Below are 69910 nucleotides of genomic sequence, written 5' to 3'. Positions count from 1 at the left end.
AGCTCCCACAGAGCAGGATCCTATTGCAGTCCCCCAGCACCTTTGTCTCCGGTTCCAATCATGCTGTTTTAACATGTCCTGTCAAGTTAATGATCTAGTCTTTGGTCTTACATTGTATTTCCAAGGTCGCTCCATTCACATGTTGACAGTTCTCTGTAGACTTACACCCAGTCATTTCATCGCTTATTCTTAGACTTGGCAGAATTTGTTGTTGGTTTTTTTTATAATTTTGATGGCTGATAGCAATGTTTATTTTTAAGCAATTTTTTAGATTTTTAGTGATTTTAAATGTTCACAAAAGCAGGAAGTGATGGGGGAGGGGTCAGACCATTATTTAACGACAGTAGACACTGAGATTCAAAAACGTAATGCTTTATAAACCATTAACACAAATGGTCAACATCACATGTCAAACTATGCAAAGGTCATATCCATAAATCAACAAATCATACCGTATTCATTTCTTAGTCCATCTGGAACAAGTCTAATTCACTGGATTTTGACTAAGTTCTCAAGCAGCATTCTTCTTACTTTGCCTATCTTTAAATTTTAATTATTATTGATGGAAATATTTTTTGTTGGTTTGTGTGTGTACAGTGAAATTTATCCTCTGTCCCAGGAAAGAAATTAATCCCTTCACACTCAATGGACAACACTACAAAAGTGAGTGGGGAAACTGAGTCATACATATATTTCGTAATGATAAGACAGAAATTTCCCATGTTCTCCATGGGGGTGACCCCCTTTAAGCAGCAGGCATTTGGCTTGCTTGCATTGGGACAGGTCACTAGGTCTCCCTCTGCCAGAAGGAGTCTGGAATTAGTGCTCTCTGGTTTGATGCTGAGGTTGGCACTGAACAGAGCATCTTGCTGAGCTCTGGGGTGAGCGCGAGCAAAGTGCTTTCTCACCACCTTTACTGCCTCACTGCTCAGGGGGTCAATGAGAGAGGAAAGGAGGCTGCTATAGAGCCAAATTATAGGTTCTGCTCTAGGGGAGTCAGTCAGTGCTGGCCCTAACTTTCCTGAGGTCCTGCACAAAGTATGATATGTGGGGCCTTGGGCAGACATCTGTAACCTCCCCCAGAACATCAGGGGATGGGACTGTGATGTTTTGGGGACCACCAGAGCGATAAGGGATTCTGTCACTACCCCTGTAGCGCTGGGGGCCTTTATGCTGTGCTGCTGTGGTTCAATTCCTTGACACCAGTAGACTGCTCACAAGCATACCGTCTCACCCTGGCTTTCACCAACCTAGTTCCTCTTTGGAGGGTGACACCAATAGCCCTTCCAGTCACGGGTCTCCCCAAGTCCTTAGTGCCCAGACATTCGGACTGTTCTCCTCTAGTACATCAGCCCTGAAGGTGTGAAACCAGCCCCCCAGGTAGTAGCTCACCTTGTGTACATATTCCACACAGTTTGCACGCCAGAGACCGGCTTGGTATAAAAATAAACAAAGTTTATTTAACAGAAAAAGCAGAGATTCAGAGATGAAATGGTAAGGGAAAGCAAATGTATACAAATTAGATAGAAAATAAACATAAAGATGCAACCTCAGGCTTTACACTCTCATATTACATCAAATCCCTTTTCTAATAAGTTATCTATCATCGTAAAACAATTTCCCAATGTAGCTACAGTGTTCACGGACAGCCTCCTGCTTTAAGGTTGTCCCCCAAGTTCTGGATAGTCTTCAATTCAAAGCCCTTCCACTTTAAAAGGGTTTACAGGTTTTTTTCTTTTGTCTCTTTCGATATTAAAAGTGGGGGAAATTCCTTCCCATCTTGGTTTCTGAACACCAGGGTTGTGTTTTCAGTTTCAAGCTATTCCCGCTTGTATTGACCCGCTTGTATTGACGTTCCTCATCATTTTTTCCTGGGCTGGACAATGCCTAGGTGCTTGAAGCCAGTCTCCTCTGGTTGGTGAGGTATCCCTTCCCTGCCTGGTTGCTTCACTGACTCTTGTGAGGTGAGGCTGAAGTCACAACACACTTACAATTTTCCATATGTACAGACACACACACCTTCATAATCTGTATATATATCTCACCTTGGCTATTCAGTTTGGTGCATTACAAGCTTTCATAAATGATCTTACTTGATGTACTCTTATAGTAAAATAACACAGTGTGCAATCAGTTGGGTTAACTGCTTATTTTGCAGGGTTTAAACCTGGGACTGCCTGGACCGTGATTGTTGTAGGCCTGGCTTGACATGAGTAAGGTGAAGCCTCACTTCTTGGGCGACAGATTAGGGAGGTAAATAGATAGGCAGGCTGTAAACAGAATGTCTGTGCTAGCTATGATAATGGGGAATGCTCAAGGAGCCACTTACAGTGGACAAGATAACAATGGATAAGATAAGTTGGGAATGTAAAGGTGAGATAAAGAGAAAGTCATACATGGAGAGCATGTGGACAGCGCATGCTGTACTGGGATTGGTTCCTACAAAGTGTCTAAGCCAATTCCACAATGTGTAATGCAATGTATAGTAAATGTATATAAAGGAAGAGGTTTGCAGTGTAATTTTGGATGTGTGGTATGCCCTGTACCCACCCCATATGCTTAAGCCTGATCAACTCAAGTGTTGTTTGACTCTATGCCAACAAAGTAATGATTCGGAGGTGGGTTGAGTTCTTTGGAACCAAGTGGATAAGGTCTCAAAAGCCACCCCAACATACTCCGAAGTGGATACGGTCTCAGAGGCTACCCCAGCATATCAGTACTGTGACTCGGATCTGCTCATCTGTAGAAACCCCTTAGTGTGAGGGTCACAACCGAGCATTAAGGGAAATGGCATTGGAAGGATTTAAGGGTTTAAATATAATGAAGTTAGCGGAAGAGGTAGGTTAAATCTAAGGGAGGCCCCTATGGGAAGTATTAGGGGTAGACTGGGACTGGGTAAAAAAGGAACTCCAGAGAGTGGTCTGGGAGGGAAAAAAGAATGCTTGGCAGAAGATAGTAGAGGTCCATCAAATGCCATAAATAAAGTATTGGCTAAGTACAGCAAAGGTCTGTTAAATGCCACTACAATTAAAAATAATATCTAGTTTATTTCTCCAAGGCAAAGAAAATCCAGATCTAGGCAGCAGTTTTATAAGGATTATTTCTGGTGGCTAAAACTTCACAAACAAAATATGCCACCTTAAGGAATGACCGTAAAAAGCATAAAGAGCAAAGGAAAGTTGAAATGAAGAAAAATTAAATGGAAACCAAATCCTAAAAGGTCAGGGAGAAAACAATGTCTGTTACCTATTTGCATAAATCCAAACTAAAAAGGAGCTGTCCTTCAAGGACTGTATTTAGTGAGTACAGCTTTGCAGGCCAAGTGCACTGCATTAAATAAGTGTAAAAATAAATAAATTTGTAAAAAGCTTAAAGCTCCCAAAACAATTTGTTTAAAAATGTCACTTTGGGAAACAAGTGATTTTTTTTTTATTAAAAGTAAGACGTTAAAAGAAGCTTTTGCACAAATAAACACTGCAAAGTTTGAAGGGAATTCAACAGCTGGGGGTTGTGTAACTGTTAAAAAGAATGGTTTCAGAGTAGCAGCTGTGTTAGTCTGTATCCGCAAAAAGAAATGGAGGACTTGTGGCACCTTAGAGACTAACCAATTTATTTGAGCATAAGTTTTCATGAGCTACAGCTCACTTCATCAGCTCACGAAAGCTTATGCTCAAATAAATTGCTTAGTCTCTAAGGTGCCACAAGTCCTCCTTTTCTTTTTGTTAAAAAGAATGTTAAGTGTTAAAGAAGAGAATGTTTGGTTTAATAATAAACCCGGTTATGGCAGTATTATTCTGTGCAGTCACACCTGGTGAAATCCTTAACAACAAAACAAATTACACAAAGGGGAGGTCACTATACGCTTTTTTTTTTTCCTGAGAAGCCTTTACAGTTGTTCATTCTGAAGAACTTGGGCCTTTCCCAGTGAATGTGTCTGTAAATGATCAATTTGTCCTGGCCACTGCAGGCAAAGTAACAACCTAATTTAATTTATTGAAATATAAAAGATTTAGTCAAAATCACTAAAAAGGAAATAGGGTTTTCTAGATGAATTGACTGCTTCAAAATATACTAGTAGAAATAGAACCTGGGTACAGGTGAGATGTGGGGGGGGGGCGACTTAAGAGCATGGCAAGGGATGTTAATTGGCTCAAATAACAAATTGGTTTCTCTCCCCCCCCCATTTTTTTTTTTTTTACAATTTAATTCTGCCTCACAAGAGTGGGCCAGAATTAGAGCCCATATAGGGGGTATGCCTCTGCCAGAAGCTGGGAATGCGCGACAAGGCATGGATCACTTGATGATGACCTGTTCTGTTCATTCCCCTTGGGACACCTGGCATTGGCCACTGTCAAAAGACAGGATCCTGGGCTAGATGGACCTTTGGTCTGACCCAGTACGGCTGTTCTTATGTTCTTATGAACTCCTTGGGATCAGTGAGGTCCAATTTTTCAGGGAGTCTTCATGTCCCTACACAACTGGGTACTGGGGGCAGGAGAGGACCAGAGGAGGTAATCAGGCAGGGATGGTGGATACACAGCTATTCAGATCACCCAAACATTGATCCCCTGATGGAGCCAATGATTTCCTGTGGCCCTCAGGACAACACAAAGGACAGAATCACTTGACCTCCCTGCCCCAAACTCTAGCACACAGGGTAGATTTAGCCCAGACTGGTTAACAAAGTGGTTTAGAATAAATCTCCTAAAGGTGAATAAAACAGTACCTAATCTCCCATAATACTTTAGAAGCAGCTGCAAGTTCCAAGGATCCTGCATCTCTGGCTGTAGCATTGCCCTGGGCCTAGGATGACTGAAAGCCAAATCTGCAGTGCCCTGTACAGTACGGAATCTGTGAGTATGACCTGGCCATGGGCCATATTGTGGGTCCAATCCTGCTTCCGGTGACAGACCGCTCATTGACTTTAGTGGGATCAGGAGCAGGTTCTGTGTCTGTAAGGAAAGGGCTTGTCTCATTTGCTTCGCTGCAGATTGCCAATAATCTTTGGCATCCAGGGAAGTGTCCATGGACTTTGGGTTCTGGGTTTAAACTGGGCTAGGAGCACTTGGCTCTTATCAGCAGGAAACGAGAGCGCATGTCACAGTTGCACAGCAGATCTGCCAAGTTGCCCCATTTGGAATAAATTTGGAGGCAGATTTTAAGACTTGTGGCTTAGTTGGAGACAGTTAAAATCTTACTCAACCCTAGGCAAGATTTCACTCATTCATACTGTCACTGTTTTGACAGCCTTGACCATGTGCCCTCGTTTCGCCAGAGGGGTCAGTCACAGGGATTTCTGCATATTACCTAGATTAATGTGTAACTGCGATTCACCCACGTAGGCTGATAATCTGAATGTGGGGAGGTTAGACTGATGCCGAATTTGTTATTATTAATTATCTTATTGCACTTATTGTAAGATCTTTGGGTCAGAGCCTGTGTTTTCCACTGTGGTTGTAACGTTTGAGATGCTGCCATATATAGCACTGACAATTGACATTATTAACTCAGATAAAAATACATTATTTTTGCCCTGAATACCTTACAGTAAATGCAATGGTCCAGGCATATAGCGATGCTCACTGACAGTTGATGGACTGCAGCTGTCGCCGAGTGGTACCGACGGGAACTGAAATGACCCCTCAGCCGACCTCCCAAGAGATGGGAAGATTTTAAAGACATGGCTGCATGTGGAGAAGAAAGGCCAGGATATGAGAAGAATGGAAGGCGTGTTGTGATCAGCACAATCTATACGAGGGCTGAAGGACCGATCGACCAAGGTGACCTTATAGTCAAAGGCTCCAATACCACAAACACTTATGCATATGCATAAATTTACTCCTGTATTTACGTATTGATTTTAATAGGACTAACTCATATGAGTGAAGTAACATGTGAGTTAGTGTTTGCTGGATTGGCACCAAAATAAGAGACAAATAGGGCAGGACTACAGTCTAAGAGCAGGCGGATGGAAGGAATATCAGTGAGTGGAGGCAGGATTTGCTAAATGAAGCTGCACTATGGGCCAAATTCTCTGCTCTTTTACAATGGTGTAAATCAGGAGTAACTCCATTGAAGTCTGGGGCATTCCATGAGAGTGAGAGTAGAATCAGACCAGTGTGGCGTAGGGTGCTTCCATTTTTGGATGCCCAACTTGAGACACTCTCAAAGAGCCTGAATATCAGAAAGTGCTGGGCACTCACCCTCTGCCAATCAGGCCTGGTTAAGCTGCCTGTAGCTGAGCACCCAAAATCATTAGTCTCGGTTGTAAAATCTGGCTTCTGCATTTTAATTTTCCAGCTTTTAGTCACACTGTGCTGCAAAGAGGGAGGATGTAGCTTGTGGTAGGCTCTCCTCAGGGCTGAGATTGGGGCCCTGTTGTGCTAGGCACTGTACAGACACATCATAAGACACAGTCCCCCTCCCGAAGAGCTTGCATTCTGCCTATACAAGGTGGACAAAGGGTGGGCAGGAAACGGAAGCACAGTGAGGTGAAATGACTTGCCTGAGATCAATGATGGAGCCAGAAATAGAACCCAGGTCTCCTGAGTCACAGTCCAGTGCCCACTGGTGACGTTATTTAGTTACCGTTTGTACGGTACTTTAAAGATGTAAAATGGTCAGTTCCTAGCGCTGGCACCAGGATTCAATATTTATATAAGTGCTACGTGTTCTCTACTATTGCTGAGTGTGCTGAGGCTATCAGAAATGTAGGGAGGCTTGTATAGACAGCGTCTCTGCCACTTGCCCTCACATAGCTCTGTCCTACCTTATCAAAGGGTGTATTTAAGGTTTACCATGTCTCTGCTTCAACGCATCTCCAGTTACATAAAGTGAAACTCAGGCCTACAGTTCAAGGGATCTGTGCCAGCAGATCACTGAGTTTGCTAAAGGAAAGTGAAGGCAGGGGCAGCCTCTCAGTCTGAGTGAGCCTGAGTGACTGAATCAGAAAGGTTTCAGAGTAACAGCCGTGTTAGTCTGTATTCGCAAAAAGAAAAGGAGTACTTGTGGCACCTTAGAGACTAACCAATTTATTTTAGCATAAGCTTTCGTGAGCTACAGCTCACTAATGCCAAACAGGCTGCTGCATATGAACCCCATACACCCCCTCAAAAACCTGGTGTGAAACCTATCCTAGCCATGGCTTAATGCTGCCTGGTGCCACAAGTCCTCCTGTTCTTTTTGCGGATACAGACTAATACGGCTGCTACTCTGAAACCTGGCAAGTTTTAGGTCCATATGGTGCTGGTTGACACTGAAATGCTAGTGCCCAGTGAGGGCAGTTGTCATTTTACAATCAGAGTAATTTTTGCAGCACCCTTTGTCCCTCAGGTTCAGCGCTGCTGTGATCGGCTCAGGGTTGCTTTCTCCCTGTGTCTGGGTGCTGCACAGAGCTGGGTACCTCTATGTCCTGGGGCTGGGTGTCTGGATCTGCCTTGGTCCCTTAGGTGTGGTTTCTGGAATAGCTGTGCAGCTCCCAGCTGCTCTTCCTACCTGGTGAAGCAATGTGGGTAGGTGGGCTCCAAGGCACAGGTTCACTTGGGGGCAGGGAGATGCATGATCGCCATGGCATGTTTGAAGCTAGCAGTTTGGGAGGTGGGAGCTGCACCTGTAAAGTGAATGGAGCTGGAGGGCAAGTTATGTAAGTTTGACAAGTTATGTAAGGGCGGCCAGGTGATTCTGGGAAACAGACGCCAAGTTGGGGGCAGGCAATTTAAGGTTAGATGGAAGGAGGCAGATGTTCAGGGAGAGGCAGTTTGGAGAATAGGTAGGTAGGGGACAAATGTTAAAAAAGGGATAGTTTTGGGTTGGGGAGGGTGGATGCAAGTGGGGCAGCTTGGGGAACCGGTAAGGGATGCAGATAACAAAGGAACAGATACCAGGGTGTGTATGGTGGGGTAGAATCCAGGGAAAAGGGACAGAGGCAGGACAGTTAATGAGCTTCAAAGTTCTCTGTCTCTGTATTCATCCCCCTTCAATTAATTTAAAATTGTCCTTGATCTCTGTGTGTGGAGGAGTGATGTGCTGCCTGTATTTTATCAAGGGGCTCTGGCTCACGCAAACATTTCCCTCTTAGTTTGTGCAGTACTCCGTTTCCCAGGAGGACTGGGAAATCTGTATTTTGTTTAAATGGAAAAATGACATTTTCTCACAACAGGAACCAAGCTGGGCAGCAGCACCACTCAGCTAACAAACTGAGAGAAAGCAGCCGCAAGTGTCCATGTGTTGCTTCCAAGAAATACTCAGAGTGTGTTGCTTCAATCCAGGGTGTGTCACTGTACATGGGGAGGAAGGGATGGAGACTTTGCAGTAGGTTCAAATCTTCCCCCAGGACATTCCTCTCCTCCCCTCCCCCAATGACCTCTGCCTTGGTGCAGTCTGGCCCATTCTAAAGGCAAATCAGTAACTTGCCATTTCTGGCAGGATGATTGAGCAGCATCCTGAGAAGTGTGTGTGTATCCATCTGAGGCAGAGATATCCACCAACCCTTCAATTTTAACAAGGGTGGTGGAATCTGTATAGAAGTGCAGCTGGCTGGTGGGACAATTGGTAAGGCTCAAGCTAGTGGGAGAGAATGGAGTTGTGAGAGGTCTGTGATCCGATGAAGTGAGCTATAGCTCATGAAAGCTTATGCTCAAATAAATTGGTAAATGCCACAAGTCCTCCTTTTCTTTTTGCGAATACAGACTAACACGGCTGCTACTCTGAAACCTGAAGCTACTGTAGACACCCAAGCAGGCTGCTGCCTTGCTTGACCTTAGATGCAGCACCTCAGTGTGTGCTGGCTGCTTTTCAGGACATAAACCAAGACAGGCTCTTGTCCCAAAGAGTTTCTAACCTACACAGAATGGATAGAACAACACTTCTTATGTTCTTCCATCTGTTTTTCCACAGGCTCATTTGTCCATTTTCCTGGCCCAATTATTACCCTTACGTAACAGATTTTCTTTTTCTTCTGCCTCGTCCCAACCTGCCTCACCCTTCCCCCACCTTCTTTACATCTAGAAGGTTTGGAGTTCATCTTCTCTGTGGACACTGCCTCTTAAAGAGTCTTTCCCCTGCCTTCCCCCTGGGAGTGGAGGCTGTGGGCAGCATGTCTGTGGTGGGAAGAGATAGTGTACTGTGAACTGAAGAGTGCGGGTGCCAGGTGTTATGTGGGTGGCTCGCCACTAACTGCCTTTCAAGCCTGGTATGGGAGCTCACGAGGGAGGGACCCTGCCTGCAGAAGTGACTGGGGCAGTCTGGGGTGGGGTGGGAGCTCGCTGGGGCAATCAGGGAGCCAATGGGAGCTCACTGGGGAGGGACCCCGCCTGCAGAAGTAGTAAGGGCAGTTGGGGAGCTCACTGGGGAGGAAGTTGGAACCCTGCCTGCAGAAATGGCAGGTGAAGTTCAGGGCCCTGTGGGGAGCTGGCTGGGGAGAGACCCTGCCTCCAGAAATGGCTGGGGTGGTTTGGGACTGTGTTGGAGCTGGCTGGGGCGGGACTCCGCCTGCAAAAGTGGCTGGGGCAGACTGGGTTGGGGTGGAGTGGGAGCTCGCTGGGAGGGACGTGCCTTCAGAAGTGGCTGGGGTCGTGTGGAAGCTCGCTGGGGAGGGGCCCTGCTTGCAGAAGTGGCTGGGGCAGTCTGGGGCTGTGTGGGAATTCGCTGGGGCTGTGTGGGAGCTCTCTGGGGAGGGACCCCACTTGCAGAAGTGGCTGGGGCAGTCTGGGAGCTCTCTGGGGAGGGACCCCGCTTGCAGAAGTGGCTGGGGCAGTCTGGAAGCTCTCTGGGGAGGGACCCCGCCTGCAGAAGTGGCTGGGGCAGCCTGGGGCGGTGTGGGAGCTCGCTGGGGAGGGACCCCGCTTGCAGAAGTGGCTGGGGCAGCCTGGGAGCTCGCTGGGGAGGGACCCCGCTTGCAGAAGTGGCTGGGGCAGTCTGGGAGCTCTCTGGGGAGGGACCCCGCTTGCAGAAGTGGCTGGGGCAGTCTGGGAGCTCTCTGGGGAGGGACCCCGCTTGCAGAAGTGGCTGGGGCAGTCTGGAAGCTCTCTGGGGAGGGACCCCGCCTGCAGAAGTGGCTGGGGCAGCCTGGGGCGGTGTGGGAGCTCGCTGGGGAGGGACCCCGCTTGCAGAAGTGGCTGGGGCAGCCTGGGAGCTCGCTGGGGAGGGACCCCGCTTGCAGAAGTGGCTGGGGCAGCCTGGGAGCTCGCTGGGGAGGGACCCCGCTTGCAGAAGTGGCTGGGGCAGCCTGGGAGCTCGCTGGGGAGGGACCCCGCTTGCAGAAGTGGCTGGGGCAGTCTGGGAGCTCTCTGGGGAGGGACCCCGCTTGCAGAAGTGGCTGGGGCAGTCTGGGAGCTCTCTGGGGAGGGACCCCGCTTGCAGAAGTGGCTGGGGCAGTCTGGGAGCTCTCTGGGGAGGGACCCCGCTTGCAGAAGTGGCTGGGGCAGTCTGGGAGCTCTCTGGGGAGGGACCCCGCTTGCAGAAGTGGCTGGGGCAGTCTGGGAGCTCTCTGGGGAGGGACCCCGCTTGCAGAAGTGGCTGGGGCAGCCTGGGGCGGTGTGGGAGCTCGCTGGGGAGGGGTCCCGCCTGCAGAAGTGGCTGAGGCAGCCTGGCGACCTGTCTGAGCTCACTGGGGAGGGATCCTGCCTGCAGAAGTGGCTGGGGCAGCCTGGCGACCTGTGGGAGCTCGCTGGGGCGGGACCCCGCCTGCAGAAGTTCCTTTAACACGGATCTTTCTTGTGCGCACCCCGGCGCCTGCTCCGCCCCTCGCTCGGCAAAGCTCTTGGCTGTTCTGCACTCGCAGCGTTACCCGCCTCCTCCGTCCTCGCTCCCTAAACTCACTCTCGGGCTGCAGCCCTGCCAGTAGCCGCCGCTGGCTGCCATCCCCGCTTGCGTGGGGCTGGGCTCTGGGGCGCAGCGCCCTACCCCGCCATGGCGAGCGCAGCCCGGCTGAAGCTGGTGGCTCAGGAGGTGCTGGCTGCCCTTGGGAAGCCGGCGGGGCTCCGGGGCGCTCAGCGGGTCAGGTAAAGCCCGGGGGGGGGCAGAGGCCCAGGGATGGAGGGAGGGGAGTTGCCAAAGGAGTGGGGGAGGGGAGGAGTCGTTCAGGGCTAGCGGGGGAGGCAGGTGCCTGAGGGGGGCTCATGGGGGACAGGAGAGGTGGCAGTTGGGGGTGTTCTGGGCAGTGGCGGGGACCCCGGCAGCTTGGGCAGGGAGAGCGGTGAAGAAGATGCCCACGGTTTGGGAAGGGTAGCGGGCAGGTGCAGGGGGGTGATGTAGTTGGGCAGGTTGCCTGGAGAAGGGCAGTTTGGAGGTAGGTGGGGGGCATGCGCTAATTGGGGTAGGAGGAAGATGGTGCAGATGCCAGGGGAGGGGTGCGAAGAACAGCTAATTTGCTGCCCAAGTTCTCCTGCTCTGTATTTCAGCCCTCAGCCCTCTTTGATTCTTCTAACTCAGTGGTTCTCAACCTGTTTGATACCAGGGACCGGCTTGCTGCCTTCCTAAACTGTCAGGGAGAGCTCAGGGACCGGCGGAGGGATAGCTCAGTGGTTTGAGCATTGGCCTGCTAAACCCAGGGTTGTGAGCTCAATCCTTGAGGGAGCCAGTTAGGAATCTGCAGCAAAAATTGGGGATTGGTCCTGCTCTGAGCAGGGGGTTGGACTAGATGATCTCCTGAGGTCCCTTCCAACTCTGATATTCTATGATCCACCCTGAGAAACGTGGCTCCAGCTCACCCTGTGTCCCCAGAGCAGTGTGTGGTGGTCAGTCCCTTGGACAGTTCCCTACAACTTGGGAGCCCCATGGCGGGGCTGGAGGCCATGTGTACAGTGGGGAAGGGGTGCTTGTAAGGAATCACAGACCTGGCTTTTTTTTTTTTTTTTTTCTAAATTGAGTTGGGTCTGTGAGGGGCCCACTTTACGTTCTGCTTTACCAAACTTGCATGCATCCGATGAAGTGAGCTGTAGCTCATGAAAGCTGATGCTCAAATACATTTGTTAGTCTCTACGGTACCACAAGTCCTCCTTTTCTTTTTACCAAACTTGCTACCCTCTGATTATGCTAGACCCTGTCCCCCACCCACACTTTTTTCAGATCCCTTTAAGCACTGGCTGGAGGCTGTGACTTTGGGCGCAGGGGAATTCACAGGGAGCAAGGGCATCTCAGGGCAATCTCCTGCCCCAGATCCAATCTTTCCTTCCCCATCGTGTATTCTTGGTGACGATCAAGTGAAAACCTCTCAAGTGGCTCCTCCAGCTCCTTCTGTGTTACTGATCCCAGCACTTGATTTGCTTGACTCTGTCGCTGCTCCTTGCTATTCAACAGGAGCCCCCTGGGGTGCAGCATGGGACCTAGATGGAAGTGACCTTACAATGTGTGGATCCCCAAGCTATATGGGGTGTTGGGTGGTGAGTTGGTCCTGTACAGTTGCCTGGGAGATGAAACTACTGTATTACGGATCTGGAAATGGTTCTTTATCTTGCTTGGTCTTAAAGCTGGCTCTAGGGTAGGTGGTGGGAAAGGGCAGGTAGCTACGGTCATGGAGCTTTCAAATCCCACCTGCCCTACAGGAAGGGAGTGGCTTTTTCATGAACTCAGTTGAATTCCCGGCAGTGCAGTTGAAATTAAGGTTCATCCCAGCAGCAAATGGGAAGAAATACCCCTTTTCTTTTTCACTGTATAATTTCTACCTGTTCTTTTTTAACAAGAGATAGGGGCCAGGAGGGAGGTGTTCGTCTGTGGCTCAGAGACCAGGCTGGGGTTGGGGGTGCCTTCAATGGCAACAAAACCTGACAAACTGTTCTCATGAAATTACAGCTGCCTCTGCATGGGGAGATAGGTCCCCTTGTGGTCTGGAATCCAACCCAGGACTGTAATTATAAGGGCAGGTTTGGGTTCAAGGGCGGCTTTGGGTGTCTTACTGAAACCCTTCAGAGCAGATTTGTTGTGGGGAAGGGAGGGGGCAATGGAAACTTTAAGCCAAAATTCTACCAGAATTTAGAATGTGAAGGCTCCATTAAAGCTCAGGAAACTTCCAAGTCCTAGATGCATAGATTATAAAGCCAGAAGGGACCACTAGGATCCCAGAGTCTGATCTCTTGTATAACAGAGGCCATAGGATTGCCCTAAATTAATTCCTGTTTGCACTGGAGAATATCTTTAAGAAGAATATCCATTCTTGGTTTAAAAATCCTCTAGTTCAAAACTAGTTTCTGGGAAGTAAAACTCAAGATGAGTTTGTCTGAAATGTCTGACTTTAAGAGTGAGGAAGATATGAGGAAACAGCAGAACGGGGCGAATTTTCCTGCCCATCCCCACCCTGCGAAAAATTGCAATTTAGGTACATTAGAGCCTCAGTCATGAGCTGCTATGACGAGGGGGGGAAGGAGTCTCCCCACAGCAGGTGGAAACTGGGTTGGGGAGGAGTTCATGAGCTTTCCCCATTGTGCGCTTGGCCTTCAGGAGGTACCCAGACAGGCAGAGGGGAGGATGCCAGACAGGGGAATAATGACCTTTGTGGTTGTGTAGCCAGAGCCCTCTCATGTGCTCACATGGGGGGGCTGAGGGTGACGTAAATGCATTGCTTCCCCAGGGCCCATGCACACTGCACCAAGTCCGTTTCCCTTTCTGTGGTAATTTCTCCAGGGGACAATATTAGAGGTCAAGAGAGAAGGCTACTTATTGATAGGGAAAAAAACCCAGAAAACGACCCTATAATCATGTAAAGCTACGCTGCTGTCTTTTTTCTATGCTTATCTGTCCTTTCTACTTTGTTTATAGATAGAAAGAATGTGAACTGTGTGTAACCTGCACTCCCTGCTTTTGGGGAGAGAATTCCTTATACAGATAAGCCTCCATGCTCGTACCTACCCCAGAACTTCAAACAGACTGGGTTAACCGGTTCGAACTGGAAGAGATATCACAATGTATGTTGAACCAAGCTATAAAAGCTCATCCCTGTTCTTTGTTCGGGGCTTCACCATTTTCCTCTGAAAAGGAATTGGTGAGCCCTTCAGCTGTCGTATTTGCTAGCAATAAAGTGCCTCACTTTATCAAAGAGCCAAGACTCTGTGTTTTGTTTTGCTAATACAGAAGTCCAGGGAAGGCAACCCTCCTAACCCTAGACGGGAGGGGAACCCTTTTTCCCTAACATTATCTTGAATCAACAAGTGTAGAGAGGTGGCTGAGGCTGTGCAGAGATAAATACATGCAGCTCCTCCTCATCTCCGAGAGTGCCTGTGTATGCACCATGCTTTTCACCTGTTCCCACCAGGGTGGAGAACTTTCAGATTTAGCTGCCCTGCTCCTGCAGGAGGAAAGGTGGGGCCTTTTCTTTACTTGGTGCAGACATCGAACAAACATCCCTAAGTCTCTGATACATCTGTGCTCTGTGCTGACAGCAGAGTCTGTTCTGACCATCCTCTTTGCCGGATCCGCTGTTGAGTTTGGCTCCTTATCTGACACCAGAAACTGTTTTGGTACCAGAATTTGTTGCTTAGGCAACATATGTGCTTTCAGGGAGAGTGCTTTCATTTGGCAGCCCACTCTGCTCTCCTGGCTCTCAGATTCCTTTGCTCCGCTAGGGAACAGCCATAGCGGATCAGACCTGCAGTCTGTCCATTCGCGTCTCCTGCCCTGACAGAAGCTAGGGGAAGGTGATTGGAACACTTCCTGCCAAAACTTATGCCTTTCTTTTCACCTCTTCCCTGTGGAAATGTTCTTTCAGAGTGCACGGTGCACTCACCATTGGCCAGAGGGCATAGAGACTGAATGTGTAATTTCCGTGTGGCATTAGTGATGATTAATACTTTGCATGTCGGTTCCTTCCATCCTATAATCTCAAAGCATTTCCTAAGCTCTTTGTGATCCATACAGCTCCCTGAGAGATAGGCAACTAGTACTGTTCCCATTTTACAGATGTGAAAATGACACTTCCCTGGATCACAAAGCAATTTGTGGGCCTGGGCAATGCTGGGAACAGAACCCCGACTTTCTGGCTGTCAATCTTCAGCCCCGAGGTTGTCCTTCCTATTCAATACACTTATAGTGTTTTTACATCTTCAGATGTCAAACAGTCCATCCCCAAACATGTCGATGAGGTAGGTGACTAAGTACTGTCCCAATTTCACAGATGGAAAAACTAGACTGTCTAGTTCAGGGCCACACAGTAACTTGGTATCAGAGCCAGGATTAGGTCTCAGGAGTTGCTAGTCCCCAGTCCCATACTCAGTCCTTGTACCAGTGGTGCCCAACCTTCTTCGGTCCAGAATTGTGGAAAAGATCAATCAGTGACCCAAATGCATGCTGCCTCCTTGGCAATCAACATTTTTATAGAGTGGCCCATGCTCAAGAGTGATTGTTCTCTTTATTGATTTTTTCATAGCTTAAACAAGGTTGTTTACTCTCCGAGACGTATTTATCTCCTCCACGCCCTTTCAGTTTCCTAACTCTATACCCATAATGTTATAAAAGTTGCCATGACTTTCTGAGGATCGTTGCCTGTCCTTAACATCCAAGCTCTATGCAACAATTAAAAAAGAGAGGGCCAAATTCAGCCTACACTGAAATCTGTGGTGTTACAGTTGCTCGCACAGGTCTGTATTTGGACTAGAGGGTTTCCTGTCCAGTCTTATGGGGAGAGTCGGGGGAGAAGGAATGAACATGCTACAATGATAAGATAACAAACATTATCACCTTGGGTTCCTCTGTTCTCTAGTGGAGTCCTTGTGCTGTGAGGAAAGTTCCATTCTTTCTAGAAAGACGGATGCTTAGAAGGACTCCAGATACATGAGCTGGGTATAAATCCCTTTTGTCTCTCTCTAATGGGCAGATTGGTAACTCTTTCCCTCCTTGGCCGCAAGCTGTTGGGGAAGATCTATATGTATAATCCTTGGTCATTTTTAGGGAGGCTGGGAGCTACCAGGAATACAGTCTACTAACTTACCACGTTTGTTTTGTCTCTTTCAATGTCAGCATCCCATGCAATATGAGAGCTACCAGGATTCTATGTTATACAGAAGATTCTGTATCAGCTTCATAAGGCATGAAAACAAATGGGGTCTTCTTCCCCCCCCCCGCCCCTTTCCTTTCCTACTGCTTTCATTTCAGCTTTAGCCAGGCACAGAGAGGCTAAAACATGCAGTGCTTGTGGGCAGCTGGATTAAGATAGATGTGTCCTCTATTTAGTGGTAAGCAAAGATTCAGGAAGTCCTGGTTTCTGATCCCAGGTGCGACTCTGACACCTTGAGCAAGTCATGTGGGCCAAAGTTGGAAAAGTGATAGTGATTTGGAGTGCTTCAGTTTTTGGGTGCCCAACACATGATAACTTGGGCCTTAATTTCAGGGCTGCTGAGTTTAAATTTGAGATGTGGGTGCTCAGCCCTTCTGCAAATCGAACTTGAGGTGTCTCGAGTTGGGCACCTAAAATAAGTAGCCTCTTTTGAAAATGTTGGGCATATCCCCTCTGCATCCTCAGTTTCCTTCTCTGCAGAATGGGGCTAATCCCTCCGAAGGTTGTTGACAGGACGCATGAATGTTTGTGAAGCACTTGGAAGATGAAATGAGCTACATGGATATGAGCCAGGAGAACAGTGTGCTCAGTTGTTAGACACTTGGAGGAAGTGGAGACAGAATTTGATCCTGCATCTAGCTCTTCAAAATACAAAATTATTGCAACTGCCCTATGTTCTCAGGCTCTGGGCATACCTGACAGACTGTCTTTTAGCAAGTGCAACATTCCAGGAGGATTTCCTTGTGATAATCTGGTCATCTTTCACCACTCCTGTTTGGTAGGGGAAAGTTGCTGCCATAAAGACTTGGGGCCAGATCCTCTTGTGGTTTAAATTATCTATGGTGGCTTTCACCAAGTGAGGAGGGTCTGGCCCTTAAACGCCCCATGAGAGAGTTTATCAAGCCAACCTGAGGGGCTCTTGTAGATTCCCAAACAGATTAATGCCATGGAGAAAATTCTCAAGCACGCAGAGGGACGTTCTGGACGTTCTGGTGGGACCAAGGTTTGCCTTGCAGAACTGGAGAAACGGCGAAAGTGGATAGAAGGGTAAGAACATAAAGCCCGAACTTTTTAACCCCTCCTGAAGGAGGCAGTGTGCCAAATGATGGGGCAGGGCCAGCACATCGCCCTTTAATAGGCAACGGGGCAGCCAGTACGAACGGTGTTTAAAAGAAGATAGACTAACCACTTGCAGGCAGGGGAACGCTTTTGTGGGGTGTGACTTGGCAGGAGGGACTGGATTGGGCGGGTTTCCTCACCACCTCTCCTTTCTTCAGCTTCTCTTTGTTTCTTTTGAGCCACATGATGCTGGAGTATGTGCCAGGCCGTTCTCCTGCCCCAGTTAAGAGCTCTTCCCTCAGGCCCAGTCCCCATGGAAACTGCAAAGGAGATGGAATGCTTGGTGGCGTCACACGCTTTTCAGACCTGATCCTGGGAGGTGCTGAGCCTCAATTCCCAGGTGTCTTCAACGGAGTTGCGGGCGCTCGGCAGGGGACTCTTGTATAACCTGTCCAGCAGTGGCTGCCTGATCATGCCAGTCTCTCCTTTCCATCTAAATCTCTGCAAGTGAATGCTGTGCGTAGGCAAGAAGCGGGCACTCCCAGAACAACAGAAGTCAAGAAGAATATGAAGCCATAAGGATCAAGTTCTGCTCCCACTAAAGCCCATGATCACTTTGCCCTTTACCGCAGTGGGTGGGACTAAGGTTTGGTTTTCAAAACTAAAGTCCTGTATCAACCGAACACCTCAGTGCAAGCTTCTCTACATTGCCTCCCTGTGTTCCTCGAGCCTGGCCTGGAGGGACCTCTGCTAAAGTGAGAGTGGGCCATAAAAGTGCCTAGATGGATGGAGTTCAGCCCAGTCAGTCCTTTGTCAGTCTAATAACAGTGCTAATGCTAGGATCGCTTTGCTCCTAGCAGCTGGATTATTTACTTGAGGCTGCTGAGCTGCGATCCGGTGATAAAGACTTTTGAGCAGCCAGTGACCTGCTCTTTAGTTGAAGCAGTGGTCTAGCCGTGAAATACTGTAGCAGTTTCTCCTGTTTATCTGAAGAGGGGCACCCTGGCTTCCTTGACTGAGGGAGAATTTTTCTAGGAAATAAAAGCTCCCTCTAAAACCACCTCTCTCCTGCAGCTCACTCTGTTTTTCTCTCACTCCTAGTTTATTTACATGCCCTGCCTCCCCGTTTCCAAACAATAAAAGTTAATACTAATGTTGGCCTGTCTTTATCCCCTTCCATTTGCTCCCTTCTCTCTCACACTCCCTCACACCTTCCATGCTCCTCTCGTTATGTCCCGCGTATAAAAGTCAGTTGTATGGAGTAATGTGAGCATATCAGAGGCCCGAACTTGCCCCTCAATGTTTTAGGTTAGAAATGGGCTGGGGGGAGGTGGTTTTCTTTTTTTCTCAGAGGCAGGAGAATACCTCTATACCAGTGAAAGACAAATACTGGGCAGAATATTGCTTTTGCGATGCCCCATGATTCAAACAATGGAAATCTGAGCTCTGTCTGATCTATTTTCCTCCCCAAGAAGAAGTCTCATTAAAGACATTGGTCTCCTTAAGTTTTACAAGGAATCTGTATGCATGCCTCACAGTCCCATAAGCTGATGAACCCATTGACTATTTATTAACCCCTTCTCTCCTGATTTTTCTTTCATTCAGGAAGGGGGTGGGCTGGGATTGGGGGGGTGGGGCGGAAGATGGGAAAGGAGGAACGGAGGAATCAGGCTAGCTGGAGTGGCCAAGTGAAGATTGCAAGCCCTGTGGAGCTGGGTTGGCCAGCCCAGAAGAATTGTTGTGGCTGTGTGCTGGTCAGTGGTGGGGTGGGGAGAAGGGCTGTGGAGTTGGCTCAAAGGATCTGTAAGGGTTACAGCTTGATGGTGGTGTTACAACCCTTTGATCAAGAAAGGTGTTCTGGTTGTCAGTGGTGTACTGCACGGGAAGGGTTAAAATCATCACAAGTACTTCTTGTTTCACTGCTCTGGCCCTGTTGCCCTCCCACTCTCCAAGAACCATTTCCTCTCTTCTTCAGTATCAAGTTCAAGCTCCTCATTCTCCCTTTCAGTGTTCTCCACAGCCCACTACTGCTTAGGTTTTGTTTCCTCCTACAGCTGGGCATCCCATCCTATATTCCTCCTCCAGGCCCTCCTGTTCCCCTGCTTTCGTGCTACCCTATGCTTGCAGCAGCATTCCTCTCTGTCTTTACAGCCAGCTGCTTTGGCTCTGCCTTCCCTCCTGATCTCTCTGCTGAGAAGATCAGCAACTCCTGCTCTTTGTTGTTGCTAGCTACAAGACTATATATGTCCTTTGGGGCCTGTCACTCCTCTCCCTGAGCTTGTTGACATCTGTGGTGTTATATACACAGATCATAATGTGAGATTGCTACTTTTTTGTGGCCTCCCTTTGTTTGATTCCCCGCACAAAGTTTTTAATCTGCCTAATTAAAACCTTCTGTCCTTTTAATCCTCTTGAGAGAGAGATGCTATGTCTTTATCTGGCTTTATTTTAGCCCTCTTTGTCTCTCTTTTATCAGTTTTTACCTCTTATAATTAATCCAACATAAGGGGATTCTCCTACAAACTCTTGGTTTTTGTTCCAGAACTTCAGGGCAATTTCCACCTTTTCATTTCCCAGGCAACTCAGTAGTGATAGATCTTCCCTCTGCTTTGCACAGGAAAAGGCAGAGGGCATTAGCTGTCCAAAGTGAACAGCAGCGTTTTGAGAGAGTTTGCGTATCAGATGAAATATCTGCAGCGCAAAGAACATTAGGGCTGGTCCAATAGCTTAGGATTAGCACAGTGTCCTGCCCTGGGGGAAACCACCGTTTAGATTTCAAGCTCTAAGCAAGCAGGGCTAGGCACGCCGTGGCTGGAAGTGGATCATCCTGTGGAGTTGGGATGGGTTATGTAAGGGAGTCTCGCTGCCGGGAGGTCCCTCCCAGGCCTATCTCTACATTTTCAAGAGTATCCTCTTAATTTTTGGATACTTCTGTCTTGAGACACCAAGGACCTGATTTTCAGTGGTGCTGAGTGCCCCAGCTCCCGTTGGTTTTGGCTGGAGCTGTGCATGCGCGCTGGTGGATGTACCCAGCCTAGCTTTGCTCTAGCTCACTCCAATAACAGAAGCAGTGAAGCTGTGGGAGCAGGGGCTGCACAAGCCTGCCTGGGACCCTGGCTATGTATTAACAGCAGCAAGAGCTAGCTGCTTGGTTTGAGCTAGTGAAGTCGGAGCTAGCTTGCATACATCTAGGCGTGGTGCGGTCACACCTCTGATGGCAGTGTAGGTATCCCCCAACTCTGAAAATCACACATATAAAGATGGGCAGTCAGACATGGAGGCGACATAAAACCCATGAAAGAAGAACAGGAGGCCTCGTGGCACCTTAGAGACTAACAAATTTATTTGAGCCTAAGGTTTCGTGAGCTACAGCCCACTTCATCGGATGCATTCAGTGTCATAAAACCCATGGTTGCTTTTGGCTGAAGGAGCTCCATTGATTGGCTCTGGGGGAAACTGGGTCCAGGGGTTTTTACTAGAGGGAAGTTTACTGTGACAGGGACCTAGCAAGTAAGTTGGAAATTGAGGGTAGGGTATGTGTCCATCTTAGACGCTTTTATAGCTCCAATTGCTGTAATATCCAGGTACCTTTTAATGACTAGGGAGGACACAACCTACTGTGATGTTTACTTGTAAGGGGATGGGGAGAAGGACCTTTCCCTGTAACTCTGACCCATTCCTCTCCCCTCTGTCTCTGGAGGGTGGAAAGTATCTTTATTGCCTCAAAAGCTATCCAGAGTCTGGTTCCAGGTCAGCTGGGAGGAATGCATTAAACAAGCTCCGGCTGTTGTATCAGAGCAATAAAAACTGTGGCCCACCTGGGTACCCGCACGCCTTCTGTACGGACAGTGCACAGCTGGCCTTCGGAACTCTTGTTCTGCGTTGACTGTGACAGATTGCAGGGGCCCGGCCTGCTCCCTGGTGAACATGCCCTCCTCTTCCACAGGTGCTCAGAGGAAGCTGCTTGAGAGACAGATGGTGGAGCTTGCCTACCCTGCCTGGAGCCCAGGAGGAGGCATTTCCTGTTACTTTAGCCTAGGTTAATTTGCGTTAATTCTGGCTATAAACATTGAGTCAGACCCTCAGCTGGTGTAAATCAGTACAGCTCTGTTCACTGGAATGGAACTGCTCCCATGTGCACCAGCTGAGGGCTTGGTGAGTTATCTGTTGAGGAAACCTGCTTGTACCTGAATTATGCTGGGGCTGCGTCAGCCTGCCAACTGACACGGGTGTCTTGGTTTCAAATGACTGGGGAATTTAACCTCTCAGACTGCTTGTTTTAAGGGATTCCGTCTTTGCCATGAAAGATTGAAAATGTAACTTTGTTCTGATGCTTTCTCTCCCCCCACCCCCTTTCTTGCACGCACAGTTAGCAGCCTCTCTATCTTCTCTTTCCTTCTGCTCACTCAGGTACTTCATTCTTTCAGGTAGAATTGAGAGCAAACATACTTGTCTGCACTCTGGTAAATCAGGCTGAGTTCAGATCTTTGCTATGCCACAGACTTCTTGTGTGATCTTGGGCAAGTCACTTAGCCTCCCTGGGCCTCGGTTTCCCATCTGTAAAATGGGAACAGTGTCACAATTCAGGGCAACTGCACCTATATTCCCCCTCTATGGTCCACCCAGGGCACTTATGCTCAGGTTTCTGGCTCTCTGCCATCACTTCTCTTGGGCAGAAACACGTGCCTCTCTCCCTCCAGATCAGGGTTTTTCCAGGCTGAACAGTCCACTGTCTACCCTGTGAATTCCCCATCAAGTCAGACTGCCTCAGCAGGCCTGCTTTGCCTTCTCCTTGGAGGCTATAAACAGCATCATTGCCCACCATATAAGTTACACAAAGCCCTTTCTAAGCAAGTACATTGGTTGGTAAGGTGAAAACAGCAAATAGAAAACATTACAAACAATGAAAGAACCCACACATGTTCTGATAAGCTGAGCAGAGATCACCCCAGCCCCAACAAGGGCTCTGGCAGGTGACCAGACCTTCAGACCCCACCAGGGTTTTTTCCCTGTGGTCACAAGTTCATAACAGCTGTTAGCTCAGAACAAGTGCCCCCAGGAATAGGTCAAGTCCTTCCAACCTGTCTCAGAAAGGATTGGGGATTGCCTCCCTTGGACAGAAGGTGCTGTCTGTTTGCTGGATCCAGAAGCGGGCCCGGAGTCAGTTTAAACGTTGCTTATTGTTCGAAAAGTCCTTTTGTTGTCCGGTGGTCTCAAAAGAATCCTGTTTGAATCAGTATATGTGAACCTCTCTGGGTGGTGGGACCTCTTGCAAAGTGTTACAGCCTGAGTGAATTTGCTTAAATCACCCCCACAACTACACACACTGTTCTTAGTTTCTGGATGGGCTATGGTCACCCTCTCTCAGGGAAATACATACAATCCCTGGCCCACAATGATACATACACTTAATTCGATAAAGTTTGCCCAGGAAGTCTGTCACATACAGCACTTCCCTACCTCACAAAGATGTTGGGAGGACAAATACATTAGAGTGTGAGGTTCTCAGAAAGGATGTTAATGAGGGCGATAGAAGTACCATAGCTAGATAGTTGTGGTCCAGTGCTCTAGTAGCCCTGTTGTACTATATGTAACACCGACAGACCCCGGTTGTCAGTGGGCGGGATAGAACCTCTGGAGCTTAGTGCATGAGCCTCTGCTTCATGAGCTAAAAGCCATAAGGCCGTTAGCTAAGGCTGTAGACCATACTCATTAATCTCTCTCTAAGTAGTCTCGGTGCCACTAGATGGGACAGAGCACCACACCATATATCCAAAACCACTCTAGTGACCAGACCTCTGTCTTGTTGGGATTGAGAGCCACATGACCTGTAAATCTTTTGTAGCTACATTATAGTGCAGTGAAGCCAATGTGAGTATAAGATGAATCCAAAAGAAGGAAGGGCAGTAGCCTAGGGAGTGCTTCGTGAGTTGAGTATCACAAGGGAGACCTTACTGGTGACTGTCTGTCTCCCAGCTGTTGTTGATCTTCGTCTTTTCTTTTACAGTGCCCTGCACATAAATACGAACCCCGTCACACCAATAGCAACCAACAGCTACATCCAAGGGACCACAACCATTCCACTGCTCACCAAAACTGTGGGTCAGTGCCTGGAGGAGACAGCCCATCGGTTTCCAGACCGCGAGGCCCTGGTGTTCTGTCGAGATGGGGTTCGGAAGACATTTGCCCAATTCATACAAGAAGTGAGTGGCCAACTTGTCTGTTACAGAGTCCAGTCCTTCAGCTCACCACCCTTGAGAATTTGCAATCCAGCCAAATCGCAGTATGAGCGGGTGGCTTGATCAACCCATCGGAGAAATGAAAAAAAGTGATTTCGTCCCTGGATTGAAAACAGAGCTTGGGCTGGTTTGGTTTGGATTCTGATCCTGGCTCTGAATACATAGCAAAGCTACATGTTGATTTACCATCTGATGTGCGTGATCAGGTGTGTGTGTGCGCATGTATGCTTACCCTATCTTCATGAGCTGCTCTGTAAGGCATGAGAGCAAAGGGAGAGGGCAGTGCACAGAGGAAGTACTCATGCGTAATGCAGTAAATGCACGTTCTAGATTGCATTACTGCATTTAGGAAGTGGTTCTCTCTCTCTCTGATTTTATCTTGGGCCAAGTCCTGAAGTCTAATTCAAATCCCATTGAAATCAGTGTGACTTGATTTTCAGAGGTACTGAGCACCTGTAGCTTCCTAGTTGTTACGCAAGTAAAATTCTCATTAAAATCAGTCAGAGTTTTGCCTGAGTAAAGACTACAGGACTTGGCCCTGTTTATAATAATATGTATGAATGGGCATTCTGAATATGCATACAATATTACATCTGTAAATGGGAAGGGAATTTCCACTAGATTTGCTGTATGATCCTAGATGTGATGGATGGTCTTGATAATCCAAGGTGTTCACGTGTTGCTTTTTATAGATTTGCTAGAGTTTTGTTAATTTACAAGAATAAACCCTGTTCGCAGAACTCACTAATTTTTAAAATATTTACTGACTCATCTGGAAAATACCCATTTCTTAAACAAAGAACCCTACAAAGAGATTTTATAAGCAGTTGTGTGGACTGAAATCCAGCTCATCTGTTAACACTAGAAGGAGAGAATGTCAGAAAGTTAATGAAACATTACTGAGGATGTTGGACAGTGTATGTCCAACCCCACCTGAAACGCATTTGCCATTATGCAAGATAAATGATGATCTTTAATATAATGCCTGGGTTTTGACTCATGTGGATAGGGTTCAAACATGAGACGGGTCAGACTTCTCATTAAATTGCGTTCTTAATCCAAATTATTTCAGAAGTAAGCAATAAGGCCCGTGTGATTAAAATTCACCCTGTACATGGATCCAGCAGCACTATCTAAGTCCTATTTTGAGGGCCTATGTAGGAGTTACAGGGTGCATAGGCCTTGGCTGCACATGTCCAATATACCAGATTCCCAGCTGCCTTTGTACAGCTGAGTTTGTGCCTCACGTGCCATCAGTCACCGGATAAGTGTGGGTGATCTGTTCTTTGTAAGTCCACTAGGCATGGCTGTTTATAAAACGAACAGCGCCAAGCAATAAGCTGCCAGACTGTGCAGTAGTGCTGCATAACGCTTGATTTCAGTTTCCTAAACTGGGGCTAAAATGAAGCTCAGCTGCCTTCAAGTTAGCATGCAAGAGATTGAAATGCCCTGATGCACCCTGCGAGGTGGCCTCTCTCCCGATCTGGTGTCGTATGTGTTTTGCAGGTGGACCAGGCAGCAGCTGGACTTCTGGCTATTGGCTTGAAGAAGGGAGATCGGCTGGGCATGTGGGGTCCCAACAAGTATGAGTGGGTTCTAATGCAATTTGCAACAGCCCAGGCAGGAATCATCCTGGTAAGGAGACTTGTCTGTCTAGGTGTCTGGATTTTTTAGGGTGAGGGGGAGACAAAGGGGAAGCCTGGAGATCTTGGAGAAATTGAATAATGTGCTGGGTAAGGGAACTGAGGTGAAGAATGGGAGCAGATGTCATGCAAGGTCCATTCAGTTCTCGTTAGTCTGACCCTCCATTACCCAGAAAAGCAAAACGTCAAGCCGGTGAGACCAGCCTCCCTGGGACATAATTTACAAGTGTTGATGGCATGAGGGAATGTATAGGGGGGCTATGCATTTTTATATCTATTCCTGGTGCCCCCAAATAACCAACCAGTATTAAAATCCCCCTTAATACTTTCTGTGGTGCCTCTGGATGAAAATCCTTTGCAGAAAGTGACCTTTTAAAAATATATATGCTAAGATGTCTGCCCCACCCGCCCTTGAGATTCAGCCGTCACCGATAGCACCATTAGGGCTTTGTCTTGTTTACATCATAAGACATGATGGGGCAAGGCCTGCAGTGTGTCTTCCTGGAAGTTTTGTACAGCATCACCCGCTGTGGTGGCACTCAAAAGATATAATGTTAGACAGGGTAAATAGATGGGTTTAACTTAGTGGGCTACCAAAAGTCTAAATTTGATGGCTCAGCTCAGCATTGGGGGCCAAAACTTCTTCTATGGTGTGCTATATGCGATAGTGAAGTTTTCACTCTTTGTGTTATCCAGAAAGGATTTTGGTTGTCCCTAGAAATGTGAATTACTATGGTGTAGTGGGCTGAGCATGAGCTAGGAGTCAGGGGGCCTGGATTTTATTTCCAGATTTGCTGTTGACTTGTCATTTGACCTTGTGAGAGTCATTTTACTTCCAGGCCCTATATGTAAAAATGGGGATAAATGGGCTTCCCTGGTTAACATGAAATTTGGGTTGTTATCCTAATCCTGGTTGTCCTATACAAGGAAGAAGCTGCAAGTGTGTTTTCATTGAGTTTTTTTTCCTCCAAAGCAAAGACGGGGTCTTTGAGGCTTTTTCAGAGCCTTGATTAATTCTCCTGTCTCTTCCCCATTCTAGGTGTCTGTGAACCCTGCATATCAGGCCCAGGAGCTGGAGTTTGTGATCAAGAAGGTACTGTAGGCCACTTACGGGTAACACCACTTGATTCTGTCCGCAAATGCTTTGAAACAGGGAGATGTTAAAGGCAGAGGGTAACCGTGGGAACTGCACCGGCAACAGAACTTCTGATCAGGGAGGGCACTTGGGAAATGCAGGCAGCAGAAAAACATCTTTCTGGGGCAGCCTGTGTGAACAGGGCTGGTGTGGGCCATGTGGCCACGTATACAGGGGGCCCCACGGTGCAGCAATTGGCCCTATTGAGTGTGAATGCCTAGAAGTAAATCTCCTCCATTATTGTTCCCTGTGTTACCCTCCCACCTGTTCCACAAAGAGATTCCTGCATCCCGTCCCATCCCCTCTGTCTCCAGCCGCCGGTTCTAGACTGGTGCTGAGGAAACCACGCAGGTGCCGAGGGTCCAGCATAGGGTTGGTTCTACTCATCTTGGACAATAAAGCATTGGGAGTGACAGATCCATTCAGAAGCTGTGTGCTGGGGTGACTGCAGGGTGAGAGCCAGTTCTGCTTCAGCCGGCCCTCGGGAGCTAACACCTGTCTGCACTCTTGGGCTTCTGCCAATGTGAAAACACGAAGCAGCTGCTGATCCCACTGACTCTGCCCCTGTCAGTAGGCCCCTGTCAATAACTGCAGGAGCCCCGCCGACTCTGGAATCCCCTGTGAACTTCCCTTGTTTGAGCCTTGCTGGGCTGTTAGTTCTGTGTGTACGGTGGCAGTGGTTAGGCATGGTAGAATCATAGGGTGAAATCCTGGCTCCATTAAAGTCAATGGCAGAACTCCCATTGACTGCAATGGGGCCAGGATTTAATCCCTTGAAACCAGAGAGGGGAAAATCTTCTGGAGGTGCCAGCCTCCTCCATCACTGCAGGTTTGCTCCCAACCGTGTATTTTCCAGGGCTATGCTCAGTCTGGCTTGGCTCTTATACATCTGTCCGCACGTTTTATGTTCTGTTCCCATGCTACTATGCTTCAAGTCCCCACATGCCTGCCTTGGTTCCAGAGCTACATGGGACTCTTCCTTAGCTCTGCATGATAGCATGCAAGGGAACGATTAGTGGCTAAGATGTTCTGGTTTCTAATCCCCAATAATGAGGGATTAAAGCTATTGAATATTTTATGAATAAAATTAATCCTTCCTGGATCAAGGGGCCACTTGCGCTTCTGTTCTAACTTGTTCAGTTTGGGAATCTAAAACCCAAGTACAATAGGAGGTGGAACCAAAATGCCAGTCTGGATTTTCCCAGTCCATCCCCTATGCCATCAGAAGATTGAAATGGAGAATTTACAGCAGCACTGGGTGATCTTTCTTCCACCTCAGTGCCGTGGACGGTCAGCTCCTGTGCTGCAGTTTGGTCGCTCAAGTTGTCATCCTGTTAAATCTGGTGTGTAAACTCACCAACGTGGCTTCCCCTTTTCAGAGTCAGACAGAACTTTTCCAAACGGTTGTCTGTTCCTGCCCCAAAGTTTCCTTAGTGCCCACCCTGAGCAGAGGGGTGGGAACAGATAGCTGCATTTAGAGAGGAATGAAAGGTGGTCTCTAGAGCTTGGATTCTGGGGCCTGTGTTAGCTTTGAGTGTTGGCACCGGAGGGTTTTCATAGCCTCACTGCAGCTGTTATTTGTATCATCTGTCTGTGCCACTCCTGGCTTTGTTTGTGCTTTCCATTCTGATTAGCTCTGTAGGGACAACAGTAGCTTCTCTTTCCTCCTCCAGGATTTGGCTTTTGTTTTTATCTTGGTCTCCTTGGGTCAGACTCTGCTCTCATTTACACTGGTGTAAATTCAGAACGACTCCATTAGGGTCAGTGGAATCCATCTGGATTTACAAAGGGGTGGCGCGGAGCAGAAAATGCCCTCTTGACTTCAATGGGAGTCGCTTGTATCCTGTGGCAGGAGAAACGGTTCCCTGGTATTTATGGCTGTTCTTTGTAGCTTTGACATTAAGGCTGTCTGCCTGTCCTCATCTTCTGCCAGTGCCTTGTCTCTCCTTAGATTGCTGCTGTTTGTTAATGGAAATCTGCAAAACAAAAATCCTTCCCTCACGGGCTTGGACTATCCAAATAGATTCATCACAGAACCCATCAGTAGCCTCATCCTTTTCCTGCCACTGCAGAATAATTCCCTCCAGCACACAATAATAAATAGCCAATTTTCCAAACTGCTCCTCCCTTCGATCATTTCCCTGCACCAGATTTCCAGAACTTTTTAAATACAAACAGATCATGGCTTTCCCAGTGCAGATCCTTTACAGAAAGATCTACTGCTGATGTTGCCGTGTCTGTTAAGAGGGGCCCTCCTGCAGCATCTCCTCTCCTCACATAGCTACCTTTACAGACAAGGTGCTTTGGAGTTTTCAGAATAGTATTGTGGCTTGAATTGTCTATCCCTGACAAATGGACCCTGATCATGGTGTCCCTGGAGTTAAAGGCTATGTCTACACAGCAACTAGACACCCATGGCTGGCCTGCTCAGGCTGTGGGGATGTTTCATTGCTTTGTAGACTTCCAGGCTTAGGCTGGGGCAAGGGCTCTAGGACCCTGTGGAGAGGGAGCATCCCAGAGCTCAAGCAGTCTACCTACACCACCAGCCTGAGTCAGCTGGCGTGGGCCAGCCATGGGTTTTTCTTTACTGTGTAGACATACCCCGAGTTACAAAGCCCCAGACTTCCTTGTATAGATGAGGTCTCTGGTGGATTCCTGTCTGAAAGTGAAAGCAATTGTTGCTCTCTCCCATTGCAAATCACAGAGTACATGCAAATAATTTCTTGGTTAAAACTGGCATGTCTTGGCCTCCTCTTAACGTGGTGAGGTTGGGGTGACAGGTAACATTTGTCCTGTTTTCAAGCGAATCGGAAAAGGAACTGCAGAGTTTCAGCACAATGCAAAGGGCCCAGGAAGCAACAGAAACCCACAGCTGCACATGCAGATCAGCATGTGACAGCAGTGCAGCTGCATGCTCCTGGGCACATCCGCTGCTCCCTGCTTTGACAATGTGGCTGTACGGGTTTGAGCCTCCTCTCACACATACATCTGTCTCAGTCAGGAGCAGCACCGCTGAAGTCAGTGGGGCGACAGGAGAGTGTAAGCCGTGGAAGTGAGGGGGGAATCTAGTCCCGGCTGGGGAAACAGGACCATTTTTAAGCTCTGTCAACCCAATACTAAAATCGGATGTAAACTGGCTTTCAATCTGACGCTGGCTCCCTCACTGGCAGGGTCGCCTTCAGGAAGGCTGTTCCTGCCAGCATCAGATTCAGAAATGGTATGTTAAATGGAACATACAATTTATTAACTCTGGGCCAAATTCAGGCCTGGTGTAAGCAGGTGTAGCCCAGCTGAAGTCTGTGGAATTGCACCTGCCTACACCAGGGATGTCCGCTCTGGGCAAAATGTTAGAATGCTGAACATTAAACCCAACGCTGCAGGTGGATGTGAGCCTGGGATCTCGGGGTCACTGTTCTGCTGGGAAACAGGGTTGCTCATGGTCGCAGCAAGGCACGAGGAGGGTTGGACTCCTTAAATGTCTCCTGGTGTGGTGTAGGAGCTGTCCCCAGCCCCAGCTTCTAAGCCATCTTACAGGATGGTTCCTTCTAGGAAGGGGCTAACATGGTTTGAAAGCTCAGTCTAGACAGAGGCTGTTGTAAGACACACTCATAGCCAAACAAGTCCTGGGAAGAGCCCCAGGTAGTGTTAAGGTTTAACTCCTGCCTTTTGGTTTCTCAGGGTGTGTGTGGTGGTTTTCCATTAGCAGTGAATGCAAGTGCCCTGCTGTCAGGTTTCCAGGGACTGTTCATTACTCCCTGGGCAGCAGGTGTCACTGCAGCCTGACTTCCCTCTTTCTCCCCACACAGGTTGGTTGTAAGGCCCTGGTGTTCCCCACTCAGTTTAAAACCCAGAGATACTATGAGATCCTGAAGCAAACTTGTCCTGAACTAGAGAAATCCAGTCCAGGGGGAATAAAGAGCAAGAGGTGAGTGAGAAACACCAGAGATCCTCTTGCAATCCCCCAGGGCTGTGCCCTGCACTGGGTCCTCACACTTGCAGGGTGACAAACCTACTATTGAGCCTGGTGGATAATCCCAGGGGAAAAGAGGTCCTACACAAATATCTCTGTCTAGGCTTTTATACCCTGTTGCACCCATCACCCTGTTATCTGAGCACCAAATAGACCCCAGATCAGTGGCTGATAACATCTGGGACCCGCATCCTGTCCCAGTTGGGAATCAGCCATTATCCTTCCCCAGCAAACAGGAGATCTCGCTTAGACCCACCTGGGCTGGAGCTGAGTGCCCTGTGTTACACACAGCTCCTCCCACGTAACCTGCATTCCAAAGAGGAGAAAGGAAGAAGAGTCCAGTATGGCATTACCCCTGTGAGCTACCTTAATCAGCTCCTGCTTCCTGTGTCCAGGCGATACAGGGGCCTTTGGGCCCATCCCAGGGGTTAATCCCTAGCAGAACACAAGCACCAAGGCAGTCTGTCCTCCTGACTCTGCTGTTGCTGACTGTATTTTTCTTTGTCTCAGGCTGCCAGACCTATCAGTTGTAATCACCTTAGACTCCAAGCTGCCTGGCGCGTTCCAGATGAGCGAGGTGATGCAGGCTGGGGACAGCAGCCATATGAAGCAGTTACGAGATGTCCAGCAGACTCTGTCCTGCAACGAGCCCGTCAACATCCAGTTCACTTCTGTAGGTACCGCACGCTGCTCTGCCCTGCAATGGACACCAGATCCAGTGACCCCTCTGGCCAGTGCTAAGCAGGCTGCTCCCTTTGACACCTGGCCACTTGGGGTGGATACTGTCCCATCTTCCCTGGCCCTTTCAGAATAGGCTTTAGGAGGTCATCTGGGATTTTTCCCGTTTCTCCACCACTCCCATGGCTTGCCACTATCCCAGGAGCTGACAGCAGGGATGAGATGGGGGGCCTGGGTGCCACGGAGCTCTGATCCCAGCTGCAGTTGCTCTGTGTCATATCATTTGTTGGGCTGTCGGATCAGAGGCCTCCGTGTCTGGAGGGAGACTAAAGGACAAGAGCAGAACAGAAATCTGCGGAGCGGGGAGGGGAGGGATCACCACAGAGAATCTCTGCACCTGTCCCTCTGAACGGACGGTCATACAAGAGGATCTCGTAATGCTCTCTGTCTTTCAGGGCACAACTGGAAGCCCCAAAGGGGCCACCCTCTCTCATAGAAATATTGTGAATAATGCAAACCTGATTGGGTTGAGGCTGGGAGTCAATCAGCAGGTGAGTCTCCTCGGTCGGCCGGGGATGGGCTATGCTCCGGCCGTAGGGGGACTGAGCACGTGGAGAAGGCAGATGACTCCCCAGCAAGATGCAGCAAAAGGCCCCCCCCAAGTTGTGGGTGCGGGGCGCTGAGAGCACTGTTAGTGAGGAGCCCTAAGGACAGAGTATGGAGAAATGTAGTGCTGCCGGGGTGCCAGCAGAGGGCACTCCCACAGGGCTGGGTTCGAGGCACAATGACAATTCAGGCAGTTCCTTCCCCCTGCTATCCAGCCCCCATATCTCGTGGGTGTAAGTGGCTCTGGGAGAGCCCTGTGTTAGGCCCATGTATGCCAGGCATCAGAATGGTTCAGACAGACCAGAAGGGTTATCTCCTCATTGCTGCTTTTGTTTGGCTTGATCCTAGGAATCCCGTACTGCCCTCCCTGTACCCCTCTACCACTGCCTGGGCTCCGTTGGAGGTGGTATGGTGATGGCTGTGCATGGCGCCCCCGCTATCTTCTCATCCCTGAGCTTTGAGGGGAAAGCTGTGCTGGAAGCAGTGGCTCAAGAGAAGTGAGAATCAAGGGCCCTTGAGTGTCACCTGGAGGGGTCACTTAGCTCAGCTCTGCTGGCAGGCAGCTCCTGCCCCTGGCCTCCCCACTGCGGCAGAGGCATAGTGTCTTGTTTGTCTGAGTCCTGGCCCTGTTGCGCCCAGGAACCTGTGAAATGCCCCACTGCCCTGGTCCCAACTTGCCCTGGTCACTGCTGACTCTTGGCTGGAAGGCCTGGCCTCTCCTTGTTTGGATTAGTGACTGGTGTGTGTGTCTATACATAACCAGCTGCCTTCTCCCGCCACCATCCCCTCCACCCCAGCGGTGGCTGCATTTCCGAGGTGCTGTCCGGGTGTAGTCTGTAAAGCAAAGGTGCTGCTGCATGATAAACCCATCATTCCTGGGCCTGCCCGGCGGGCTCAAAGGCCTGACCCAGGTGCAGTGGGGAGCGGGGTACATAGGCCTTACTGCCACAGGCTCTGATTCTGCAGCTTGGCTTTTTCTCTCCTGTCCCTTCAAGATGCTCCCTTTTACACGGCACTCCGACCATGTTCATAGACATGCTGTCCCAGCCCGAGTTCGACAGCTATGACCTCTCATCTCTCCAGGGAGGTAAGTACATCAGCACCCAGGGTAACTGGCCTCTGCTGGTTCTCCTCAAGGAAGCCAGCTGGACAGGCAGACGCTCATGGGCTTGGCTATGCAAGCAAATCACTAGTGAGGAAGAAGAATTTGTGTTGCAAGCTCTTTCCTTTGCCCTGTTAATTCAATGATGTGCTTTCCTACCTTGACAATCTTCTGCTCATGATTACCTTATTTCTAGCACCCTTCTCCTCTCTTCAGAGCAATGGCCTGATGACTTGAACATTTAGGGGGGAGTTATCCAGCTGTTGTGTCTTATGGAAACAGAGAGGGGATGGGGTATGCTGGAAGGATTGTACTTGTTGGACTTCCATACCTCCATCCACCAACATGTGGCAGCAGACGCCTGGTGTACTGTACTTTGTACACGTTCCCCAGGGTGACAACGGGCAATGCTGCAGTGGGTAGTGAATTTCTTACACGTAAAATTCCCTGCTCGTTTAGAATTGCTCCCCAAGTTTTTAGGTAGCTGATGTGCAGATCGTTTGTATTGGAGCTTTCCTTTCCCTCCCAAAGCATCAATAATAGAAATTTCCTATAGCAACAGCTGAAGCAAGTGATGTAGAGTTTATGGGCAGCGTTAGCACCCAGAGACTACTGTGATGGGTGAATGAGAAGTACCTGGGTAGCGCATCTGAAACTCCCTGTAATCTGAGGAAGGGGCCTGACCCTGTCAAGTCTGTTGATTACACTGAAAGTTGACATTGTAATCTCTCATCTTGTGCAATATCAGTCTCATCCGGAAGGTTGTGTTCTACCCTTCGCTGTCCCACCATTGAAATAGGTTCTATTGACCAGGTCAGGAGGGAGGCATGCTGACAGGGCTGGGGTTGCCGGATGCCTCCCAAAGGCTTTGTCAGCTGTTAGATCTAACTGTACCGACCCCTCTCAGTGGGATTTCCAGGGGAAGAGTCTCCAATGTAGTCCTCTTGCCTTCTCTCTTCCAGGAATCATTGCAGGGTCCCCTGTGCCCCCGGAGATCATGAAAAAGATTATGACCAAGATGAATATGAGGGATATTGTGGTGAGTCGATTTCCATGCTTGGGCCTGGGCTGCCTGGGTCGTGTTTTCCCCCCACCCCCCACACACACACCCTCCCAGTGGGACCCGGGAACCTGAGCATGTGTGACTTGTGTACAGAGCGATAGAACTGGAGGCTCCCTGAATGAATGTGTCCATGTGTGATGGGATGCAGAGGCCTCCTGCCTTCTGGCCGTTCAAGGGGGTACAGGGTAGAGTAACTGGGCTGGGGATCAGAGGCCCAACCCATCGGGGGAGGGACACAGGAAACTACAAGGACAGCTACTGTGAGAAGGGAGAGCGTGGCACCCAGCGTGATCGCATTGGGTCGTACCCCAGGCTGGGACATGTCTCTGTTTATTTTCTGGTTGCAGTGGACAATTCTCTTTTCCTATTGCGCATGCTGTCTCTGAATCCTCAAGTATAAACACTGAGGAAGACACCTGGCTGACCAGCATGGATGGCACTCACATGTTCAGTCTCCTGCATGATTCGCACACACGCCCTGAACCTGAGCCTGCGGAGGGTCAGATCCAGTGCCATGGACATTGTAGCCCTTCTTGTGTATTCTCACACACACACCCACACAGTGCCTGAGCAGGACTTGCACTCCGTCACTAAGCATGCATGTGTACCCTCATTCCTGTGCACGAACAACGGGGTGTTCTGAATGTCCAGCCCGGTCCCATCCATCATTCAGTGGGGTTTACTGCAAAATGCATCAGCTATGTTTAACTTAGTGGGGCATTGTCTCTTTCTGTGTAATCGGCCCCAGATCTCACCCTCATTATCCATTTGAGAAACGGATCTGGGAGTCCTTGAAGGCGAGTGAGCGCGCACAGCCTGGTTGTTTTGCTTTAAAGGAAGTAACAAGCTGCCTGTGAAGGGCGAGGAAACAGTGATGTGATGGGTTAACCACACGAGACTAGGCGTCAGATTTCTGCTCTTATTGCTGGCAGCTTCAGAACGTGCTGATACCAAGAGTTTTGTCAGCCCTGCTGTGTGCTCTGGGAGGAGGGAGCAGCACGAAGGGAGTGTGGGGCAACTGTTCTGGAACGGGGTGATGTCTCAAGGGAGCTCTGCGGCTTTGCTTCTTGTGTGAAGCTGTCAGGGCTGAGTTTAAAACACCAGGGGCCAAACTCAGCTGTGGCCTAACTCCATGAACTTCAATGGGGTGGCAGGCATTTACTTTACAGCAGGCCTATACGTGGCCTCCCACGATGTTCCCCACCATTATTACAAGGTGGCCAATACTTGGAACATGTGAGTCACCGCTTCCTGCACAGTAGTAGGGCTGCTAATAAAACCATTTTCTTTAAAACGACTTTGTTCTGAACCTGCAGGCAGGATAAAGGGGGACTAGGGTCTGGATTGAGCTGTGTAGCTGGACTCACACCCAGTTTGCAGCATGAGTCACCAGGCCTCAGGCAGAAACTTGGAAACCTGCTGAGTGCATCTTTGCAGCGAGAGCTTTATACAGAAGATGTACATAAGAAAATATACAATTTGTTTTCTATATAAGAGTAAGAGGAGTTTTCATCCTCCTAAGAGTCATTTACACTCAGTTACAGAGGAATAAATATATATATATTTATATATATTTATATAAATCTTTAGATAAAAAAATGCAGTTAAGTTGAAATTGTGGTATTGTAAAATCCATGACGATAAACCATAGTCATCTTGTTCTCCCGCTAGGCTTTCTGGGTTAGGGGTGGGGAGAAGAGGAGGAGGACTGGAGAGCAAGATCGCTCCCCAGATATAGGCTGATACGGTGCAAACCTCTCCCCTTACATATGTAGGTACTTTGTGAGACCGCCTTCCTGTGGGGTGAGAAGAGAATCCAATCTCTAAGCTATTTCAATGTTGAGGTTCCCCAACACTAGCAGACCTCAGCCTGACCTAGAGAGATCACCCCCTGCTGGACTGTAAGGGAAACTCACTCTCCAGGTCCACTGAACCCTGAACATTGCTTCACCTGTGGTCCTCTGCCCTGACCTGCAGGGATCACCTCCTCAGGTTGGAGGAGGTTTCTGTCTGCATGAGTTGAGTGGGATGGCTTTCCTTCTGGAGCAGTCAGGGGCCGGGGGAGGGAGGAACCCTTATGGCTTTCTATTCACTTGCATCCCACTGGAAGGAGAAAGATGGAGACAAACAGGATAATCAGGGACATGGGTTTAGGTTGCCTCTGGGAAGATGACTGTGTTTTACGGGCAGGATCTAGGTTAGCTTGTATTAGCATTGTCATGCATAGTTTAGTTTAAAAAATGCCTCTTTTAAAATACATAGATGTTGGAAAAGATTGAAAAGTTGGATTCCATCCTCCAGTCAGCAGATAGGCGAGGATTGTGAGGAGGCTAGAGGTGATCAGATACATCAGAAATGTCTCTTGACAGATGGTAGAAGCTTATGGGTGGACTTGGATGGAGTCAGTAGTTTTCTGATTGGTTGAAGTGGCCAGTCACCTGGACAAGCCATACCAGGGCCTGTTAGGGCAGAGGAGGGAGAAAATGAATCTATGTTTAAAGGTTTTTTAAGCAGATCCAGGGACTTGAGGCTTTTTCATGGTCTCATGAATGGCTTACACAACTGTGAGTCAGGAGACACCTGACCTCCTTTTCAGAGGTGCCAAACAACCCCAGTTTCCACTGGACACCAGGCCGATGGGTTCTGTGATCCTGGCTCTTCCACTATTTTGCTGTGCAACTCTTAAGTAACTTACCTAAAATTTCAAACTTGGCTGCCTGAACACACACACCTGAGGCCTAGATTTTCAAAAGCAACAAGTGATTTGGGGTGCCTGGGCTGAGACACTGCAAAGAAGCCTGATTCTCAGAGCACCTTCCCTCTGAAAATCAGACCCTCTTAAAATGTTTCAAGCTGAGCACCTAAAAGGCATAAGTCATTCATAGAGATTACACCTTAAATCAGTATATATAGGCATCTCAATAAGTCACTTGCCTCTCAGAGGTGCTGAGCACAACTCTCAGTGCAAGCAGGGGAAACTGTAGGTATTTGACCCTTGTAAAGATCAGGACACTTAATTAGGTGCCTTAGGATGGATCTGTGTGCCTAGCTTGAAGGTATTTTGTTTTCACATCTGTACAACAGGGATAAATTCTCTGACTCACGAGTTGTGAGAATCAGTTCACTGATGTTGGGAAATTGCTTTTGTAGAGCACCCTGTATGTGAGGATCTCAAGGCAAAGTATTATTATCATCGTCGTTTTGTTATTCCACCCTTCTGGAGGAGGGCTCTGGAATGGGGGTTTGGCTTTCTCCTCTTCCTGCCCGAGAAGGGAGAGTCTCCTACATACACTAAGTTAAGCACTGTGGTTTAGAAAAGTAAAGTTTCCACTTCCAGTGCGGAAGTCTACCAGCCCTGCCTGGAATGGCTGGTATTTGCATCTGTAATCAATAACATCTGCCAGCCGTCCAGGAGAAATGGCATCACTCCGGGAAGGGGTAGAAGAGCTGGTATCTCCTCTGGCACTCAGGACATATAGCTTTGTTTTCACCATCTCTTTAGCCATGGATGTAGAAAACAAAGTTTGGGCCTGGTGAACTGGGAATCGGAGAGCCACAAGTGGCTGCTCCCTACCTCTTCTGTTAGAGCAGTAAAAGTGGTTGTCACTGTTACTTAAACAGTGCCGTAAAGGTGCCCAGCATGTTACAAATCAAAAAAGAAAAGGTCCCTGTCCACACAGCTTACAAACTTAGAGCCTGATCCAAAGCCCCGTAGAAATCAATGGGAGTTCTTCCAGTGACTTCAGTGGGCTTTGGATCAGGCCGTCAGACAAACAAAACGCTGAGCAGCAGCTGAGGTGCAAGAGGGCACAGTAAAACGTTGGTGAGGTTCTTGGTTTTCTGAATCCTTAAGATAATACACTCAGCAGCTTTCAACAGAGGGAGATGGGTCTGTGATGTATTTGCATATTCAGTGTCCAGACTGAGGATCAACAAGATCTTTGCTTATGGCCCAGGCAACCCTATCTCCTGTGTCACCTTCTCCCTTTCTCCTCCCTGCTCTTACCTTCCTACCTCCTGCACCAACCTTCTGATTCAAAACCCGTTTGCTGTCTCTGCTCTCCCTTCTCTGGGGCACAGCTCTGGGCTCAGCAGGACACCATGTTCCAGGGCACAAGGCCTTGTTTTTAAATCAGTGCTTTAAATAAATAAACGAGGTGCTGAGCTGACCCCAGGAGAGCCAAGTCTTCTGCTTAGATACTGAACCAGGTACAAGATGGGTGGCCTTGGTGCCACCTTTCCCCACTGTGCCCTGCCAATGGGTTTCCAAGCTGAGCTGGAGAGACCTTTGCTAGGATATGAGAGTAGCTCGGGCTCTGCAGCCCAAGCAGTCACTGGCTTCTTTACTGAGAGTGCCAGCAAGAATGCAGGTGGGGTCGTGGATGATGTTCCACTGAAAACTACACTGTGGCCACCAGCGTATTGCATAGAGCTCACTGCCCAGCTGTCTGATGGCAGTGATTTTTGGTCATTACCCACCTTGCCCACATTTGACAGAGGCTAATGGTTGAGTGTCCCATCCCCAATCCCCTGACCCATCCACTTCCCCCAGAAAGGCCTTTTGGGAAGAAAACTGGGAAACTTTAGAAAAATAAAAGGCTTATGATCCCTAGTCAAGACAAGACTGTGGGCTAAATCCATCCCTAGTTTGACTCCATTGATTTCACTGGGTCTACACCAGGGATGAATTTGGCCTAACGTTTAAGGGTATGTGTACACAGCAAAGAAAAACCTGCAGCTGGCCTGTGCTAGCCGATGCGGGGCTTGGACTGTGGGGCTGTTTCATTGCTGTGTAGCCTTCTGGGCTTGGGTCCTAGAGCTTGGGCTCTAGCCCAAGCCCAGAAGGCTACACAGCAATGAAATAGCCCTACAGCCCAAGCCCTGTGAGACTGAGTTGGCTGGCAGAGGCCAGCCACGGGTTTTTCTTTGCTGTGTACACATACCCTAAATAGATATTTCACCTTTACTTGCCCTCTGAGGCCTGTATTTGAGAGTCTGCTTTTGCTCTGTGGAGCTGACACCATCACAGCCGCTCAGGAAAGAATTCCCATCACGGCTCTAGAAGGCTGCGGGCTCAGAGACTGTGGTGTCATCCACTGTTGCTAGGGCAATGAAGACTCTTGAAGGGGAGCCAGCCTGATGGGAGGGGAGGGCATTAAACTACAAGAGAAGGGTGAAAAGAGGGAACAAATGAGCACTCATCTAGCAGAAAATCAAGCTGTTGAGAACAAAATTAATCAAGTCACCAAAGGACGTGAAGAGAAGAAATTGCTAAATTATTCTACACCAAGGCTGGAGCTAGGTATTAAACTAGAGGAATTGGAATTGCTCAGTTGTGAGCATAAATTTGACCTAGTTGGTATTATTGTAACCTGAGGGGAGGAGTCACATTATTAGAACGTAAAAATCAATGGTCATAACCTACTAAGAAAGGCTTGAGTGGGCGAAACGGGAAGGGGAGCAGCATTCTGTCAAAAATGGCATTACCTGTCTCTGAGTCACTGACAGCTTGGAAGATAATGGTCTTGAATGCTAATAAATCAGTGTCCTAACAGATAATGCATAGGAAGGGGTACTAGTTGGTGTCTGCTGTGAATCACACTAGAGAAAAGGATGGCAGGCTCCTTAAGCACTTATCTGTATTGTATATGGTGGGGAAACTGCATTATCGATGGGGTCCTCAATCTGATGACCTGTTGCAGATCTGACAGAACTAAAATGTCCTCCGAATTTCTAAATATTACAGATGACAGTTTTCTGCCTCAAAAAGTGTTGCATCCTACCAGGGGGAGTTCTATATTCGACCTCGTCTTGACAGACAAAGAGAAATGGATCATGTAACTAAAAATTAATGGTAGCTTAGGCACAAATGATCATGATTTGTTCACATTTGTTATGTGCAAATAGAATAAAGTCCAAACCCATATACTTGGTTCTTCAAAAGGACCAGTTTCATAAAACAATTATGAGCCAAATCAGCTGAGAGAGAGAATTTGAACAGAAAAATGTGAATGATGATTAGGAATTGTTTGAGACCATTTTACAAGATACCCCAAAAGCCACATTCAATAAAGAAGGCTACACTGGTTAAAAAACTAGCCTGGCTTAGAGGGGAAGTGAAAGCAGCTATAAAAATAATTATGTACGCCCAAGCCAAATGGAAGAAAAGGGAAGTTGATAGTTATGAATATAAATCAAAAGGTAGGAATTGTAGAAAATTGATAAGGCAAGCAAAAGGACAGAAGGCGAACTCTATGGCCAGCAGAGTTAAGGAATGTAAGTATATTAGGAGCAAAAGAATCCTAGCAGTGATATTGGCCTGTTACTAAATGGAAATGGTAAATTGTCAATGATAATGCAGAAAAGACAGAAGTGTTCAACAAATATTCATTCCATATTTGGGGAAAAGCTAGATGATATAGATGATGAAACAGTTCCCATTCCAACAGTAATTTGGGAGAAAGTTAAAAAGCAGCTACTAAAGCTAGACATTTTGGAATCAGCTGGTCCAGATAACTTTCATCCAGGAGTTCTCAGACAGCTGGTTGTGGTGCTCTCTAGACCATGTATGTTGATTAACAGTAAGTCTTGGAAAAGAGGGGAAGTTCCAGAGGACTGGAAGAAAGCTAAAGTTGTGCCAATATTTCAAAAGGGTAAATAGGATGACCCAGGTAATTCTAGGCCTGTCAGCTTGACATCAATCCAAAGCAAAATAATGGAATGGCAGATATGGGACTTGATCAATAACGAATTAAAGGAAGGTAATTAATGCCAGTCAATGGAATTATGGATTTATGGAAAATAGATCCCATCAAACTAACTTGATATCTCTTTTTGAGATCACAAGTTTGGTTGATAGAAGTCATGGTATTGATGAAATAGTCTTAAAACTTTTGTAAGGCGTGTGAATTGGTGTACCACGTGACATTTTGTTTAAAAAAAACCCTAGAAGGATACAAAATTAATATGGCACACAATAGATTAAAAACTGGCCAAATAATAGATCTCAAAATGTAAGTGTAAATGGGGAAATCATTTTCAAGTGAGTGTGTTTCTAGTGGGATCCTGCAGGGATCAGTTCTTGGCCCTATGCTAACATTTTTATCAATGAGCTGGAAGAAAACTTCATCAGCAATAATTTTATGTTTGCAGATGTTTGCACACAGATTGGGGGAGTGGTAAATAATGAAGGACAGGTCACTGATACAGAGCAATCTGCATTGGTTGATAAGTGGGGTGCAAGCAAACAATACGTGCTTTAATGTGGCCAAACCTAAGGTCATACATTTAGGAACAAAGAATGTAGGCCACACTTACAGGATGGGGGACTCTATCCTGGAAAGCAGTGTCTTTGAAAAGGACTTGGGGGTCATGGTGGATAATACGTTGAACATGAGCTCCTAGTCTGATGCTGTAGCCAAAAGAGCTACAGTGATCTTTGTGTGTATAAAAGGAATCTGGAGTAGGAGTAGGGAGGTTATGGTAAGTCTGTGTTTGGCACTGATGCAATTGCTGCGAGAATACTGTGTCCAGTTCTGCTGTCCACAGTTCTAGAAGGATGCAGATAAATTTGAGAAGGTTCAGAGAAGAGCCACAAGAATGATTAAAGGATTGGAAAACATGCCTTATACAGTAGAATCTCAGAGTTATGAACACCAGAGTTATGAACTGACCGGTCAACCGCACACCTCATTTGGAACCGGAAGCACGTAATCAGGTAGCATCAGAGACCAAAAAAAAAAAAAAAAAAAAGCACATACTGTACAGTACTGCGTTACACGTAAACTAGTAAAAAAAGATTTGACAAGGTAAGGAAACTGTTTCTGTTCTTGTTTCATTTAAATTAAAATGGTTAAAAGCAGCATTTTTCTTCTGCATTGTAAAGTTTCAAAGCTGTATGAAGTCAGTTGTAAACTTTTGAAGGAATAACCAGAACATTTTGTTCAGAGTTAAAAACATTTCAGGGTTACGAACAATCTCCATTCCTGAGGTGTTCGTAACTCTGAGGTTCTACCGTAGTGAGAGACTAAGGCGTGTATTCTATTTATCTTACCAGAGGGAAGATTAAGGGGTGACTTGATCTGTCTGTAAGTACCTATGTGGTGAACAAAACTTTGGCAGTAAAGGGCTCTTCAATCTAGCTCACAAAGGTACAACAAGATCCTATGGCTGGAAGTTGAAGCTAGACAAATTCAGACTAGAAATGAGGCACAATTTGTCGTCAATGATGGTAATTAACCATTGGAACAACATACTAAGAGTTGTGGGAGATTCTCCATCACTGGAAATGTTTTAAATCAAGGTTGGATGTTTTTCTAAAAGATTTTCTCTAGTTCCAACAGGAATTAGCCCAGGAGAGTTCTCTGGCCTATTATACAGGAGGTCAGACTAGATGATTAAAATGATCCCTTCTGGCTTTATAACCTATACATTTAGGTCATGGCAGGTAAATGGATTAACTGTTTTGGAGGTGATCCTTCGTCTCAGTGAAGTCCAGGGTAAAACTCCCATTGACTTCAGGGGGACCAGGACTTGGTTTAAGTCTGTGTGAGATGGAAGGAGAAGGAAGAAGAACAGGGTGTGGTTGTGAAAAGCTTCTTACCTGTTTAATGGCGGTTTCCTTTCCTGGGCCTCCTGGTGGGGAGTTTGCAGCTGCGGAGTGCGGCAGTGTCTCTTATCTGCTGCCCTCGGTACTGAGATGGTGAGGCACAAACCGCATCAGGGCGGGAGCGGCTGGACTCCAACCACCTGGGGAAGGACAAACAGAAAACCCCTAAGCTTCAGAAGGGGACAGACTACTGCTCACGTGGGTTGCCAGAGGAGACCGGAAACTGCATTACTGACCAAGTGTCAAGTTATTGGTATTGCCTCTTCCTCCTCACCGGGCACAACTAACCGGGACCTTCCCCCTGGACCTGGTCAGTGGGCACCAGATTGGGTAGGGGAGAGAGAGAAGTAAGTGTCTCTTACTTGCGCAGAGCTGCTAGCTGACAGGAGCAGTGCCAAGGATTATTGGACAGGGTGAAGTTCTCCAGGCTGCTGAACGGGAAGTTCCCATGTAGCTGGTTAAGTCTGTTGTTCTCGATGTGAACAGTCTTCAGTGTGGTCACTCCAGCAAATGCTTTATCTGAAAACTAAAGCACAAGGGGAGATGCGGATCGCTGTGACTCGGGCGAGTGGGGGATGTTCTCCATTCCCTTCTCTTCCAGGCCGCCTGTGTTCATGGCTTTTAGTGACAGCAGAGGGGCTGGAGAGAGTGGGAGAGGGTAAGGAGCAAGGAATTTCCTCCATGGCCCCCGGGAGGGATTCAGGAGGCAGAAGCATGGAAGGTGTTTTTCTTTTTCAGTGATGGATTTTAGTTCCTCCCACCACAGGGGCTAAAGCCCAAGCCCCTCCCCATTTGCTCCTTGCCTTCCACAGGCCCCTCCATATAGCCCAAAGAAAAGCTGAGGTCAGGCCAGTCCCATTTGTTTCTAAAGCATGCTCCTCCTCTCTAAATGGGCCGCGACATTTCCTGGGTACAAACCTTTCCAGGGCTGGAATTCCTCCCAGTCCCTGTTGCGTTCCCGCTCATGGAACTGTTGATGGAGGGAGTGTTTGTGGAGTCTGAAGGGCCTGTAGGCTTTGGCAGTGCCCCGTGGGCTCTGAGTGGAAAGTTACACTTGGCTTCAGAGCGCTGTAGATGCAGCAGGGCAGGCGTCCAGTGCCTTGGTCTCCTCACCTCTCTCTCTCTCCCTCTCCCTCCCCTCCCTAATGGGTTGTTTGCAAGTCTGTGTGTTCGTGGCCTATGGGCAGGCTTTAAAATATAGCCCCCTTCACGCACTGAGAGTAAAATGCAGTGTGCCAGAGAGAGAAAACTGGCAATTGTGCACCTCCTGTTAGCCATCTCCCCTTCTCCCCATCCCAATCCTACTTGTCCATAGGGACTTAGTTTGGAAGAATTTGTGTAAAATGCAAACCCATCAGCGCAAACTTCCCTGCAGCCCATTGGTTACAGAGGAAACTGTTGACTGCATGGGTGCTTCTCTTAGCAATAACAAACTTGTTTTCTTCCCCCCCTTTCCTGTTCTTTTCAGAACCGTGGGAAGGGGAGAAAACAGATTTGTTATCTCCAGAGACGCATCCATCGGTCCACCAGAAAGCTCTGTGTCAAATACCCATCTGTGTATTTTCATGTCTCACTGATCACTCCTCAGACATGTCCTCTCAGTGTGCGTCCCAGCTCCTGCAGCTATGCCATCTCAGGCTGCAAACCTGGGAGATCTTACAAACCAAGCAGCGTCGGGTTGGATTAGTGCTTGTATAAGAGACCTCCGAAGTCCTGCAGCGAGTAGTCTTGGGAAGTCAGCAGGTGACAGCCCTCTATGGTTCAGCACAGAATAAATCCCAGCGGGTTCTACTATGCTGCTGCCAGTGCTGTCTCTCTGATGAGATGTGAAACCAAGGTCCTGACCACTTCTGGTGCTTTGTGCAGCATGGGTGTTTGACGCCAGTGTCCTGGCCAAATTCCAGTTTGAGTAATTCCGTTCTGAGCACCTAAATTCCCCCTGCGGTTTTAATCTAATATGGCATTCTACTTCACTTCCTGTTCCAGTTGTTTTGTAATGCTGCCGTGTGTTGTTAAACAGCTGCTGTGCTTTATCTCCGAGCTTCAGGCACTTTGGGATCCTTCAAGATGAAGGTCCTTTTGTAGATGCAAGATGATTATTGTTCACTTTTGGGGGGGCACATAGCTAATATGGTACTGAGCCCTGTTAGAAATGGGTGTCATAATATCTTTGTTTAAAGCTTCGGAGAAGAGTCTGGTCTCTTTGTTTCCGTGCGTGTGAGAGGACTTCCCAGTACTAGAGTTGCAAAATTGTTTAAGATCTCTTTCTTTTCTGGTGTGACAATGGTGATGTTAATTGCAACAGTGACAGGGATTCTCATCTGGAACAATTTCGCACATCCGAGTGGCTATAGAATTTTGAAACCACACAGAAGAATCCAACCCTATCAGAGAAGAGGAGCTGAGAATGGTATTTCCTGGGGGGTGGGGTGGGGAAATGGCTGCAACACAGATATTATCACCATTGCATACTTTAAATACCACCATCACCTGGCCACTGTGTCCAGGGAGACTCACATACATACATATGGATCACATGGGTCATATGGATACAAGGCCTTTGGCAAGCGTGAGGAGAAAACTAATTTGTGTGTGTCTAGGCTGCAGTCAGAGGTGTGGCTGCAGCACGTGTAGAGGTACCCAAGCTAGCTTTGATCTAGCTAGCTCAAAAACCAATAGCAAAGCCACAGCAGCATGGGCTAGCTGCTCAAATAATTACCCAGGGTCCCAGGTGGGCTTATATAACATGCCTTGCCACGACTTCACTGCTACTGTTATTCAAGTTAGCTAGATCAAAGCTAGCTCGGGTGTGTCTACACATGGGTGCAGTTGCTCCTCTGACTGCAGTGTAGACATACCTTTAGAGTGAAAAAATGAAAACTGTGGAGCAACCATGGCTGACCGTGTTCATAGTGAAATGGGAATGATCATCTGGTGGCATGCCTCTCTCGGTTGTACTAATCAAATGGTCCAGACTTTGTTATGAGGGCACTTGGCTGCAGGAAGTGCCATATTTCATATGAGACCTCAAACAAAGTTCCTGTCGATTACTGACCACTAGTAGGTCCTTAAAGCATCAAGAGCACTTTTTTGCAAAGCTAGCGGTGTTAACCCTCGTGTCTTGGCTAATTTGTATAATTCTGTTCTGCCTAGCCAAACTCCTTCTGCAGTTTAGGTTGGATCTGGCATTCTTTTCCACTTTTGCATACAAAGGAAGTGGTGTGTGCACTGTGAAACAGCTGCTGTGTTCCACCCCAGAAGGGACTCCATTGGTGGATGAAATGGTTCCTCTATGCACCTTGTCGACCAGTTACATGTGGTTGGATCTCTCCAATCTGAAAGAAGCTACAGGAGATGTGAGATGATATCAGAGGTAGTTTTTTATATTGGAATGTTGTTAAAATGATGGCAAAAAGTATGAAAGATGAGGGACAGTCAATGTGCAGAATTATACCGAGACAACCCCGTTAAAACAGCAATGCAGCACAAGATAATACACATAACAAAGAACTACCATCGATCCACTGAGCAAGTTCACCACTGGTGAGAGTGAATATAACTCTATGGACTTCAGGCAATGCACGCCTGTAAGTCAGCAATGACTAAACCCTTCATCTCTAGCTAGCAACGTATTGATCAAACAGATGGAAGAACTTACTCGACATCTGTTTGCTGTAAAATTCCATTCTCATGCCCAAGGTACTGTTCTCCAGATTAACAAGGTCACTGCATAGCTAGACTGAATTCATAGACTTCCAGTTTGTTCAGCTAATTCCTTGATGGTATAAAGAGCGCTTGCATCTGTTGAGCATCCCAACATCTTGGACTCATTAAATCTCATCTTGTCTCTGGTGTCTCTGCATCTAGTTTCACATTTAATCTGTATCTTCTGATTTATGCGTGATGAGACCAGATAGAATCTGAGTTGATGCCCCCAGTAGTGACATGGCAGCGTCACTGAAGGATGACATGCTCGTCATCTGTGGAGTCCTTCCATAGATGTGTCAGCAGATAATTTCCAGGTGAATGAGTTTGATTACACCAATCCGTATGGGGACTGTAATCTCGAGAATAGGAAAGAGATGAAATGTCGACGAAGGGACACTGTGCTGCTATAGATACTGTCCTCCTCAACCTGGATAAATTCCAGCTTCCTAGCTTGGCATTCTGGGATGCTGTATTGCCTTTGTAACGTGGATGTTCTCTAACTCCCAACACCGTTGGGCAGCTCTCTGCTGCTGTTGGGTTGTGTCCTTCTGAATGCAGATGCTCTGCACACCCCAGCACAGTATGATGCTGGCTCCGTGTTGCTAGAAGGCGCTCATCTTTTTCACTGGGATGTTCTCCATCCCTCTGCACCACATGATGAGGTACTGCCTTGCTGTGAGGTGCTATCCTATTTCCCCTGGATACTCTCCATCCCTGTGCTTCTTGGCACAGCATCTTGGGATGTTTTGAGCTGCTCTTTCATCATCCTGTTGCATCCCAACAGAGCAATGTGGGACATTGCTGCTTTGAGGTCCTGTCCTTCCTGAGCTGGATATGTGCCTTTACTGCCTGGTATTCCAGGGGTCCTGTTGCAAGTAGCTCCTTCAGCGTGATGCTCCTACCCGTGGCCCTGACTTTTTCCATGAGAAAAAGAGGGGTATTTTGCTGGGTTACCTGAATGTCCCTCCTGCTCTCTGGGTAGAAACAGGGCTCCTTTGTAAAAGGCTGCAAGAGTTTCTCTTGAGAGCTCATCAATAGACAAACCTTTCTTTATAGAGTGTAAAGTTGGAAGTTTTTTTTAAAAAAGGTAGAAGATGGACATGTGTGCACTGGGTACCTGTCTGCACTGCACTAGGAAGAAACTGCTGCTATTCATAATGCTTCTGGAGGAATCTCCTTCCCCCCACACTTCGAACCGACAGCAGGTACAGGCTGCAGCTCAGGAGACGGGGCAGTTCAGCTCTACCAGTCCACTGTGTCCTGCCAGTTTGAGCACGGGGCAGCCCCTTGCCTCTTATTTCCCCAACCCCACCTCCCAAGGCTGGGAGGTCTTTGCTCATTTATTTCAGAGCACCAGAATACATTTCCCATTGGAGCTGGGCCCCACCGCCCTTCCGCTGGGCTCAGTGAGCCCAGGAGAGCTTAGCATCCCATAGCACAAGAGGAGGGGGTCCTCTCATTTTTATTCATCACGTGGATGTTCAAAGGTTCAGGTGCCTTTTTTAATTGCTAGTGAACCCTTCACCCTTCTGCCAAAACTGTGACCCTGAGTCTCCTTTTCCTCAGACCCATGCAGATCAGGACAGAAGCGTGACAGCACTGTAAGTGAGAAGAGAACCAGGCCCTACGTTTCGATTTGAAAGGGGAGGGAGGGTGGAAAGGAACCTACCTTTTCCAGGCCCATGTTGTCCAGACTGAGGGTCTCCATGTAGCGCCCGAAGGACTGGAAGGCATAGTCGGGAATGACCTTCATGGGGTTGTGAGAAAGCTTCAGGTCCTCCACTACCCTCAGCTTGCTCATTGCAGCCACTGGGTAAGTGCTCAGCTGGTTCTTATCCAGATGGAAGACAGCTAGGTTTTCCACGTCATCCAGGGCCCCGGGCTGGACGGAGGAGAGGGAGTTGTCAGAGAGGTAGAGCCAGCGCAGGTCCTTAGCACCACTGAAGGCCCCCGATCTCAGCTCTCGGATCTTGTTGCTGCCCAGCTGCAGGATGAAGAGGTTCATGAGTGGGGAGAGGAGCCCCTTGGGCAGGTCCGAGATCTTATTGTGGTCCATGTACAGGTACGTGAGCTCCGACAGGTCGTCGAAGGCACCCATCTTGATGACGCTGATATCGTTATTGGACAGGTAAAGGTAGACAAGCTGCTTCAGCCCCCGGAAGGCACCGCTGGAGATCTCCTTGATCTGGGAATGCTGGAGGTGGAGGGACACGAGCCCTTTCATCTCCCTGAAGGCGTTGGTCGGCAGGACGGGGAAGTTGTTCCTCTGCAGATTGAGGAGCCGCGTTTGCTCGGACACCTTGGGGATCTTCTTCAGCCCGACGTTGTCGCAGATGACGTGCTGGAGCTCTCCTCCATGGCAGTGGCAGCTCGAGGGGCATGCCTGGAGGATAGGGAGGAGGCACACCAGCAAGCTGAGGAGGCTGAGGAAGAAGGCTGACCGGTCCATGGCCAGCACAGGGATCCGTGTAGGAGGGAAGAGCAGCGGCAGGAGGAGGGAGACGAGCGAGTGAGAGTCTGCAGCAAGCTGAACACAGCCCTATTTATAATGCTGTTATTAAAAAACGAAATCCCTTCCCACAAACCGCAGGCAGCAGCCAGACTCTGACTTGGAAGCGACTGACTTTGGGAGTTCAGTGTGACTTTAACCCCTTTGGGCTTCTTCAAACCTCCACTGCTGTGCTGCAGACAGCAGGCTGGAGCAGTTTTCCCCATGGGACAGGGAGGTAAATGGGCAGAGAAAACAGCGTGTGTATCTGCCTTTTGGGGGGGATCTCTTCGCTCCCCACTGAAGCAGGTGGTGATAAAGCCCTCGGTGACTCAGAGATGGAGAACCAAGTCCAGGGATAGGGGACACAGAACCTGTCCCCCTTCAGTGCCAGACTCAGGGGGTATGGCAGGGATCATTAACTGGTACAGGGCCCACCCCTCCTGTACTGATGTTTTCCATGTGTTTACTGGTGACATTTTAACATGGGTGGAATCTTGAACTATTTTCAGAGGCTTTAAAGATAGGGAGAAACCCTGTTGTTATATAGGGACAAACCCTGGCATCCTTATTCTGTCCATCTCCCACTTATTTCCTGTGCGAGGATTGAGTGAGATTGGGAGCAATTGGGGGTAGGTTCAGTGTGTGGACAGCTCCAGGTGTATTGTGGGTGCCACTGTAGTGCTAATAATGGATGAGGACTTCAGGATCTGTCATGGTCAGAGAAAGATGAGGTGGGGAGAAGCCTAGTTCCTGCTGAGCTAGTCACAGTCTGACCAACCTGGGACTGAAGGGCAGCTGGCCCTATGGTGATATGGTAGTGGGGAAAGACTCTGGCGGTGTGAGCTATGGGGGACAGACACCCTGCCGTTTGGTGATGGGGCAGCAGTTGAGACCTCCATGATGTGGTGGGGACAGAGACTGGCTGATGTCCCGTTAGGGAGAACTTTAGCCAGAATGGAATAATGGGGTTGTGACCCCGATGTTGTGATACCCTGGGGAGCAGTAGCTAAGGTGCCGTGTGGTTTTCAGGTAGCACCTGGGGCTTCTGAGTCAGAGGTAGGGGAGAGGGGAAGACATGATGGCTCGGACTTTGGTGAAGGGGCTCATGTCACGTCAGGCTAACGGCATCACAGGCAGTGGGGCTGGGTGCTTTGGTCAGGTTAAGGGATTACAAAGAATAGCAACAAGGAGGTGGATTAAAGATCTGGAGGGTGCCCCTTGCTCTCCCCTTGGAGGGGAATTAAGGGAAGGAGGTAGGATCTCTAGGTCTCTCTCCCTTTCTGAGTGTGAGAGGGGAGAGATCAGGGGAGGAATTGTGGTGTGGAGGTGGTAAATGGAACATTTTGAGCTGGTTTCTAGCCAGTTCCTGGCAGTAGCAAACAACTGAGAGCCGAGCACATAACTGGGAGCTTGTTGAGGCTTCCACCTCTGAAGCTGGCTACAAAGCCCCGACGGAGTGTTTATGGAGGCGAGACAGTCTCAAGAAAGGGAGGAAATCCAAGGGCTGACTTAGGACACAGAGACTGACTTATTCACAGGGATCTCTGGGTTTTTCCATTGTTGAGATGTGGAATTAGCCATCCCTCCTGAGCATGCTCCAGAGGGTGTTATGCAAACTGGCTGACAGCATCCAAGCCTCTGTTTTGCAGATGAACATTTTAATGGGGCTATTTACTTTATTTTTTCATTTTGGGGGTGAACTTTGTTTCTCTTGAACCTTAGAGACAGCTAACATTGGCTGACTGGAGATGTAATGTAGACAATCTGGTGCAAACCTTGCCATGCAGCTCTTCCCGTACTCCTCAGTCCGGCCAGGCAGCATGCTGCCAATCAAAGCCTGGATCCTCTTCTCCATCCTCGGTATGTGAGGAGTTCTCACTGGTTTGCGTCCTGAGATGGAACAATAGAGGAAGCCTGGGTTTTCGAGCTAGCTATTCTGTGGTCAGACATCTGTTAAACAGATGGCACAAAACGTGTGTGTTTGTGGCCTAATAAGAACTTGAAACGGGGTCTCCAGAACTGAAAGGCGAGTGCATTGACTACTCTGACACCTAGTTTAATGCAGTGTTGTTGTAGCCACGTTGGTCCCAGGATATTACAGAGACAAGACGGGTGAGGCAACAAAAGTTGGTCCAATAAAAGATATTGCCTCACTCACCTTGTCCACGTAATGTAACGTCTCTTTGAGATTCCTGATCAGGACTTTGGAGCAACTAAAGAAGTGGCACCCCAGAAATTCTTTCCCAGGCTTTCCACTGGGAGCTCCGTCGTGCGGTGAGAACTCCCGTACAGCATGGGAATGATTAGTAAAGCAATTCCCAAAATTTCATCTTTCTCTTTCTATCTGTGAACAGACTGCGGCTTTCTCAGACTTACTCCAAGTTATTTTCTGAATAATTTCTATTAATAATACCTGAGCTGTATCTTGTGTGTGAACAGTTCATTGGCAGCATTTGAAATGCAGCTGTTTTGTTTGGACACCTAGGTCACATGGTATATCTCTGTTCCTTGGTTGGATAAATGTAACTCTCAGAGTTAGGTTTCCTCTGTAAATAGTTGGCCTTATACCTTTCAACGTTCACTTTCCCCCTCTTCCTCACAATGTTAACTAACAGTTTGGTTTCCATGGACATGCCTGCCAGCAGGGGTCAGACTGAGAATAAAGATAGTGGTACTTTTCCAAACTCCACCCATAAAATAAGCTCCTCCCATATGTGTCACCTGTGGGTTGCCAAGTGGTTTAAATTAAGGGACTCTTGGGTTTGCCCTTTAAAGATGGGGTGGGGTGTTTTACCCACTTGTGGCTGGTGGCTTTTCCGCTTAACTCTGGGGCTGCTATTTTTCCTGTGCATTTTTTTGGGTGGGCACCACGCGTGACGATGCAAAGATGCAAACCCTGCGTCCATGCCCAATGTGATGATGCAAACCGTGCCCCCACACTGCTCTCTAACCCGGCCCCCCCACTTTTTTGGGGTGGCTTTGTTAGACCACTCAGGCTTATTTCTTTTAAATGTTCTGGCTCCAGCAGCTCTGTGGCCTCCAGTGGGCTCATTGAGCATGACTCCCCCTCAGTGGGGCTTGAGCATATCCCTGGGCTCTGTTAGGCTCCTGGGGCCTGACTGCTCCCTAGCTGGGAAGGAAATAAAGGGGTGCTACCTCCCAAATGGTGCTATCTGCACCAAAATGAGACATTGCCTACAGTTAAATCATGCAGCTGTCACCTGCCCTCTCCTTTCTTACACCAGCAATAAAATAGTTAACAGTGGTGACACTTAAACCATCATCACTGGACCTCTGGGTTAACCCCTCACTGAGATGAACAGGGATAGCTCACACCTTTCAGAGCTGTTGTTCCAGGCTCCCTGCAGCCTTATCCCTGCATCCCTGATATTTTGGAGGTTCTCTTCACAACCACAACAGCTAGAGACATTTTCAGATGAAAGCTGAGGGTTTATAGAACGAGACGGTAGGCTCAGAGAGGTGCCAGCTTGGCATATGGGTGTGGACTGGCTGCTTTTGAGCTTTTCTTGCCAGTGAGCCTGACTGTTCACGAGGATAGTCATCAAAAGCAAACACAAAAGGGGCACAGCCGCCATCTAAGAGAGTTTGCTTCACAATTCAAAGGATTTTTCATGGTTATTTCACTGTTCTTACCCAGCTCTCCTCTGGGATTTGTTCCCCGCTGTCCTGTGTCAATGCTTGGATTTAAGGAGCTCCCAGTAAACAGGGACACAGCCTTTACTTTGACCCTGCCCCCATCACAAACCCCCATTGAAATGATGCACGTGTTGCATGAGTCTGACCCAGCCCTATACGATGGTGTGAAGAAACAGGAAGAAATTCCAAAATTCGCTGCACGTGCTGATGGGAATCGTTGTCCCCAGATGAAGGCCAGTGGGTACCCATTGGCCAGACATCTGTCTGACACCACTAGGCAAGGAATTAGTTAACTGGGAGCATAAAAGTGCACAGGCTGAGAAGCTAGAGCCAAGAGCGTATATATGCCCCTTGGGCAAAGAGTGCTCATCTCAGGTTTGCCAGCTGGAATCGGATCAGACCTCCAGCTGCTGTTAGATGATTAGATAGCAGCAGCTGCCAGAATAGCCTTTTTCCATTTCCATCTGGCCAAGAGATTGCAGCTGTTTTTGGGATGCTCACCCCACTATCCTCATCCAGGCCTTTGTTGCTGCAAGATTAGATTCCCACAGTGCATGGAGCTGCACGTTCAGTCCTTTCAGAAGTGGACGCTAGTGCGGAGTGCAGCCGCCTGCTTGCTGAGAGCATGTATCTCGTCATGCACACGACTGCAGGAGCTGTGCTATCTGCCCTTTGCCTTCCGGGTGAGTTTGAGGTGCTGGTTTTGAGCCGCTGGGAGGGTGTTCTTCATGGGGGGGGGGGCCTGCTTTGGAATGTGCTCACATCCCTGTCCCAGTGAGCCTGAATCCCTGTTCCTCAGTCTAGGGGACACTGCAGAGCGCCATCTGTTTCCACTGTCTTCTGGGAGGGGATGTGCGGTGACAATGTTTGCAGGGGAATGGGGTACTTTGGATGGGATGAAGATAGCCTGCTGGATTTGCAGCTATTTATGTACTCTGTATTTGTTAATGTCTCGTGAGAGGTGCCCAGAGCAGAGGTTGAATGCATAGATGGAAATAAATAACTATGGGGTCAGGCACTGGACTGGGACTCAGGAGACCTGGTTTCAGTTCCTGGCTCTGCCACAGACTCCCTGTGTGACCTCGGGCAAGACACTCGTTTTCCCTGTGCCTCAGTTCCCCATCTGTACCATTTGGCTAGTCCAGGGGTCTCAACCCCGTGGGCCACATGTTTATTTTCTGCGGCCTCCCTGCAGCCCCAGCGTTTACCTAGAGTGGCTCCGGCCCGGCGCGCACTGGGGGCAGGGCAGGCTCCCTCCCTGCCTGCCCTGCCCCCGCTCTGCTCCGGGAAGCAGCCGGGACCTGGAGGGGTGGGGCATAGGGGTCGGTGTGTTGCCCTGGCTGTGCCTCCAGGCACCGCCCCCCGCAGCTCCCATTGGCCGCAGTTCCTTGTTCCCGGCCAATGGGAGCTGCGGGGAGTGGTGCCTGGAGGCACAGCCAGGCTAGGCGTGGCCTGGAGGAGCCTGCCCTGGCCCCAGTGCACGCCGGGCTGGAGCCCGCCCCCCGAACCCCTCCTGCAGCCGAACCCCCTGCTGCACCCTGTACCCCTGCTGCACCCCGACCCCCTGCCCTGAGCCCCCTGCCGCACCCCTCCTGCACCCAGACCCCATGCTGCACCCTGCACCCCTCCTGCACCCCGACTCCCTGCCCTGAGCCCCCTGCCGCACCCCTCCTGCACCCAGACCCCATGCTGCACCCTGCACCCCTCCTGCACCCCAACCCCCTGCCCTGAGCCCCCTGCCGCACCCTGCACGCCTCCTGCACCCCCTGGGGCAGGGAGAAGGTGGAGTTGGGGTGGGGATTTCGGGGAAGGGGTTGGAATGGGGGCAGGGAAGAGGTGGGGCAGGGCAGGGTCTCATGGAAGGGGTGGATTGGGGGCGGGGCGGGGCAGCGGGGGTTGGGTCAGTGATGCAGCCCTCGGGCCAATGTACTAGTTCTCATGTGGCCCTCGTGGTCATTTGAGTTTGAGACCCCTGGGCTAGTCCTTCCTTTCTCTCACCCCGTGGGTGTGTCTGCACTGCAAACGAAGGTGTGTTCTTAACTCAGGTTAGTTAACTCGGGTTAAAATAGCAGCAAAGACCCGGCAGCTCGCATTTAACTCAGGTTAGTAGCTCTATAGGTTTGAACTCAAGCTGCTGATCTGAGTTCGGGGCCGAGTCACTGTGTCTTCATGGCTGTTTTAACCCGAGTTAAGAACACCCACTTCTCTTTGCAGTGTAGACATACCCAGTGTCTGTCTTGTCTCTTTAGATTGTACGCCCTTTGATGCAGGGACTGCCTCTCCCTCTGTCTGTGTACAGCGCCTAGTACAATGGGGCCCTGAACACAATGGGCTGGGCAGTAATGCAGATGCAAGGGGCTGGGTGATCGGGTTTATTCCATGAAGGGTCTCGCCATGCTGGGCACACCTCATACAGCCCATTTGACCCAGCAGAGGTTAAATGGCTGCTGTGTGCCTTCCAGTTGGAACACACCTACTGGGGGACGGGGCCTGGACACTGCCGTCAGGGGAACGGAGTCTGGTCTCACGTTCCACTTTAATCATATAAAAGTTTAATAAAAGGTAAATTCTTTCTGCTAATGTTTTTGACTCCCCTGCTTCAGTGAGCAGATTCCTGCAGAAGACTGGGAGCAGGTTGGCGTCCTGCACAACCTGGCACCACACACAGCTGCTGGGAGGGGCCCATGGGCTCCCAGCTGTTTGTATTTGAGTGTCTTGCTGCCAGGCAGGCAGGAGCTGGTATTTACTCATTGAATTTCACAGCCCTTGACTGGGGATGAGTAAGGACTGAGCAGCAAACGGGCAATGAGCCACAGAAGTTCATAGCTTGCCTGGTGTATGCCAGTGTCTCATGGGTGGCATGTGGTGTGGTGGTGACAACGGGTCTAGTGTGAGTGTTTCTTTTGCTGGGGCCCCTGTTCAGCCCTGGCCCTTGGAGATCCCCCAGGACTGGCGCTGCTGGGACATCTCAGAAGAGGCGGGATTATCCCACACTCCCCTCTTTCTTAATTGATTAACTGTTCTGCAAACATTTGCTGTTCTACAAAGAGGTGAATCCGGTTCCTAGTAATTTACAAATGTGTGACTCTCCTCTGCTTCTCCGCAGAGGCCTTTGTGGACTAAGCCAATAAATACACAGCTTTTAAAAACAGGGTAAATATAGATTGAGGGTATTTCTCTGGCGTCTCAGGGCAGGGCTGTTCTGGTGTCTTGTTTTAGCTCAAAGAGGCAGTCCCTTCCCTTTCCTCCATGCTTCATTTTTATTAGCATGTCCTCCTGTGTAGAACTTGATACACTTGAAACACCCCACACTAAAAAGCTCATTGTCCCATAAGCCAGTGTCCCCTGTGTGAATTCAGCTCTGAGTCTGCATTCACGCTGGTGTAAATCAGGAATAACTCTGCTGACACCAGTAGGATTACTCTGGTGTAAGAGGGATGTGAGGCAAGGCCCTCTGTCTCTAGCTGGAGGGAATAGCATAGGGCCAGATTCTTGCCAGCCTATGTGTTGATGCACAGGGGGTTCCTCCCCAACTTTACACCCCTGCACAGTGGTGAGAGAGAGCAGGGTTATGGCCTCCCCTACTCTCTGCAAAGGCCAGGAGAATGGACAAGGGATGGAGCAGGGAGTATACTGCACCTGCTGCAGAGCAGTACAGTGTGGGCTATCTGGGAGCTCCTTGGGGCAGTTCTGGCTCCATCAGCCAGAATTCTGCTTAGGGACCCAGGTGCTGCAGAGCCCCCAACCAGCCTGAGGCAGAATCTCGCCCTTAGTGATGGTTGTGTTTCAGCTCCAGGGGCCCTCAGCACTCACATTTTCAGAATCCAGCAGGGTGTTTGTCTGGGGTGTCTGTGGGCACCCGCCACCACCGCATCTAGAACCCAAAGCCTGTGTCGGGCACCCCTCACTGCAGTGCCTAGGGCTCAGGGCCTGCGTCAGGCACCCCTCAGTGCAGTGCCTAGGGCTCGGGCCCCGCACCGAGCACCCCTCACTGCAGTGCCGAGAGCTCGGGGCCTGTGTCAGGAACCCTCAAATGCCTGCTTCCCATCGGAGAGCTCCCTGCCCCGCAGTTAGTGGCCAGCCAACACGAGGCTGCTGCTTTTTGGGAGCTGTAGGCAAGGCAGCTTCCTTCCCACACCCCATCCACCCACACTCTGCCAGCTCAGCTTCCTGCTGTTATCTTTCACCCGCCCAGCTGCCTTCCTCTCTGATCCCCAGCCGCCTCTCCGGCTTCTCTTCTCCATAGCTCCCTGATGCTCCCTGCCTCGCCCACTGAAGCCCCCCACCCAGCTCTCGCTCCATCCTTCACCCCACCATGCACCTGCATGCTAGTCAGCCTGGACCTCAGGATTGTTGGCGGGAGGGGGGTGTCTCCCACTCCTGAATAGAGTGTCCTCTGCTGTGCTGCTTTCCCCTTCCCCTACCCTCAGTGCCCCATTGTCCCCTTGCCACAACCCTCAACCCCCCTCCATCCTTCAATGGCCAAAATCCTCCCCTTTCCATTCCTGAATGTAACCCACAAGCCTCCAGGAATGGGAGTGGGGTTAAAGCTCTCGAGAGCAGGGATCTAACCAGGTGTCCTGGATCTAAGTCTCCTCTTCCCCTCCCCGGCCCTCAGCCCTCTTCGCTGAGCTGTGCAGAACGGGGAAGGAGAGCTCGACCTGAATGGTGGGTGGCCTTCAGGCCATACAGGCTGCTTTGTTCCTGAGGTCCCAGGGGCCGAGTACTTTCAGAACAGTGATTATTAATAGAGCGTCTAATCATCAAGGTAGTGGACTAATAAAATGACGCCTGCAGTAGGTGAAGTCCTAACCCCATGGAAGTCCATGGGAATGCTGCCATGGACTTCAGCAGGGGCAGGATTTTGCCCAGTTTGTCCTCAGTTTTACTTCTTCATGGGATGCCAGCAGCTGGGAGCCTTCAGATACCCGCCAAGCCAAGGGGTTTCTCTTGGTTTTTCTGTCCTCCTCGGTCTCTCTGTGCTTTCTCTTTCTCAATGTGCATTGTATTCCCCCCACCCTGGGTTGTCCTCTCCCTGTGTCAGGTCAATGGGTGAGTTGTATAGTGAAGGCATTTTTCAAGGTGTTGATAAAATACCAAGTAACTGTCACATGCCTCATTGCTCGCCAGTGAGTGGAGTTTCTGAAACTCTAGCCAGGCTGGGGAAATACTTACGAGCCTCAAGAATGCAACTTGGCCTGGAAAGAAGAGAAACAGCTTGAACTCCAAACCACCAGGAGCAGTTTGTCCTGACAGTAAAATAACAGGAGGTTGATTTTCAGCAATGCAGGAAAGCAGCAATCGCCTGTGTTGTGTCTGCCAGGCTGGTTTGGTTGCTGGTTTTGAAACGGCTGCTCTGGGGCAAAGCCATTATGACACAGCGAGGACATTGCATTGGCTATTTGGGGGATTCTTTAAGCCGGTTCAGACTGGGACTGTCTTGTGACTATCTGGGTGGGTGGGATCTGCAGGAATATGGCCACCTTTGGAGAATTGTCCTACAAGGCAAACTTGTTTGCTGCCCGATTTTGCGGCAGAGAGATGACACTGTCACTCTGGAAGCTAATGACATCACATTGTAATCCAAGTTGGAACATATCCAGAAGTCGTTGTGGGGCAGTAAAATCGACCTGGAAAATCCAGGTCAGTCCCATAAAATTTGGAATGGAGGGGCAACTCCGGAGAGCTCAGGTATACCCAGTGCTGAGGCCAGCAGAGCTAGGCCCCATCGCCTCAGTGAACATTCGAATGAGTCAAGAAGGGTGATGAGTTAAGGACTGTTTGGAGCTAGATGCCAAGGGAGGGTCTGGAATCGACTTCAGTTGAGATCTTCAAGGCTAGACAAAACATCCGGCATAGGATAATGAGATCCATCCTCTCGGTCACTGGGGGCTGGACTGGCGGAGCCAGCGTGAGAGCCCTCAGTACTTCCTTTGGTTTGTTATTTGATTTTATGTTGTTTGTTACACCCTTTTTGACGCCTGAAAAGCACTTTACTTTTCCCAACCACTTCCTCCCTTCTCTCTGGGGCCAAGATGCTGGTTTCTCCCTGTGTTGTTAAGGGAACTGAAACAAGCATGTCTTTGGAGTTTTGTTGGTGTCCCAGTATCATTGTGCACCCCCAGCGCTATTGTGTAACAACTGCCGCAGAGCCAGCACAATGGTTTTGTCCCTCAGCTTGCCCCCAGCCAATAGAATAATAGGGTGCAATGACCCCTCTGGTGCTCTAGGGCCCTGATCTCTACTCCAGTCCGACCCCAACGGAATTCCATTTTAAGTAACACAATGATGAATCAAGCCCTTGCAACCTATCAGCATCATTTGAGGGCAAAAGGGAGTGAGCGTTTTTATCCCCATTGTACCAATGGGCAAACTGAGGCACAGAAAGGTGACTAGATGTGCCCAATGTTGCCCAGCCGGGAAAAGAACCCAGGCATCCTGACTCCCAGTTCTATGCACTGGACCCTCTGCCTCTCAAATGTTCACTGCTGAGACTGGAGCAGAATTTGTTATTTTTTAAACAGTGTTGCCTGATCCACACTGGTCAATATTTATACAGTGGTAGCTGGAAATGTTTGTAAACCGTGTTTAAAACAAAACACTGCACCATTCTGCTAAGGTAGTTTTCATTCCCAGTTTAGACGAAGACTCAGAATTCACAGAGAAAGCAGCATTTGTCACCAAACAAACTGCGATGATGTAATTTTAAAATGACACTTAGCATTTCTGAGCTAATCCAGGGGGTGATCAGGTTGCTGAAGACTGATGGGTCCCATACATCCCTAGCAGGGTTTACCATCAGCTATATTATTGTATTTGCTATAGCTCCCTTCAAGGCAAAGGATCCTAGGGACCTGGTGACTTCTCTATCGCTTGAAGTCTTTCAAGATTAGATAGGCTCCAGCTCAAACAGAAGTTATGGGCTTGATGCAAACATTACTGGGTGAGGTTCTCTGGCCTGGGTTATGCAGGAGGTCAGACTAGATTATCCTAGGAGTCTCTTCTAGCATTGAAAAATCTATAAATCCCCAAGGATGTCTTCAAACCTAAATTGACATATGTCTTTTATACAAGCATCATTTCATCCACCAACAACATGCAGCCACCTCTGGGGTGGAATACAGCAACTGGGAAAGAAAGTAAAGGATATTGCAATGAACCTACTTGGTCTGCAGCAGAAGGCTCCATAATCCCCAGAGTACAGGCAAGGAAAGAGCTACCTGAGGTCAGAGGGGACCAGGCTCCGAGGCAAGCTGGAAGCTGGGTGAGAACAGAAGCAGCAGGCCCTGAACACCAGCCTGGTAGCACCTCAGGCAGCTGGGCAGGTGGGATGGGAAGGCTGAGAGCTGGACAGAAACTCCCCTGTACCTGGCCAGCAGCCAGAGCAGGAGGTTAGAGTTAGAGGGCAGCAGCCTAAAGGCAGAGGGACAGTGTGAGGGGTCTCAGAGACTCCTAGTACCCTCACACTTGATTGCCCCTAGGGGCTGAGTTGAGAACTGCTGGTTTATCTTTGGTAGCTTTGAGCTTTCTGCCCAGGAGATTTCCACCTTGGGTTTCTAGCAAAGTGACCTCTGTGGCTCACTGGGAGCATCCACACAGTGAGCAGTAACCCACAGCAGTGAGTCTACAGACTCCAGCCTTGGGGGCTCTGCAACAGTGCTAAAAACAGCAGTGTATACATTCAGTCAGGCTCTGAAGCCTCGGGATGGGGGGTAGGCTAGAGCAGTGTTTCTCTTTTGTACTGGTGACCCCTTTCACATAGCAAGCCCCTGAGTCCAACCCCCCTTATAAATTAAAAAACACCTTTTAATATATTTAACATCATTATAAATCCTGGAGGCAAAGCAGGGTTTTGGGTGGAAGCTGACAGCTCGCAACCCCCCCATGTAATAACCTCCTGACCCCCTGAGGGGTCTCGACCCCTAGTTTGAGAACCCCTGGGCTAGAACCTGGCAAGCCGAGCACTTGGAATGCGCACGTCTCTGAGCTTGAACACAGAGCGGGTTCCCAGACATGTAGAGGGGAATGGGGCAGCACACCACTCCCGACGACACCTGGCACTGTGGCCAGGTGCTCTGTTGTATCCAATTGAAATTGCAGGGGGGTTAGGGAGGCAGAGTAGTGTCCCAGAATTTGGCCGGGACTCTTGGACTAATACCCCAGCCCTCACCACAGAGTGCAGTGAGGCTTTCAATAAGCGTTGAAGACCTTGGTTTTATGTCTCAGTTGTAAAATGCGGTGCAGGTCCAGCCAGAGAGCTCTCGCATCTAGTGGGTGGGAGAGAAGTCCTTCTTAACCATTCAGCATTGCAGGTTTCCTCCTGGCTGTTAAACCATTGTTAGGCCTGGCAGGAAAGGGATGTTCACAGTCGCTCCTGTTGGGTTTCTGGGCTGCAGTGATATCACTTTTCAACAGGATGGCCACTGCAATGTCCAGGAGACAATCCCCTCCATGTTAGAATCATAGAATCACATTGCACTTGAAGAAGAGGCTTCCCCTAGAGAATCCATCCTAGATATTACACTGAGCTCTGCACACGGTGTTCAAAAGCAACTCGTGGTTGGGTGCCCAACCTGAGTCACCTTAAAGCCTCTTGAGTTTCTGAAAGGGCTGAGTGCTTACCTTCCAAAACAAAGGCCCATTTAAGGCATCTCCAGTTGGACCTCCCCAAAAACAAGGCACCTCAAATACCTTGTGCAAGTGGTGGCCTGGAAGTAGAGCAAGTGCTGCATGGTGACCCATGCAGTGCAGAAGCTACACCGTGCCCTTGGGAGTCAACAGCGGCGATGTCAACAGCGGCGATCAAACCTGGGACCGCTGGATCTAACGCCAAGATCCTCCACTGCCAGAGCTGGGTCTGTTCGCAAAGGCTGTAGCAGGCTTATCAATCGCTATCTGTAGCCCACCCACCATTAGAGGAGGACAGGACCAAAGGAAATCAGTAAAGCTCCAATACGGAGCTCATTGTTGCATCTCAGTGCTATCATTTAAGGGGGTCTCCGTAGCTGCAGACACAAGATCTGAAATGCCAAATGTTATTCAAAGCCTCACAGACGTCCCTTTCACAGCTTATTCCTGGTGACAGGAGCTTCTGACCTTGCCAATGTACAGATTGTTGAGATGAACAATAGAGCTGGAGTTTTTCTTGATGGAAGGAGTAACCTATCAACAAGGGTGTCTCAGAACCCACAGCTAGGTTAGCATTCCAGGGGCCCTTGTCATGGCGAGGTCGGTCTGCCCCACTGGGATGCTTTATGTTTGCAAATGCAGCTGCACTGAGTGCTCTGGGCTGTCTCTTGATGCCTTGATTAGGGGACCAGAGATGCTGATGCCCGCGCACAAAAGGATCAAAGTAAACCTTTGTGCTGACAGATTGAGAGTGTGGTTGTCACCAACAGGGGCCTGGCCTGAGACTCTTTCAGGGCACACTCTTTCCAGGTGCCAAGGGGTGGTGTCCAAAGTGTACTATTTTGCATGGCAGATCCAAGGTGAATCCTGCACAATGAGAGTGTATGGTCATGGGGACACAACCAGAGAGAGAAGCTTGGGGACAGGAGTCTCGAATCAGACAGGGATAGCAGGGAGCAAACAGAACAGGGCTTTGTGAGAAGTAGCAGAGGCAGGAAAGACCATGTGAGACCAGAGGGTGGGGAGACAGCATCTGCGATCCTCCATGAAAGGCAGGTGAGTTGTGAGCATCACTATCATTCCAGCAGGTCTTGGAAGATAGGGAGGTTTTGAACATTGGTAGGCTTGCCGTGGTGGAGCAGAGGCAGGACCATGGCCAGGGGGTCCAGTCTCATTGTTCTTTATCCTCCTGTCTCCTGGGGCGAGTTTTTCAGTAGTGGCTTCGGAGGTAGTAACATCTGGAGCTGCCCTGACGTACACCTGAAGATGGGAGCATTTGCCTGGTGACCCATGACTTGTGAAGAACTCCTGCATCCCCAATGTCCTCTCCTGTACTGACAGTTAGTTTCCTCCACCTTCAAAGTAGAACTTGGCTGTTTCTGTTTCCCAGCAGAGTCCCTGATGAATATCCCCCACACCTTTGTGTTTGCAGGTTGCCTATGGGACCACAGAGAATAGCCCTGTCACCTTCATGGGATTCCCACAGGACAACATCTCCCAGAGAACTGAGACGGTGGGGTGCATCTTCCCCCACACAGAGGTGAACTTGATCTTCCCCACCTACCCTGCTGCCCCAGCTTTACAGTCCACAGCAGAGCACAGCTGCTGTTGCCGTTCCTCATTCCTTGAGCTACAGCCAGCATGGGACTTGCACTGTGCTTGAAGAGCCTGTCTCTCTTGTGTTGCAGGCAAAGATTGAGGATCCTGAAACCGGGGAGATTGCCGCTCTGAACAGCCCTGGGGAACTCCAGATTCGAGGCTACTGCGTCATGCTGGGGTACTGGGAAGACCCCGTCAAAACCAATGAAGTGATCGCTGATGACAGATGGTACAAGACTGGGTGAGTTTGGGAACTACCTAGAATCCACTCTTTCCCCTTTCACTTCTGTTCTGGAGGGAGGGCGCAGGTGTCTGGCATTGGATGGGAATGGATGTGTCCGAGTGGGAAGCATTAACTTCTAGTAACAGGCCAGAATCAGCTCTACTGGCAGCATGGCCAAATCCATGAACTTCAGTGGAGTCGGACCAGTTTACACCTGGGCAGAATTTGGTCCATAGCATTTAGTACAAACCACTACCGGAGATAGGACACTGCGCTAGATGTGTCTTTGCGCTGTTCCCATGAAATAACCAGATGCAGATGCATATGTGGGTGGGGAACATAGAGAAAGGGAGGGGAATGGAAGCAATTCTAGTTTAGATTGAATTCTGATGCAGGTTCCTGGACGTTAGAGTTATTGGGAATCCTTTGATCCCTGCATGAGAGTCTCCTCTTGGGGTTGCAGAAACAGTGATGCATCTTCTATGGACTGGATAGTGGAAAATCTAACCTCCTGGTGGTCAGGATTAAGAGCTCTAGGCTCTGAATATGCCAGTGGGAAGTCTTCCTCTGGGCTGATTGGATGGATGAGCCATTCTCCAGTCAGCTGGGAGATCTGGACTAAGGGCTATGAAGTTGACTCAGGTGTTGTTTCAGGGACATTGCTGTCCTGGACAAGTATGGCTACTGCAAAATTGTAGGTCGTTGCAAGGACATGATTATCCGTGGAGGGGAAAACATTTACCCAGCAGAACTCGAGCAGTTTCTACACACCCACCCCAAGATTGAGGAGGTGCAGGTGAGTAGGATGGATAGGCATGGTGGGGTGGGGGTAACGGGCATGCTGCCATCCAGGACATTTGTCAGGAGGAGCCTGTTTGCTTTCATCCATGCTCAGCTTTTCACCTAGCTGGCGATCTGATATACAGAGGAAGGATGACTTTGGGCTTAAAATCCAAGAGTGAGAGTAGAACTCCTGGGTTTTGTTCCTCTCTTTGTCACAGACTCATTGGAAGCTTGGGCAAAATCCCTGCGCTCCAATTTCCTGTCTGCCAAGCAGGAGATAACTCTTCCTTTCCTCATTTCTAAACTCACAGCCACCTGGAAAGTGCTGTGAAATCCACCAAGGGAAGGCCTTATGGAAGGGCACATTATCATTAACCACAAATTATGAACCAAGAAATCAGAATGAACTCTCTCCCTGTGCTGAGTCACTGCGGAGAGGAGTTGCACTGAGGGTTCCATTGTCCATCCAGTAAGAAGCTGTGGCCAGCTGCTCCAAATCTGCTGGGAACATCCTCCAGTTCCCATGACAAACCACACCTGGGTGTGCTGGCTGCACGACCGGCTGTTGTTTAACCCATAAATAATCCAGTTCTTTAATTACTGCTGTGTTTGCTCCAGCATCTCAGTGCAATAACCCCAGTATGGAAGAGCTTCACTTTCCGGGGCTTTGGGTCACTGCCTTGGGAGTCAGCACGATCTCTGTGTGTCTGGAATTTCAGGATGTTGGCTTGGGATGGTGAACGGTGGGAGAGGAGACAGGGAAATTGTGCAGCCAAACTCGAGGGGAATCGCTTAGGGGAAATCCAGCTCCTATGTGGAATGATCTGACCTTCCTAGCTTGGTACAGAGTAGGCCTGTAAGCTCAGCCATGATAGGGTTTTGCTGGGGATTGTGTACGGGGATGGGGAACCGAGCTTACAATATTAATAAGCTTTGCCCTTCTGTAACCCCTTTTATCTGCGGCTCTCAAAGCACTCCAATTAATTAAGCCTCACAGCTCTCCCTCTGAAGCAGGGACTCCATTTTACACATGGGGAAATGGAGGTACAGAGAAGGTTGCCCAAGGCCTGGGAATAGAACCCAGGAGGCCTTGCTCTCAGTCCGCTATTCTAATGACTGGAGCACAGTGCCTCAGCCAGGAAAACAAAGTGAGGGCCGAGGGTGGGGACAGAGCACTGACCCGAGGAAGGGATAAGGAGCTTCCATTAGGGAAGGGAAGGGGCCAGATGACTCTTGGGAGAAGATCACTTCCTAGGACTGATGTCCTCCCTCCCTCCCTCCCAACAAGGTGATTGGCGTGAAGGACCAGCGAATGGGAGAAGAGATTTGTGCCTGCATCAGAGTGAAGGCTGGGCAGGAGTGCACGGCAGAGGAAATTAAAGCCTTCTGCAAAGGGAAGGTAGGAACTCCCCATCCATTCCCATGCCGTGCCCACGTTTGCTTTGCTTTTCTCAGGAACTCAGCGTATTAAGGGTCCGATCCCCAGTTGGAGTAAATCGCCACAGCTCCTTGGAAGTCAGCGAAGTCCTCTACACCCACTGGGCATCAGGCCTGAAACCGGTCCCACGTATTCCTGACATGAGCAGTGACTGCCATAACGCTGCCCTTTGTAACCAGGGGTGACAGACGATGCCCTGTCCGTTATTACTTGCAGGCTGTAGCTGTCGGCTCTCTCTTTTCAGATCTCTCACTTCAAGATCCCTCGGTACATAGTGTTCATGGAGAAATATCCACTCACCGTCTCAGGGAAGGTAAGGGATAGCCCATGGGCTGGGGTGCTGGGGCGCCGGGGACTAGCTCCCCGTGGCTGTCTCTCCTCTGACTCTGTCCTCTGTGCTCTAACTCCAGATTCAGAAATACAAGTTGAGAGAGCAGATGGAGAAGCAACTTCTGTTCTGAACACAAAGGTGGAGGATCCAAAGAGAAGCACGAATGGACCTGCCTCAGCCAGTCTGGTGTGTCTCCATCCACACCAAGCCAAGAACAGCAGCTGGGAGCTGGTTCCCTGCCCCCACCATCCCGTTATACCGCTGGCTACCTGAAGTCAGCCTGGTGATGCTGTCAATTAAAACAAAGAAAACCTTTCTTTTTCCAACTCAGATCTTTTCATAAAGACTCAGAACAGTGGGGGGAAGAAGGATGGAGGGTAGACCAAAGGAGGGGGCATCCAGACGACCAGGTTCTACTTCTGACTGCCAATCCTTTGATACGGCCTCTGCAGGTCTCTCTAATCTGTGTATGTCTCATGATGAGACTTCCCTACCTTCCAGGGGGCTGCAAAGTGTTTTGAGATCCTGTGGTGGGTGGGGCTAGAGAAATACAAATGATTCATGTTTAAATATTTAAAAGATTCTGCCCCATAAGAGCCTGAGGCTGTTGTAGGCCACCTATGCTTCAATTCCCTGGCAAAGAAAACTCCAGCGTAGCTGCATTACTCGGAAGGAAGGTGAGACTAGATTTCCTGGGTGATATGATGCTGCCCTGGACCTGCCACTGTCCAAAGAGTGAGGATCTGAATCAGGAGAAAGGGCTTTAGGAAGAGCCAGCCACGCTCTGCCTTTGTCTGACCTTCCTCAGCGCTCAAGGGGTGTCCTCGTGAACAGCAAACGGGACCCAGAGCCTCCCAGGTATTTAGGCTCCTAACTTCCATTGAACTCAGAGGGGGTTAGGAGCTGAGCTTTGTGTGAGGATTAGGGCCCCGTTCCCTGCAGCTGAATGGAAGGGATGGAGTCAGAGGACCGGTTCTGTTCCCAGCCCTCCCTTGGGTGTTTTGAAGTGACATGAAACTCTCATCAATCTCATAACCGTTTATTTCTGCCTGGAAAGGAAGCTCATTAGACACGGTACAGAAATGCCAAAGGATCCGTCCCGTCGGAAGCACGAGACAGAGCGTGCCCGGGACGGTGGTTTTACGGAAGTTATTTGGCGCCTCCCAACCATGAAACACTGAGCAGAGGGGCAGCGGTCCGAAGCTCCTCTTCCCCTTCATGCACAATGTCCCACTCCAGCTGGAGATCAGATAGACGACTGATGACGACGATCCTGCACCACTGACCTTCCCTTCTCCCTGCTGCTCACTGGGCGTCTGCTGTGGCAGAGCCGTATGGATTCATAACACTTTCTAAAGAGCCCTGCTAGGGCCATCCTTGAACTCCTCCCACCCTGGATCTGGAGCGCACTGAAATGTAGAGTAGAGAAAAACATGCTCCAGTGAGGACCCCGAGTTCTCTTTGCTGTTAAAGTTGAGGCATTTCTGCAGTGGAAGAGAGAGCGGAACTGCTGGATTTGGTCACAGGAGGGAGCCTCTGGGCCAGTCCCTCGCAGTTCCCGTTTCTTACAGAATGTGTAGAAATCCGGAGTCGCTGCTGGTTGTAAGGTGCAGTCTCATGCTCTGACTGCAGGGATTGATGGGGCAAAGCTAATGCCTGTTGGAACTGGCCTACCCAATGCCCAAGCATTCTGCTAGGGGGCAAGGATATTCTAACCTCTTCTTTCACCCCAGTCCAATGTCAGAAACACACACACAGGGAGGAGCAGCGAGAGCAGGAGAAGGGAGATGGGTCAGTGAATCCTTTGTTTGTTTCCCAGAGATCTTGAGTCTCACAGCTGTAGGGTGGGCTCTACCCATGGAAGCAGATCCTCAGAATGAAATATCCGAGGTCATGCTTTTCATCTGAAAGAAAACAAATGCAGCAGTTTCTTTCAAACCCAGACGCTTTGGGCTGGCAGTGCTCTGGGTCTATGTGTGTGATACATATATGGGGTGGATAGTGCCTTAACTGGAGGTGGAACATGTGTCCTTTTCCAGCCTGCTCTTGTTGCTGCATTCCTTGGCCAGCAGGCTGCGCTGACGTGCAGTATGCACTCCCTTCACTTTGCCCTGTAACGTGTCACCTGTGGGGCAAGGAGACGAGAATAGTCTCCCCCCTGAACCTGTGACAGTCACGTTGGATGTGGAGATGCACTTCTCCTTTATCCCTAGTTCCTAAGTAAGACCGTTCCTGAGGCAGGCGCACAGAACTCATTGCCCTGGTGTGTGTTACACAAAGGGGGCTGAGTATAACCCAGGATTGTAATGACTCAAAATCAATAACATGCTAGTAAAGATAGGTCAGATCTACAGTCCTGCCATCAAAGGAAACAGAGAGAAGGGAGATGAGCTAATATCTTTCACTGGACCGATTTCTTTTGGTGAAAGAGACAAACTGTTGCGAAGTTAGGCCAGGAAAAGATATTCCCTCACCCACCTTGTCTCTTGAATATCCCGGGCCCAACACGATGACACCAACAGTGCAAACAATCAAAGGAAATACATTTTAACTCCCTTCTCGCAGTGTTGGGGAAGGCGGTAGCTCATGAGAGGAGTGCTCCCTAGTGCTTGTTTCATAGCAGTGCATTTGCACAGTTCTCGTGTTTGATGGGAGTGCGCTGTATACTCACTAGGGCAGCAGCACCCTTGCTGATGGATGGAACAGAAGGATAGAAAAGATCGCCACGGCATTGGTAAGAAGGAACACCGGGACCCATTGTGTTACCCTGCAATAAATACGTCAATAATGGATTACAATCAGCAAGCCATCAACCCGTAAAACCCGCTGTCGCCCCATGTCTCTCCCCGTAGCCTGGGGCATCTCAAATGGGCCTTCATATCGATGCAGCAGAGCGGCGTTGCCAGGAGCCTCGTTAACGTGGCGCCAGTTTGCACGAGTTACATCTGAAGCCAAAATCTAGCAACCCCCCCTCACTGGCGCGCTGGCCTTGTCCCCGGAGATGGTGCCATGTGATCTGTGCTCACACGCTCCAGCAAGGGAGCCTTAGGGTTTATGTGGCTTTAGTGCCAGCCTGAAAGACCCAGACGTGGACGGTCTCTTTACCTACGGGCCAGCTACAGAGAGGGCGGCAGCAATGCCTGCCCTCCCACAGCATCTTCCCAATGGGCCGCTCTCTGCCCACCTGCAGGTCGTAGTCCCTGGCCCCTGACCAGGACTGGGGCAGTCAGAACAGGAGCCCGAGGCGGGAGGCAAGGCTAAGGTCAGAGGCGGGCTTGGCTACTCAGGGGACAGGGCAGGAAGGCAAGAACCAGGAGCAGGTCGGGAAAGTAGGAACCAGGAGCATGGCAGGGAACCAGGGACAAGTTGGGAAGGCGGAGCTCAGGAGTCAGGCACCATAGGCAGGGTCCGACGTAGCAGCCAGCCAAGAATTCTCATAGTTGCACAGACAACTTGCTCTGTCTCTTTCTGGCTTAAATAGCGCACCCAGCCCAATCCTCCACTCAGCTTCTGGAGGTGGGAGGGATCTTTAGGGGAGCATAAGGCCTTAGGGCTCCCGGTTCTCCAGTCACTAGCAGAGCTATTGGGCAGTGGGGCGGATGCAGCAGCGGCCCGGGTTCAGGACCCGGATCCTCACACCATCAGGGACTCAACAGCAGCCGTCATTGCCAGTTGTGAAGCTGTTTCCTTTGAAGTGGACGCCTGTCCCCTGGGAACCGGACAGAGACCACTCGCTCCTTCCATATAGGCCTCCCACCCCCCAGCCACCACAAGGGCGTAGTGTTTTGTCACTAATACCTCTGAGCTGGATCTGAACCCGGGGCCTAGACAGCAGCGTATTAATGCCTAGGCCTAGGGCAGCAAATTTGTAAGATCAGCCAGAGGCGCCAACTTCCCCCAGCACCGGTGGGAGCTTGCGCCCCCACCCCGCACCCCAACTCCACCCATTCCCCAAAGTCCCCGCCCCAACTCCACCCCCTCCCTGCCTGCATTGGTCCCCTTCCCCAAATCCCCGCCCCATAGTCAAGGGCCAGGGACTACGACCTGCAGGTGGGCAGAGAGAGGCCCATTGGGAAGATGCTGTGGGAGGGCAGGCATTGCTGCTCCCCTGAGCATGCTGCGTTCCCCCCTCTTCCTCCCTCCCTCCCAGCCACGCAAAGCTGTTTTGCACACAAGTGCTGGCAGGGAGCGGGGAGGAGCAGGATCCGGCAGCGCGCTCAGGGGAGGAGGCAGAGCAGAAGCGAGCTGGGGTGGGGAGCTGCCGGGGGGGGAGTGCGGAATTATTTCAGGGCCTAGGGGTGGCAAAATCATTAATCCGCCACTGGGCCTAGACCTGAAGGCTCTGTGTGCCGTCATCAGTCTCCAGATCCCCTTCCCCCGCAGCAGCAGCTTCCCCTCTGTTTGAGCACACAGAGACTACCAAATGCCGGGAGCGTGCACTGGGCCCTGTCCTCTCTTGCACTGTCTCCCTCTCCCATCGGGGGTCAGAGCCCAGTTCTCAGCACACACTCACCTGGCGGGAAGGAACAACCATCTCTAGGTGAAGCACTGCCATCTCGTCTCTCTTGCCCACTCCAGCTCTTCTTTTTATAGAGCTAACCCCACAGGAGGAAATTCCAAGCTGATCTCAGCAGTTTGAGGCTGAGTCAAAGAGGGACGTGTCACATCACAGACAGGATGAATGGCGTCCAGATCTGATCCTGCTGCAACTTCTCTTTTTCAAGGGTCCCCCCCCCCACTCCCCTGCAGAAATAATTAATTTCGCCAGAGCTGTTAATAGAACAAGCTCGAAAACCAACCGCACAGCTACTTGAGCTGACGCTGAGGGAAGGATATGACACTGCTGCCTTGGGGACTGGGAAACTTCCTGACGCCAGGCTCCCTTGAGTCAGGGTGGGTGCAACTGAGGGCAGAGACAGAGATACTCAGTGACTAGTGGAGCAGGGGTCAGGGGCTGGGGGTACCTC

General features: G+C 49.4%; 2 protein-coding genes and 1 long non-coding RNA gene across 3 annotated transcripts; 1 reads left to right on the top strand and 2 right to left on the bottom strand.

The window, feature by feature from the left end:
* Window positions 1-10773: 10773 nt before the first annotated feature.
* Window positions 10774-65269, top strand: ACSF2 (acyl-CoA synthetase family member 2). The gene is made up of 16 exons (XM_073311378.1): window positions 10774-11000; window positions 23049-23244; window positions 24787-24915; window positions 25963-26016; window positions 29865-29983; window positions 30539-30701; window positions 31162-31257; window positions 31661-31809; window positions 32308-32399; window positions 33377-33453; window positions 62002-62109; window positions 62258-62409; window positions 63046-63187; window positions 64463-64573; window positions 64857-64925; window positions 65023-65269. Exons 1-16 carry the CDS (start codon window positions 10909-10911, stop codon window positions 65071-65073), a joined length of 1800 nt encoding a protein of 599 aa, XP_073167479.1. The 5' UTR covers window positions 10774-10908; the 3' UTR covers window positions 65074-65269.
* CHAD (chondroadherin) lies at window positions 35049-48261 on the bottom strand. The gene is made up of 4 exons (XM_073310603.1): window positions 47463-48261; window positions 42448-42611; window positions 42080-42225; window positions 35049-35936 (listed from the first exon to the last, which is right to left on the bottom strand). Exons 1-3 carry the CDS (start codon window positions 48240-48242, stop codon window positions 42084-42086), a joined length of 1086 nt encoding a protein of 361 aa, XP_073166704.1. The 5' UTR covers window positions 48243-48261; the 3' UTR covers window positions 35049-35936; window positions 42080-42083.
* A 697-nt stretch (window positions 65270-65966) lies between the features above and the next one.
* LOC140897458 (uncharacterized) lies at window positions 65967-69676 on the bottom strand. The gene is made up of 3 exons (XR_012154738.2): window positions 69457-69676; window positions 67615-67710; window positions 65967-66847 (listed from the first exon to the last, which is right to left on the bottom strand). It is a non-coding gene; the product is annotated as an uncharacterized LOC140897458 (long non-coding RNA).
* Window positions 69677-69910: the final 234 nt, after the last annotated feature.

Source organism: Lepidochelys kempii, chromosome 14 (genome assembly GCF_965140285.1).
Source record: "Lepidochelys kempii isolate rLepKem1 chromosome 14, rLepKem1.hap1, whole genome shotgun sequence".
Classification (NCBI taxonomy): domain Eukaryota; kingdom Metazoa; phylum Chordata; order Testudines; family Cheloniidae; genus Lepidochelys; species Lepidochelys kempii.
This window is presented reverse-complemented; position numbering and strand designations above follow the sequence as displayed.

Coding starts and splice junctions, on each gene's coding strand:
- ACSF2 (XM_073311378.1), top strand. CDS start 10,909: ATGGCGAGCGCAGCCCGGCTGAAGCTGGTGGCTCAGGAGGTGCTGGCT. Junction 11,001..23,048: donor CGGGGCGCTCAGCGGGTCAG/GTAAAGCCCGGG, acceptor TTTCTTTTACAG/TGCCCTGCACATAAATACGA. Junction 30,702..31,161: donor TCAACATCCAGTTCACTTCT/GTAGGTACCGCA, acceptor TCTGTCTTTCAG/GGCACAACTGGAAGCCCCAA.
- CHAD (XM_073310603.1), bottom strand. CDS start 48,242: ATGGACCGGTCAGCCTTCTTCCTCAGCCTCCTCAGCTTGCTGGTGTGC. Junction 42,612..47,462: donor ACAACATGGGCCTGGAAAAG/GTAGGTTCCTTT, acceptor CTTGTGCTTTAG/TTTTCAGATAAAGCATTTGC. Junction 42,226..42,447: donor CAGCTAGCAGCTCTGCGCAA/GTAAGAGACACT, acceptor GTCCTTCCCCAG/GTGGTTGGAGTCCAGCCGCT.